The sequence below is a fragment of the Oreochromis niloticus genome, linkage group LG3, assembly GCF_001858045.2.
Source record: "Oreochromis niloticus isolate F11D_XX linkage group LG3, O_niloticus_UMD_NMBU, whole genome shotgun sequence".
NCBI classification, from domain to species: domain Eukaryota; kingdom Metazoa; phylum Chordata; class Actinopteri; order Cichliformes; family Cichlidae; genus Oreochromis; species Oreochromis niloticus.
The window spans coordinates 47,161,411-47,228,767 of NC_031967.2; the positions used below are offsets into that span (position 1 = coordinate 47,161,411).

The 67,357-nt window shown below is 39.2% G+C and overlaps 4 protein-coding genes and 1 long non-coding RNA gene across 8 annotated transcripts; 1 reads left to right on the forward strand and 4 right to left on the reverse strand.

Moving 5' to 3' along the window:
• Positions 1-331: 331 nt before the first annotated feature.
• LOC102077634 (uncharacterized) lies at positions 332-7,346 on the reverse strand. The gene is made up of 5 exons (XR_267226.3): positions 7,135-7,346; positions 1,702-1,777; positions 1,546-1,587; positions 1,223-1,357; positions 332-658 (listed from the first exon to the last, which is right to left on the reverse strand). It is a non-coding gene; the product is annotated as an uncharacterized LOC102077634 (long non-coding RNA).
• Positions 7,347-11,545: 4,199 nt separating this feature from the next.
• tlr2 (toll-like receptor 2) lies at positions 11,546-27,061 on the forward strand. Its single transcript, XM_013264298.3, has 12 exons — positions 11,546-11,643; positions 19,078-19,358; positions 20,224-20,380; positions 20,495-20,644; positions 21,194-21,400; positions 21,495-21,617; positions 21,742-21,892; positions 23,303-23,467; positions 23,576-23,755; positions 23,843-23,983; positions 24,060-24,568; positions 25,185-27,061. Exons 2-12 carry the CDS (start codon positions 19,079-19,081, stop codon positions 25,585-25,587), a joined length of 2,466 nt encoding a protein of 821 aa, XP_013119752.1. The 5' UTR covers positions 11,546-11,643; position 19,078; the 3' UTR covers positions 25,588-27,061.
• A 147-nt stretch (positions 27,062-27,208) lies between these two features.
• On the reverse strand, positions 27,209-30,673 carry LOC102077764 (uncharacterized). 2 transcript variants are annotated; one of them, XM_005460166.4, is made up of 3 exons: positions 30,433-30,673; positions 29,874-29,908; positions 27,209-28,960 (listed from the first exon to the last, which is right to left on the reverse strand). In XM_005460166.4, exons 2-3 carry the CDS (start codon positions 29,877-29,879, stop codon positions 28,253-28,255), a joined length of 714 nt encoding a protein of 237 aa, XP_005460223.1. In that variant the 5' UTR covers positions 29,880-29,908; positions 30,433-30,673; the 3' UTR covers positions 27,209-28,252. The 2 variants fall into 2 exon arrangements, with proteins under 2 accessions (XP_005460223.1, XP_019210004.1); XM_019354459.2 differs by lacking the exon at positions 30,433-30,673 and adding an exon at positions 30,148-30,425.
• A 4,812-nt stretch (positions 30,674-35,485) lies between these two features.
• Positions 35,486-40,411, reverse strand: LOC102077867 (protein FAM111A-like). Of its 2 annotated transcripts, none has more exons than XM_005460167.4 (6): positions 40,189-40,411; positions 38,618-38,704; positions 38,449-38,517; positions 38,292-38,354; positions 38,004-38,057; positions 35,486-37,916 (listed from the first exon to the last, which is right to left on the reverse strand). In XM_005460167.4, the coding sequence occupies exons 2-6, from the start codon at positions 38,657-38,659 to the stop codon at positions 36,168-36,170; spliced, it is 1,977 nt and encodes a 658-aa protein (XP_005460224.1). In that variant the 5' UTR covers positions 38,660-38,704; positions 40,189-40,411; the 3' UTR covers positions 35,486-36,167. The 2 variants fall into 2 exon arrangements, with proteins under 2 accessions (XP_005460224.1, XP_025758186.1); XM_025902401.1 differs by having other exon boundaries at positions 38,618-38,750.
• A 4,726-nt stretch (positions 40,412-45,137) lies between these two features.
• LOC100694815 (protein FAM111A) lies at positions 45,138-52,353 on the reverse strand. Of its 2 annotated transcripts, none has more exons than XM_005460168.4 (6): positions 52,134-52,353; positions 49,860-49,915; positions 49,678-49,743; positions 49,506-49,568; positions 47,874-47,921; positions 45,138-47,780 (listed from the first exon to the last, which is right to left on the reverse strand). In XM_005460168.4, exons 3-6 carry the CDS (start codon positions 49,735-49,737, stop codon positions 46,032-46,034), a joined length of 1,920 nt encoding a protein of 639 aa, XP_005460225.1. In that variant the 5' UTR covers positions 49,738-49,743; positions 49,860-49,915; positions 52,134-52,353; the 3' UTR covers positions 45,138-46,031. The 2 variants fall into 2 exon arrangements, with proteins under 2 accessions (XP_005460225.1, XP_025761928.1); XM_025906143.1 differs by having other exon boundaries at positions 49,843-49,915.
• Between the last annotated feature and the right edge of the window lie 15,004 nt (positions 52,354-67,357).

The following is a 67,357-nucleotide window of genomic DNA, read 5'->3' on the forward strand; positions in this document are numbered from 1 at the left end:
CTTACAATTGAAATAAGGTGTACTTTCTGTTTTACATGATTTAGGGGATCTGTGATCACAAAATCACAATGTTTGTGATTAGTGTTTGAAAACTATAGGTTATGTGAGTTTGATTGTGTGGGTAAGCTGCAAAGGAAATCGTCTGAATCTCGAAAAACAAGGTGAATGCTGTAATTTCACTTAATGAAACATGCGCATAAATATATTTGAAATTTCTTCCCATTTAAAAAAAACTAAAGAAACAAACCTAGTTTAAATCTGGCAACTACGTAAAACTGATGTAACATGTGACTCACAACGACTCACAGACAAATTTGATTCAATACTTAAAAGTTTAATGATGAAGGTGAGAAAGAAGAGTTCATGCAGGGACAACGTTTTCCTAAAAGCATTCTTTCCATTACACGTTCAGTTTGATGCTATTAAAAGAGACAATCCAGCTCCAGGTTACGTCGCTTGCTGATTCATTCCTTATGTAGCATTACAGCAAAAGAAAAGAAGTAAAGATATAAAACAGATTCTTCTGGGGTAATTGAGATTATTTGCTTCTTTGTTTGGTGAACTATGGCTTCATGTCAGACAAGGAATTATCTTCTTTTCCTGATGCAGACAAATGGGTATCGGTAGTTACAGGGTTTGTCATTCATACACCTGCATCCTGTAAGCAGCAAAAATGAAAAGTGATTGAAACCAAGATCATGTAGACACGTACTAATCTATACTAAACATTTTGTTAAACAATTTGCTTTGTATAATAGCATTGATTGTATTTTCACAACACTCAGTTAATATATATTAAAATAATTTGAAATAATGTAATATTTTTTATTTTATATGATAAAAAATAATAATACAATGGCTGTCATTTAAAAAAATGTATATATATTATACCTGTATTACTTTCCTGTCATTCTTACTAGTTTTCACACCAAACATTACTTTATTTGAGGATTAACCTGTCCAATTCATGTGTAGGCAGTGTTCTATGTGCCTAACATTGTTAGGCTCTCTGCGACACCAGTATGCATATCTAAAACGAGTTCCATCGATCCAAAACCAATAACGCTCCTAGAAAACAGTTCAAATTGGACAATAACACATTAAAAACAAGCTACATGCTAAATCTATGCATCTTTATATAGAGACAATATTTCTGAAAGCCCAATTCTCTATGACTAGAGTTTAACTGTCAGACCTTGTATAATGATGATGGGCAGTATACCTGTTGAGCATCAGAGCCTCCAATCCATGTCGGTACGTGTTAACGGGCAGCACGGTATATGACCCTCTGAATCGCCCAGTACTTTCCAAGGTTGCGTACAGATGCCAGGTTTGCATTCTTGGACTGACAGTATCTCTGTAGTGGAGATCAAAAGACAGCAGAAAATCCAAAGTAAACAAAATATTTAGGATTTAACCAAGATCCTTGAAACTTTTTTTAAAAAACCCAACAAAACAAAATAATTCACTTGCTGCATATAGACAGGACATTGAAGTGCTGTTCTTCTGTTTAACATGACAGAAATCTGGAAAATGTCAACCGACCTGGTGAAACTGATCCCTCTTCCTCACTGCTGTGATCTTCATCTGGAAGAGAAGGACAAATTAAAGCATCACATTACAATGTGTTTATTATGCAGTTTATTTATATGAATGATGGCACATGTGTATACATTTAGTACAATATACTGCAATACTGACCAGCAGCAGTGGTCAGAGTCATCATTGCACAAAGAAGTGCAGATGCAGTCAACAGCTTCATGGTGATGTTCAGCATCTGTGAAATACAATAGCCCTAAAGTGATTGGCAGTCTGTTAAAGAAAGGATAGAAAAATGACAGCAAAGTTTGCGGCCAACCTTTTGTCCTCTCTTGTTTCTTTTCAGCACGACCCTTAATTTCAGCCTTCCAGTGAGAAGGTGATGAACAGCTCTAAGATCAGCGCTTTTAAATGTTTGAACCATTTACATATTTGCAAAATAAGGAACTAACACTGAAACAACAAGACATAGCTCACATGACTCATGCCACCCAGACCTCCATGGCACATCTGTCTTTCTCAACTAACACCAAATAACCATCCTCATCATGACTAAATTTTACATATTGACTGTTTCCACAGAGTACAACCACAGAACATCTGATTAAGCCTTAGTTCAGTGAGATAAAATATATTGTATCTAGTATTATTGCTCTGGACTAGGGTGGACAGCCTATCCAGCTGATGAGGCTTAAAGGACATATGCAGCTGAATGTCATTGGCATCGAAATGATAAGAAATGTCACTAATAGATTGAATAATGCTAGCTAAAGGAAGCATGTAAAAAGATCATAATAAATCATAATGGACCCAAAACTGAACCCTGTGGAACTCCACAGGTCAGGGTGGCAATGTTAGAGGTAAACCTGTTGGTCCTAACAGAAAAGGTCCTATCTGATAAGTAGGAGAAAAACCAGTCTAGGGGGGATCCAGAAATACCAGCCAAAACCTTTAGCCTGTTGAGTAGGATTTTGTGGTCAATGGTATCAAAGGCTGCGCTAAGGTCAAGCAAAATGATCACAGAACAATTTCCTGCATCAGAAGCCATTAACAAATCGTTATAGACCCTTAAGAGAGCGGTCTCGGTGGAGTGCTGCTTTTGAAAGCCAGACTGAAAAGGGTCAAAAATCTGTAATCTGCATAGTAAGGACCTGAACTGATTTTCTACAATTTTTTCCAGTAATTTACTTATAAATGGCAGTTTTGAAATAGGCCGATAATTACTAGTAGAGCTAGGATCTAGATTCTGTTTCGGAAGAAACGCAGACGCAAGGACAACAGGTAAAAGAAGACAAAGGACTAAATACACAAAGGATAACGAAGGGATGGGAATCAGGAGGGAAACACAAATATACACACGGGACTGGGAGGAAGCAAAACTGAACACACTATATACAAGACGAGGAACTATCAACATAAAACAGGAAACATGAGACAAAGACAGAAACACGGACTAGACGCTGGAACCAGAGAAGAGCAGACATGAAAAGTTGACTAGATGTGATATATGGAACACAGGAGGAGGCACAGCAACAAAGAACTGGGAACAGGAAATCGCTAAAAATACAAAAAAAAAACTTAGGGAGCTAGAACTAGAAGAACATGAAAAACACGAAATCAAAGAATATACAAAACCCAGAAAAACACAAAAACTGGCTTCCAGACCCAGTACCATTACATATTTTTTTTTTCCTTTAGATCAGCGGTCTCCAACCCCCGGGCCACGGACTGGTACTGGTCCATGAGTCGTTTAGTACCGGGCCGTGAGAGTTGAGGCCTGGGTGTGAAATTTATGGTTTTCGGTGGGGGCATCATTTTCTATCGTTAATTCGGTTTCCCTGGGACATTTCCGTTGTTTTATGAATAAATCTTTTGTTTTTTGGTACCCATACTGGTTTTATTTTGTTGTATTTATCTGCGACACCTTAAAGGCTGATCCATGAAAATATTGTCGGACATAAAAGGTTGGGGACCGCTGCTTTAGATGCCATGAGAGAAATAATGTCCCTAAATTACTACAATATGAGTTTTCATCTGAGAGCGACATCATTGTATCAGACACCTTAATGTCAACACTTTGACATTGACTGAAAGTATTTGGAAAATCTCTTCACAACAACTCAGTCCTGGGTTTCAGTACCTTAGGTTTATATCTTTTATATAGAAAAATATTGTGGTAGTCCTTATTCCTAAAACGATTTATCCTAGTTATCTCAGTGACTCAGACTGTTTGCCCCAACACGCCTTATTAGAAATACTTTAAGAACTATTACAGCAGAAATCATAAGAAAATCTTTTCAAGATCTTGACCCTGTGTATTTGGCTTACAGGCTGTACCATGTAAAACAAGGGGAATTAATTAAAATCCCAATAGGCCCGGATACTATGATTTCTTTCACAACAAGGTCCAGATCTCATTTCATCCCACAGCTTACCCAAAGCAATTACCCAAAAGCAAAAATAATTCACCTGATATTTTAACTCAACAGGTTTCAGCAACTAAAACATATTCACAAAGGAAATGTTTGTTTGGAAAAAGGAAGGACATATTTACAAATTTACATCTAAAAAGACAAAATTTTCTAAGGCTTTTTGTTGCTATACACAGTTTTTTAAAAAAAGCAAACAAAAAACACATCTGGTCCTTAGAAAATGAGCAAAAGCCACTAAACAATTTTCACTAGCAGTCAAAAACTAACGTGTACACTTATGTCTGCATTTTGATTTCGTTAAATACAAACAAAATTATATCAGAAGTGCTGCCAGGTGTCTGGCCAGAAAGAGAGGACCAATTTGTTTATTTGGCAGTTCAATGAAAGGCTTCAGTTAGTTAAGAGTGCGAAAAAAAATAGCGTTAACATTTGTAGTTTTGTCTTGTTATACAATATTTGAAATAAAAAAAACCAAACAAAACAGATTTTTAGGAAATATTAGTGGGTGTTTTCTGTTTTCTTTTGTTTTTTTTCTGTACCACTTGAAGACTAAAGTGGCCCTCCAATGAGATGGCGGTGCCAGCAGCGGCCCGTGGCTCATTTAAGTTTGAGACCCCTGGTGTTGAGCCCCCCGGGGTTAAAGACATGAGCAATGTAGCAGCTGTTGCCGCTTATCAATCAGGTAAGAGTTATAAAGCTATTTTCAAACAACCTAAAGTACAGAATTCTAAACTGAGAAAGAAACGGCGTGGACATCCCAAAACATTCATCCAATATGAGACCCTGCAAAGATCAGAGACACTGTAAAAGAGAACAAAACAAATACCCTGAGAGCTACATCTTAGACACTACAGGCCTCAGTTGGCAAAAACACTGAACAAGAATGGATTGTTTGGCAGAGTTGGCAGGAGAACACTCCCTCTCTACAAAGAATATAGCGTCATGCCTTAGATTTGCAAAGTTGTATCTAAACAAACAATGAGATTTCTGAAACAATGTCCAATGGACAGACAAGAAAAAAAAATTGGGTGACTGGTTGGTGAAATGGTTGGTGAAACCAGCCCCAGGTCCTGGCAACAGCTTTCAATATGTAGATCAGATGGAAAAAACTGTGCAAAAATTGAATAATTCTGTTTCCTGATATTAATTTTACAGGAAAAGAGTACATAACAGTAACAACTTCTGTTTACTAACCTGGCAAAAGATGTATTACATTTAAATATTTATATTTAAATTAAATTTACCTACCACAATAAAATCACTAGGATTTTTTTTCTGTCTCGTTAATAATGTGCTGATCAAGTGTAGATTTTGTTATAACGCACAGTTCACATCTGTCATCAACACAGAAACACAACCTTTTTATTTCAATAAAACAATAGGTGCATTGTGTGGACATCGTCATATTATCTGTATTGTGCCTTCTAGATGACGAGGAAGTCCCCCCATAGTGACAAAACAGGTCAAACAGGAACCACAACACGTAAGAAGAGTGGTTACATAAAGTAGGCAGTTCTTTTATGCCTTTAGGCTTAACCTAGACTTTACATACAGGTGCATCCTTATTGAGAAAACTGTATTGAAAACATACTTGGTTAGAGGCAAGACTGACATATAATCAAATAATGTTTGTGGAAATGCACAAAACAGCAATAAAGTAAGACCAAAATCTTGCCACATGCACTCCTAATCTGGCATACCAGATCCAGTGCTTTGTGAACTGTGTGCTGGTTGAAGCCAGAAGTCTTGGCAGAACACAGGGACACAGGGAAGTGGTAAGCCTTCACTTCCACTTCCTCATTAAGAATGACTTGGTGACTTTCTATATCTGACATGTGGCTTTAGCCTCAGTTATCATGCATTTAAGCATCGCAGCTACTTTTAGGACGCTTTTGCATTTATGTTGAAAAAGAACCAACAACAAGAAATCAATTTTTCTAGTTTTATATGACATAATCAGCCATATCATACTTTCAAATATTGCTCAACTAAGTACTTTGGGTAGCCAGGTGCCTCCCTTAAGTACGGTACTTTAATGTCCATCTGAGAGGTTTTGGTTCTTTTCAAAGATTTGGCTCTTTTTGCTCGGCTCCCTTAGAAGAGCCAGCATTTGCTACTGCTGGTAAGAATAAATATGGCGTTTAAAGCTGGGACAAATGTTGTTAGCCATTTTCCATTTTGGAGGACAAGAGTCACTGGCTCCTTACCCAGCTTCTCATGAACACTTATCTATTTGCCTTGGGTCATTTGTTTTGGAATAAATGCACTCATTTTCCTAAATGTACAACAAATAAAAACAAAACTTTTCACCTTTCACACTCTGGAAGTGTTTTTACAAACATTTATTTCCTGTGGTTAAAACTGTTAAAGATGATATGTTAGACATGAAGCCACAACTCTTGTGACATAATGTTTGAACTTCATTTTTGAAAGATATTTCTTAAGAATACAACCACAGCTGTTGGCTAATTGACAATACTATGATAGGGAGGTTATTTGCAAGTAAAAGACTGACATGCTTTCCTTGGCTATTTTCATGCATTTTATGTCAATGTTACACGAACCCTGGCATGTAACACACACAGACCTCTAGATTCTTTTTAGGGAACTATAGTTACAGTGTTTGGAGCCGAAGGCTCTTTAGAATCTATAGCTCTGACTCAGGCCAGCTCATGTTCAGCTCTCCTCAGACACTGCCACACCAGCTGCTGCTGGAAATAGGGAAGCCGTGGTTAGCATGATGAAAATCAACTCTACCAGCCGGCCTTCCCCAGCACTGTTCCCTCAACAAACCACAACCTGTCACAGTCAACTTTTACATACGGGTTGAATGAAATTTGACCCGTTTCACATTTTGATAGCATAAAAAAAATACCATAATAATTATTACAGTATTTTACCATAAAATGTGATGCCTTTTCCTGAATTGACCCAAACTCCACCATAATAAGCATTTTTTGTAGCTGATCACCAGGTTTGCGCACATGTCGTGAGACATTTTGGCCTATTCCTCTTTACAGAAACTCTCTAAATCTTTTAGGTTTCTTGGCTGCCGCTTGGAAACTCCAAGCTTCAGCTCCCTCAACAGATGTTCTAGCAAGTCTAAAGACTAGCTATTCCTCTCTAAGACCTTAATGTGGTTTATTTTTTAGCCACTGCTTACCTTGCCAGTATGTTTTGAGTCATTTTTGTGCTGTTAAGCTGCTTCCATCTCTGTGTGACTGTGGGGATGGTCTTCTTTGGGTCATAGTCCACATTACGCTCCCTCCAAACCTTTGAGCTGTTTGGCATGAGTTCAACCTGCAATTTTGTCTTCATCTGACCACAGCATTTTTGATATTCTGCCTCTATCTTAAAATAAGAGAGAGAAATGAATCTACCATAAAATTAGAGGCTGTAATTATTTCCTCCATTTTAAGGAACTGGATCTTGGTTATATTCTGAGTCTATCTTAAAAAACAAGAGAGAACTGAAACTACAATAAAATTGGAGAGTTTAATAATGTTCCCCACTGTAAGGAACAGTGGTTACACACATTAGAAACAATTAATTGTCTGCTACCTGAGATTAAAACAATACTGAGAAGTGGGATCTGGTTGTGGTTGTTGAGTTGGTGGTGTTGCCGGTTTTCTACTACAGGTCTTGTCCCAAAAGCGCACACATTCATGCAGCACTTTTATCTATGTCTAAGTGGAATCTAGCATTCACACATGCTCTGATGTATGTATCAGGGGCAACTTTGGCTTCAGTATCTTGCCTATGGATACGTAATGTTCCAGTGGGCAGATGACCTGCTCTACCACCTAAGCCACAGCTGATCCAAAAATTTTTGGCCAAATGTTTGCTGGTTGACCAAAAATTCTTTATTGTTGATACCAAAGCATTTTGTTTGTTTGTTTTTTCTATCATCTGTCATTTTGTGAGCAGAAATTTCAAAATAGTTGATGGTTTGAAGTTTACAAATATAAGTAGAAATTTGCACTATTCTTCTTCCTACAAGAGGTACTTTTGGATTTTGATCTGAAAATCAGATGGAAGAAGAGGTCTCAGTGGAGTCTAACGATTTAAGATCCTGATATTTAATGAAGAGGTTAATTGGTACATTTATTAAATGTAATTCTCGACCCCCACATTTATAACTTGTCTAAAATCACATTTACAGGATTGTACATGGGTTGGTCCCATTAAATGTGTTGTAGCAGTATTACCATGGTTTTAACAGCTTGATGCTAATATGAAGCACTAAACAAAGTTTAATTAGGGTTAGGGATTCACAAACATATATGTTCTTATGTCAAAACAGATCAAATAAAAACAGCCATGAAACTATAACTCTTGTGAAATTATGTCTGAACTTTAGTTTAAAAAGATGGCTGCAGGGTCTGTCATGGTCTTCTTGGTTTTTGTATGCACCAGTTTTCTTAGCAAGAACTGCCCTGTTAAAAGATTTGCATGTGCTACAATCACTTGGATCACCTAAGTTGTGAGATAATTTCAGTTGAAAAATATAAATCTATTGTTGAAGACTTTGACTATGCAAAAAATGAAAAAAAAAAAAAAATCCAAAACATAACAGCATCCAATGGCTTAATAATAATATGAAATATATAAATTGTCAATGTTGAAGAGCTGGATGCCCAGGAAAGGCTGTCATTAACTTAAGGGTCATTCTACCTCAAATCAGCCAATTTGTAACATATTTCCTGGTCAACCATCTCCGATTTTGCTCAAATATTTGTGGTGCAAAGTTTGAACATATATACGTACATATATACGTATATAACCAACATATATAATGAAATATTCACATTATTTACAAACACTTTTCAAGATACATTTATTTGAAATAACTGACCCCCTTTCAGGCCATGTTTTTGCACACTGAAATCTGAGGCAAAGTTTGAACATTGATATCAAAAACTATTAATCCTTAGCTGTCAGTGGGTTTGTTTTTTTTGTTTGTTTGTTTGTTTTCCAAAATAGATCAAAACTCAAGAATGAAAATCTTCCGTCTTAATTTTCCACCCTGGCAACTGCTATCCGACAAAGCTGTAGGCTTTAGGCTTTAAGTGAAACTGGAAATTGGTAATTAGGCAAGCAGGTAGCCTACATGGTCCCGCACTGAAAACGCCCTTGCATATGATTTAGTCACTAGCAGCTTGTTGCACTTATTTATTGTCTGTATAAAATATGTCCACTGACTTGAAAACACTGCAACTACAACCACGAGATTTAGCATTAGAGAAACTGTGAAGTGTGAGGCAAACCAGACTACAGTCCCATCATGTGGTAAGATACCTGTATTGCAAACTACCATGTGGGTGTAGACACAATTTGGATTTTTTAGGAAAATTTAGGGGCGTGTGTCATGGTCCCTCCAATTTTGATTCTGCGTCAAATTCTTATTTCTTTTTTAGTTTTAGTCTCAATGTCATGTTTCCTGTTTTATTCTAATAGCGTCTTGTCTTGTGTGCTTTGTATCGAGTTTAACTTTCCTTGTCTTGTTATATCTGATGTGTTCCCACTGCATTTCCCACCTGTTTCCTCTACCCTCATTACCTGGTGTGTATTTATTGTTTTAGTCTCCACTTGTCCTTTGTTGCAGTCTCCCTCATTTCTGTCCTCTATTGCTCTGTTTCCCTGGATTCTTAGTTTTGTATTATGAAATACTCAAGCATTAAACCTGCTTTGAGTTCATTTCTTGACTCATGAGTCTTAATCTAAGTCCTAATCTTAATCCTCCCTGCCACATAGTTGTTTCATGGCATTGTGATTGACACATACGCTGACATGCGCAACTGTAGCTAGGCCTCACCTCCAGTAATTGGAGTTACTGTACTGGAATTCTTTACTATGTCTGTGCCTTTTTATTATCTTATGATTTTCCATTTAAATGTGTTAAGCGAACATTTACATCACTCTGGTTTAAAGAAAACAGGTTGTTTGCAGTAATTTTGCAAAAACAACATGGGGCATTTCACAAAAAAATGTTGTGGAAATCATGCCAACAAAATAGAAAGTTTTAAACTTAATCTTAAAAGTAGAGAGGGTGTCCGTCTCAAACTGGGAGCTGGTTGAAAGCTGCCATGAAAGCTGAAGGCTCTGCCTCCCATTCTACTTTTAAATAATCTAGGAACAAGTAAGCCTGCAGTCTGAGAGCGAAGTGCTCTGATAGGGTGATATGGTACTTTAAGGTTATTAAGGATGACCTTATAGTACCTGATTATTCAAGAGGAGAAGGAGTATAAATTCATCTCTGGATTTAGCAGGAAGCCAGTGAAGAAAAGCCAATATAGGAGACTAACGGGGACTAAATATATATTAGTCCCTGTTAGTATTCTTGCTGCAGCAGTTTGGGTTAACTGAAGGCTTTTAAAGTAGTTCAGCTAAGAAGTAATAAATGCATCAACTCCCAAGGCATAAGAGAAAAATAAAAAAGATATAAATGAATGGTGAATGACCCTGTGTACTGTCATCATCAGTCTCTCCAATGTTTTGAGAGACTGATGATCCCCCACCCCTGTTGACCTGGACCAGTGTCCGTTTGCTCATAAAACCAACAGATGCACTGAGGATACCAATTCACTCATGCTCCACATTGCCCACACACACCTGGAAAACCCTAACACTTATGTGAAAATACTGTCTACTGACTTCAGCTCTGTCTTCACTACCATTAGCTCAGGCAAGCTAGTTAGCAAGCAGTCCACTGGGTCTGGACTCTGACCTCTGTCTGTTGGATTAAAGACTTCCTCTCCATCACGTTTTCACTCTGCTGCCCTCTGGAAAGGTCAGTAAGTGTTCGCCCCTTCAGACTACAGAGAAGCTTCTGAACTCTATCTCACAACACTGTGAACACCTGCTGCAGAATTAATAAAAATTTTGAAACAGATAGCTATGTGTAATTCCTTACAGGTATGACACAGAATACACACACACACACACACACACACACACACATATATATATGTGTATATATATATATATATATATATATATATATATATATATACACACATATATATACATATATATATATGTATATGTGTATATGTATATATATATATATGCATGTGTGTGTATATATATATATATACGCATATATATACATATATATATATATATATATATATGTGTGTGTATATATATATATCTTGGTATGGTAGTAGTTAATATGTTATTGTGGGCCAAAAGTCTATGCCAAAAGGAAACAGGAAATCATTGTGGTCATGGTACTGTGCACACAGCGGTTGCAGCATGTTCTGGAACTGAAACCATGTACATGATAATAATTTAATAATACTGGTACTTTTCCAGACAGTTTTTTTTAATTTTCTTTTTCATGATAATGAATAGCATATTTAATTAAATTTAACAAAATTTAACAAACAGTTTGTTTTTCTCTTGATACAACTTAGTGTACTATGATTTTCAAATTTTAGTTTAGAAAGTCTGATAACAGGTAAATGGTACATTTGAAATATATTTTTAAACTTTTGCACTCACAAGGTTTCCTCCCAAAGTTCACGTCACGCTCACTACCTCTTTTCACACTTGGTTCCAGCTGTCACCCCTGAGATTTGTACTTCCTCTTTATGAAGTCATAAAACACCCTTTAGCTCATCCTGTTGTCTTTAACAAGTTTCAGCCGTCAGCTCTGCAAAAATATAAGGTAAGACTTTTACATCCTAAGACAAACCATGAAAAAAACTTCATGTGGTAAAGTTTTGCTGATTGTCACAAGGTTGCTTCAGTTATTATTTTTCATTCTGCAGCAGCAGTGATGACACCATAAACTGATTCACTCTGTCACAGATTAATAAAAAGGGGAAGCACTTGAAATGAGTGCTGTGAAAGGCTCAGTAAAAGCTGTTTGCACTCCAAACTAAGGATTGCTCATTGTCTCATCCACCACTTTCCACCAAAAGATAAATATTAAAAATAGTTTTATAGTGACATACTGCAGAGTAGCTGCATTTAATGTAAAAGTTAAGGTTCAGAAAGTGTATTTCTATCGCCGGGATGGAAGAAAATAAGGACTTAAAAAATTAGAAATTACTTAGGACTTCATTGTCAATATTTAATCCTATGCAAAAGTCTCTGAGTCACGGATATCGCTTACAAATTTTGTCTGATGGTAGATACCAACAATAGCTCAAGCTAACTGAACTTTGGTGAAAATCGGGTCACGGGTCACACCAAATGTGAAAATCAGTATAAACGTTGTCATACCCACAACACTTTTGTGGGTATGATAACGGATCGTCTTCAAACGTCTTCAAACTTCATAAGCATATGTTTAGTCTTAGGGGACATGAGTCCCTGGGTTGGCTAAGCATTTGACCATAACTTTCATTTTTAGCACCCAAAGTCAAAGTTAAACTTGGAAAAAACATTTTCAAGAAATGATATTGATAAATATATCATGTGCAGGGGCATGGGGAGAGCTGTACAACACACCTTTTTATTTTTTCAATACGATCCCTTATGACATCACAATGACGCTATAAAGTTTCTTAAAATCATACACTTCATAAATAAATCCTAAAATCCCAAATTTTTACATATCAAAGGAGCCAACGGTTTGAGCTAATTCTGTTTCTAGGTAAACATAATAAAACACACTGATTTAGGATATAATACTTCAGGGTCATAGGTGAAAGCTCAGGGTCACGCAAATGAGAAAAAGTCATTTTCCAACTTTAAGCTGTTTTAAACTGTTTTAAAGAGATCTTTTTGGGGTTCTTTAAAATATTATCTTTAAATACAAAATTATATGACTTCACAATGACAAGAAAACATCAATAAACTAGACTAGATTTCCATATTAACAATGCTGACATGAGCATAAAACTGTTTTATGTTTCCCCTTCAGTCTGAGCTGACACATCTGTGACTGTATAGAATCAAAAGCCAGCTGTAATTCTTTAAAAACCATGTTGATGGTTTGAGCACAATAAATAATTGTATCATCTGCATAAAAATGGACAAATGCATTAAAATTATGTCACAAGCTATTAACATAAATAGTAAATAATGTCGGCCCCGGGACAGAATTCAAAGAAACTTTGAATTCCTGCAAAAAATCCCCGGCTATGATATTTGTTTTGCTGTAATGAAACATGACCTTCACTGCAGGATGTGAAACAGATTTTTGCCATATTTATGTACATCTGTTCAGATCACATTTAGGCCCGGTTTCCTGTCCACAGCTTCATATCTGTGCTCATCTGTGGATGCAAAATCTTGATACAAATCATATTCCTTAAACAGATTGACAGGCCTTTCTTTAGAACCTCACCTTTATGTTTAAGCTAGCTTTTAGGCTTGGTGAAGGTGTTGATCCCTGTGTGTGTGTGTGTGTGTGTGTGTGTGTGTGTGTGTGTGTGTGTGTGTGTATTAATTTGTACAACAAAAAACTGATCCTAATGGGATATGCAGCCTGGTTGAAAATTTGCAGTGGTGTATTTGGCATTTCGGACCTGACTTTACATCAGTTTACATACTACATATTTCTATTTTAACATTTGGAAAATTTCCATATGGAAAATTCCGTATGAATCAAGTTGTGATTAATGCATGAAAAATGCACAAATATTAGACAAGTATTTGCTATATCTGGAGTGAAAGGTGCAAAGGTTCTTTCATTTCTTTTTCCCATGGGATGAACTGCTCTGTAAATGTATAAATATCAAATGCTGACAAGTCAATGCTTTGAGATGATATTTGTTGCTTCCTGCTCTGATTTCAATGCACTGGCTTTGTTCAAAGAAGATCAATACTGATAGGTTTGTAACTTGAACCTATCCGCTGGAACGTTGAAGGCAATGTAATTACACAGCAAGCAAGACACGAAGTAGGCAACATTCTTTATGTTTCACGTGCACGGGAGAGAACTGGACAGGCGCCGTTCCTTCGCTTGACCCCAGTTGCTCTCGTCCGCTCTCCCGTAACACTGCTCTTTTATTGTGGTTACATGAATATGCATAGGTTCATTAACATATGACATCTTATATAGGTATGCATGTGAACAAAGAATACCCTGAGTGTGTGTGTGTGTATCTATGTGTGTATGGGGTCAAGATGTAACCCCAGGAAGACTCCCCAAAGCTGGTGCCAGGAGTCTAGCGGTACATCTGAACAAAAGGCTCTTAGACTCAAACAGATATACGTGTGTTTGCTATACTATATATCAGCAGGAGAAGATACGGCCTCTCCTAGGAGGTGTGTGATCTATGCCAGAACACTCTGAAGAGGAGTGAACGCACTCCCCTCTTCATGCTACACAGAGTTGTTACAGACCTCCTAGGATGAGACATTCTTTCAATCTACAAATGATTATATACTTCTAAGCATATATGAGTAAATATTTCTAAGCATAAATGACAATCACAATACAAATCTAACATTTCCCCCCTTTTGGCAATTATGCTAGAAAAGTCCCCAGTTATGATCCCGTCATGTCTGACAGTGTCAATGCAGCCATTTTTATACTCAGCATAAGTAAACGTATACAGTTTGACAAATGTATTAGCAGTTATCCAAGTTCTCATTGATCTCTTCAATGGTAAACTGAGCAAACAAATGAATTATTAATTGTCAAAAGAGAAATTAACATTTTCAAGATCACTCCAGCTTGGTGGTGCTCCTCCACAAGACATGTAAATTGCACGTCTCTCTGCAGAGTGGTTTAAGTTCTGCAGGGCGTCATAAATGTCTCTTCCAGTTGTTTCCATCACTGTTCATAGGACCAGAGTCCAAATGTATGTAGAATAAACAGTCAAACATACCAGTTGGTTTTGTTGTTTGTTAACATGGGTCTCAGCTATCTTGAAAGCTGCAGACCTCTTCAGCACTCTAGTTTTATGGCCTCTACCAACCCCCATCACCTCACTTCAGGCCTCTGTCCTGTGGGGGATATTTATAACTCCTCCATTGTCCATCCTCTGCAGGAAAACCCCTCTGTGGAAAGGGTGCTGGATCCAGTTATCTTACTGCTGTTTATGATCCCAGCAGTCTTCAGTGTGCCATCGTATGCACAGTATAGTGACACAGCATTAGGTGATGTTCATAGGAAACTGCTGTCATCACCACCATAGTTTCTGGTTCCTGTGCTTCTCACAGAATCATGATGTCATCCTTGGACTCCCCCTGCGCTGTCGATGGAGCTTGGCACGCTCCCCTCATCCTTCAGGTGCCCGTCTGTCATCCACAATCTCCTCTGTTGGCCTCTGGAAAGCCCCCTTGGCACAGCTCTCATTCCAACGCAGCTTCGTGGTCCTTGCTGTAGCTCCAAAGTCTGATCTCATGATGGGCCCCAAACAGCTCGACCTTTGACCTCAACCACTGCCTGGACTGTCAGCTCTGCCTGGAATGGGCTCTCGCTTCTCACTGGGCCTCTGAAGATTTCTCAGGAGATTCCTTTCAGCAATACTTTAACTGCTGCACCTGTATTTCCTTGCTAGGAGGAAAAACTTCTACTTGGAAAGCATGTAAAGCATCATCAAACCACATTCTTTAGTTCAGTGAGCTTCATTTATGGACCATCAAAGCCTCATCTGAACATGGATGCACCACTTGCATAGGTTTAATACCCGTAAATGAACTGTTAATCACACAAAGTACTGCAAAAATCATAGAAAACATTGTTTAATGTTAATTCTGGACCCCTCCTCTTGACGCATGGACACTCCCATGAGTCAATTCATCAAAACCAGATTCCTGTCTGAAAGAAAAAGGTTAGCTAGATTATGTCCCAGGCACCCTCAGGGCTTCACCTCCTCTGGAGTAGCTCTGTAACCCTGCAATAAAAGATGTTAGTGTGTCTTGTATATTAAGTTTGCTTAACATCTGGCTCCGCCTGGAGCCATCATACACACCATCATGGCCTGGAAAACAAGATCTGGAAGTGAAAATAAACTTCACACCTATAAACAACTGTATCATAAGAGTAAAGCATTCAGCGTCAACAGGACAAGTATCATGTATCATGTATTTACACTTCATTAGTGTAAATATTTGCCTATTTTACTTCATCTCATATGTCATTGTACTGTATTTGAGCAACCTTAAGCTTAATGCAGATTACTGTTAACAACTGGTTAAAGTAATGGTCTGGAGCACAGGCTGTTGTCGATCAGGGCAATCTAAAGAATCATCTAAAACATTTTGTGTCAGCAAGGGGTGGGGGAAGCCATTCACCAGAGCATAGTTTAACTCCTGCTGATGTGGGCTGGCCTTCTCCACACGCTCTTCAAGGCTGCTGTTTTCCTGAAAACTTCATCTCTTCCATTTATAAGCATGCGATTAACCGCACGGCTCAGGTCCGCGTGAAACCCGCGCGACCATGCTTGCGTGAACCCGCGCAGCCAAGGAGCCGTCACTTTTTTTTTTTCCTCTTTAAATAACTTGCGCTCCCAGGAGCGAAGTCCAGCATAAACGTCTTTCACGCTCGGACGCATTCCTGGTTGCTTAGGAACCCATGATAACAACAACAGTCAGCGTCACAGACCACGCGTTCTACTCCGCACTCACTCACACAACAACAACAACACAAAATAGGCCTGTTGTCCAGCACAGTCTGGACTCCGCGGAACTTCTCAACGCCCCACAAAGCGGCGGAGAACCAAAAAAAAAAGTTCGAACTGCGCACCTCTGCGACTTAATGCTTCTGTACAACAACTTCACTGAGCGGTTTTGTACATCGCCCCACTAAGACGGCGAATTTTAGCCCCACTAAGCGGCCACGAACAACGCCCCACACAGCCGGCGAAGACGTACAGTTATAGAGATGTACTCTAAACTTACTCGGTGTTGCTTAGCGTGTAATATCAGCCTCGGATCCCGCCGATCGTCATTCATCGAGGAGAGAAAACGGACAGCTAATCCACCGGCCCGATGACACGTCAGGGTTCTCTCCTCGTGAATGCCGACTCCAGGGATCCGGCTCGAAGGACCAGTTAATGATAGGTTTGTAACTTGAACCTATCCGCTGGAACGTTGAAGGCAATGTAATTACACAGCAAGCAAGACACGAAGTAGGCAACATTCTTTATGTTTCACGTGCACGGGAGAGAACTGGACAGGCGCCGTTCCTTCGCTTGACCCCAGTTGCTCTCGTCCGCTCTCCCGTAACACTGCTCTTTTATTGTGGTTACATGAATATGCATAGGGTCATTAACATATGACATCTTATATAGGTATGCATGTGAACAAAGAATACCCTGAGTGTGTGTGTGTGTATCTATGTGTGTATGGGGTCAAGATGTAACCCCAGGAAGACTCCCCAAAGCTGGTGCCAGGAGTCTAGCGGTACATCTGAACAAAAGGCTCTTAGACTCAAACAGATATACGTGTGTTTGCTATACTATATATCAGCAGGAGAAGATACGGCCTCTCCTAGGAGGTGTGTGATCAATGCCAGAACACTCTGAAGAGGAGTGAACGCACTCCCCTCTTCATGCTACACAGAGTTGTTACAGACCTCCTAGGATGAGACATTCTTTCAACCTACAAATGATTATATACTTCTAAGCATATATGAGTAAATATTTCTAAGCATAAATGACAATCACAATACAAATCTAACAAATACCCTGGAGCCATAAGAATGGAGGCTGTTATTTGCAACATGACTGAAAACGTCATGTGCTTATGCTTTAACAGATGAAACCATTTGGTGTAGTACAGGGGTCTGCAACCTTTAACACCCAAAGAGCCATTTGGACCCAGTTTCCACACAAAAGAAAACACTGGGAGCCGCAAATACTTTTTGACATCTAAAATGAAGATAACACTGTATATATTGTTTTTTACCTTTGTGTGAACAACTAAAGTGTGTTGCTTATAAAATCCATGAAGTGCTACAGAGAAAATTACATTTTATTTATGTAATTAACACATTTTGAACTCTTAAAGAAATATAAAAAAGCAAAGACACCCAGCTGAACTAAAATGATCCATGTAGCAAACAAAAACTGTCGTGAGCCGCCACCCTTATATCGCCTTTGGGCTTTTGGAGCCTTGACCTGACTTTTAAAAAATAATTGGAAAAAAAAGCTCTATGCTGCTAAAAGATGAAAAATAGATATTTGCAAAATTCTGCCTAAATATGTATGTTACCAGGTTAATGCGCGCGGCGGGGCGTGGTTTGCAGCGCCGCTGCATGGGAGGCGGACGCACCTGAGCGGCACCCGCAATCACGCCTCGCCGCCTTAACGTCTGCGCTATCTGTGCTGTTGTGTTGGTATGTGTCGGGCTGTGAGCTGAAAAGCTACAGCCGGCTGTATGCGTACAGCAACCGTGTGTGAAAAGTGCTCAATAAAGAGATGCTCAAAAGCATGTTCATGCAAACATCGTTGGGTCTGCCGTGATATGTTTACAATGAGACTTCTGCTCCCGAACCTCTGCGCACAGAGTCCGCAAATTGGGGCTGTACAAAGTCACTTTCATCTTTACGCAGGACTGTAAGCTGTCATCTGTGAGGTGTGAGCGGTGTTTGTTTTTAACATAGTTCACGGTGGAGAACAGCTGCTGACATAATGTGGATCCGAAGATCCGTAATTGGCCTATCTGGGGTTGAAAGTCTCGATAAATGCTTCGTTTCTGCGGGTACACCGGCTTCCGCGAGTGTGACGCTTATTTTGAGGGATGAAAAAAATAATAGAATAGAATTTTATTTTTATATTTGTTTAGGGCCTATCACAATAATCTTCCAATTTAGAAGTACAAGTTAAAAAAAAAAGAACTAACATAAATAAAATACACTTCAGCTAAATACTTCTAATTTATTTTCTCAAACCACGCGGAGCCGCAGTATAAGGACTAAAGAGCCGCATGCGGCTCCGGAGTCGCAGGTTGCCGACCCCTGGGATAGGGTGTGTGACAAGCTGAAGACATCTCTGTTTTCTGATAAGGCCTTTCACTTTTGCAGAATTGTGTTGTGAATGAAACTTTTTAGGCTTCCTCTTTGAAATTGTGCTTCTTCCCTGTTGTTCTTTCACTTCTGTGTGCGGGTCCTCTGCATTCTGAGAAGTATGACTCACTTTCTCCTTGATTTATAAATCCTCTCAAACACAGCTTCATGTCCTTCACTGATTTCATGCAGGATGAGACGTCCAACCAGCTGCTCCTCCAGTCTCCTCTTCATCCTTGTCCTCCTCTTCCTCTCCGAGAGCTGGGGCCAGAGGTTGAACACAGACAACAAGAAGCCATCCTGCGATCACTGCAACCAGCAGCTCTTCTGTAACTGCTCCCACAATGGATTCACCAGTGTTCCCAGTGTAACGGGCAGTGCCTTGAGTCTTGATCTTTCCTTTAACAAAATAACAGCTGTGACCAATGATGACCTGACGGGCCACACGCAACTGAAGGTTCTCGATCTCCACGGTAACACATAAAGTATTGGTTGAGTGGGTGTTGGTGGAGGGGCAAGCTGTGGTGATAAAAAAAAAAAAAGTGAGAAGAATACCAACAGCTAACTATAGAAAAGTTTTGTTTGATTGCATTTTATTTTGAAAAGTGAGACTATTTCAGCCTTTTTATCTGCTTTTTCTGAAACTAGCAGGATCATCAGCATAGCTCACAGGACAAAATACTGGTTTTGTCTACTCACTCTGTATTGTGCAGGTATTGCTGCAAGTTAAAGTTTGAGAAAAATCAAGAGATTTTTTTTTAATTATGGGGATTTGTGGATGCACGTTTTACTCTTAAGGGATGTAAGTTGAAGCCAGAAGTCATGTTGTAGTGATAGTCCGACTAGGTGAAAGTTTACCAAACTACATGCATTTGGATTTGTAAATTGTGCACGTTGAGGGACACTGTGGCCATGAAACCTTGTCGTGAAATTTATTTTAAAACATTAAAAAGGTGATTTCAGGTTAAGTGCATGGCATCATCACACTCTTACTTGAGGACTCTGAGGGGAAAAAGGTGGTCATGCATAAAATGTGAACTATGGATTTATCTTCAAGTATGAGGGTTTGGTGTCTTTTGCAAGTTTTTCACAATCAAAGTCTTGTCATCTATTTAAATATTTACTTTAAAACAACATGTGCCATGAACAAGGGCTCCCAATAATGCCAGGTTTCCAGTCATTACAAAAACTTTATCTGCTACAGTAATTTTTTACTTGTTTGTTTTCCAGTTGCTACCAAAAGACTTGTCAGAGCTGTGGGATTTCAATTCAGTGGTTAATTTTCATCAATAAAATGTGTTTACAATTTGTTTTAAGATAGATGTTACTATCCTCCAGGTAATGGCTTAGCTGAGATCCATCCATCAGCTTTTGACTCTCTGTGGAGCCTGGAACAGCTGGATCTCTCTTACAACCAGCTGACTATGCTCAACTACAAATGGTTCAGCAAGCTAGAAGCTCTGCAGCAGCTCAACCTACTCAACAACCCATACAGGTAAGAAGCTAAAGGTACCAAAATTGTGACAAGACAAAAAAAAAACAAAAGAAACCCATAAGTTATTATTATTATTACATTATGATTATTTTCTTTTCCTCTGCTCTCATCTAGTTACCTCGGTTCTCCTCCAGTATTTGGGGCCCTCGTCAGACTAAGGAAGCTGGCCCTTGGAGGTCCTTCTCTGAATGAGCTCAGGAGAGGAGATCTGTCTGGAGTCACCCAGCTGGAGGAGTTAACTGTTCATGCAAACAACCTGACCAGGTTCGCACAGGTTTTGGTTGTGATGTTAAGTTACTGTCTTTACTAGTGGTGGTAGCTTCAAATTAGTATCCTATATTCTAACTGCCTTGAGTCTTTTATATTTATGGTTAACTGTAGTGAGGCTATGAAAACATTATTTATTGGCGGCTATAGATGGCTAGAAGTAAGTTACTCAGTAAGTTAATGAATCAACACACTTTATGAATTTTCTTTGCTATTGCAAAATTGGACCGTTTCCGTCGCAACTTCAGAAATGTGTGTCAAATTAATGAAGAATAACTAAGAGACATCTTTAAAGACTCCTATTTAAGGCATAACTCTTTTATATATAATTTCAGTTATTTAAAAAAAATTACTTTTTTAAAAACAGTTTGTTGGTTATGGTCTATTTTTATGGATTTTTTTATCCTTATTTCGGCTAACAATACAACACTTCTCTATGTGCTTTTACAAAATATACAAATCAATATCTGGTGCTTTTATTATTGTGTATACTGTCTTCCTTTTCACATATCTTCAACTTTTAGCTTCTGTATCTTGCTTCTGCAGCTATGACGCTGGTACATTAGCACACATTTGGCCGCTAGGTCATGTCACTTTGAGTCTCCATGGTCCATTTCTAACAAATGTGACCTTGGCTGGGGCTATGATTGATGATGTGTCATATCCTGAGACACCCATCATTCTGAAAGACATCCATTTGATCGGAGTTCAGTCTGTTCAGCCCTTTAGTAAGGCAGCCAAAAGGAGGATCAGGTATGGACATTTCACTTCTACTTGGGTAAAACTAATATTGTAACAAACTGGCAAACAAACCAACCTATTCTTCCTCTGTGTTGTAACTCTTCAGGTATTTGACCCTACATAATGTTTCTGTGTCTGATGAGGCTATTGTTGACTTGCTGGTGGTATTAGATGGAGTTCCACTGACCAAACTTACCATAGAAGATGTCACACTAACGGGCGAAGGCTGGTAGGAAAAAAGCGCATTATCTTTTTGGCATATGTCCCAGTTAGCAACTGTGATTCAAAAGAAATGTTGGTGTATTATACAGGAAATTGAAAACAATGAACTTGTCTTTTTTGGTTGGGGTTAGGTGGGAGAAAGCTAGCAAAACTGATCACAAAAGCATAGATGAGTTCCACATCCGTAACGTTGTGATTCTGGATGTCTACAAATTTACCTCACTTCTACAACTGGGTTTTCTGCTGGAGTATCCAAGAAGGGTGTCTGTCATAAACGCCAAGGTAAAAATCATGATCTATATGGTCTGCATCATCTACTGCATATCACTAATATCAGAATTCTAAATAAAATATCTAACATTGTGTATAGTATTAGTTGTATAATTACAAATAAAATATAGTAATTTTTAATTGTGACACAAGTGCAATACTTCGCTTTTTGTGTATAGTATTTACCTTAGAGGTTGTGCTACCAGTGGTATGGAGATTATTTTGTTTGCCTAATAATTTAGCTAATCAGTCTAACCCTGATGGTGTGAGATTTGGCAAATAGTATTCTGTGCCAGTCTCTAAAGGGACCAACCCTGTAATGTATGCTGCTTGTGTAACGTTTTGGTGAACAACTCTATGGAAAATATTGATTAGTTTACTCTCTAGAGCCATTTTTTCAGAATATCCATACAGTGATCAACTATAATTTTGAAAGCCTTGAGTTCACTTTTTACAGTTGAAGATGGATTTTTTATGCTGACAAAAAACAAAACTGTAGTCAGATGAAATAAAACAAATCTATGTAATGGAACATAAACAGACACCTAGATGGTCTATTTATTTTGTTACGTATCTTTAGGTCATCTGTGAGTTTGGCTTGTGTGGAGTTTGTGTGAAGATGTGGATAATTTTCAGATCAGCATGTATTCAAGAGAAAGGTTTTAGCTTATAAGTTTTACTTGTACATATTGGTTATACATACCATAGATGAAGATGGCCATTTGGTCTAGAAAACTCTTGTTTTTTTTTCTCTGACATTAATGTAGTTGATATCAAAGCCAGAGATTTGTTGAATTATTTAGTGATATTAACAGAAGATTGTATCAACACATCCTTTTCATTTTAAGTTTTCCTTACAGAGTTAACCTCTTCAGGAGACATAAAATCAAACTAAGGATATTTGCAAGCATGTTTATAATGGCCTGCAGGGTAGTTGGATGTTCTTTCAAGTTTCTACATTAATGTTTTTTAACTGATAGTTGCTACAATATACTTTGTTCATACACTGTTTTCTGCATTGTACATGGAAATGGAAATGACTGCCAAACATGACCCATTTTCCTGTGAATGCAATATTTACATCCGTCCACCCATTTTCTTTAACTTGGCTAATCCAGGGTCATGCAGGGGCCCGGAGCCTATCCCAGCTGTCATAGGGTGAGAAGCAGGGTACATCTCGGACAGGTATCCAGTCTGTTGCAAGACTAACAAAGAGAGACAGATAACTATTCGTTTTCACAATCAGACCTGCGGCTAAATAAGAATCAACGGTTTACCTAACATGTCTGTCTTGTGGAAGGATGCTGGAGTTGTAATGCAAACTGGAGGAAAATACTAATCGAACTAGTGCCTCCCCTCACCTTACAGCTTCCCACTGTAGTCACTGCAGTCTTATTGATGAGTTTTGGCTTTTTCCTTCAGGTGTTTGTGATGCCTTGTCTTACGTCCCATCTGCTGAAGAACCTGCAGTACCTTGACCTGTCCGACAACCTTCTGACAGACCTGACTCTGGTGGAGACACTTTGCGGCACAACACAAACTTTGATGGACATCCGAGTTTTAAACTTCAGTGGAAACGCTCTGAAGGTGAAGTATAAAACTTTAATAAAATCTGCATTACCTACAAGTATTCAAGAATTCTGAGGATTGATGATGACAAGTGCTTTCCAACTTTCATTCCCCATTTCTGTCCAGTCTTTGTCCACCGTGAGCCGACTGGTCACAAAGTTCTCTAAACTGACACACCTGGACATTAGTAGGACCGGTTACAGCTTCATGCCCTCAAGCTGTCCTTGGCCTTCCACCCTGCGATTCCTAAACATCTCCGGGGCTAAGTTCACAGCCATTACCCCCTGTCTACCCAAAACCCTGGAGGTATGAAGACCATGTATTAATCATCCAGATTGACCTGGCAACCTATTTTTTCTTTTCTAATTTCACCTTACGCTTTATTCTTTACAGGTGCTGGATTTGAGTAACAACAACCTTAAAGATTTCACTCTACTTCTGCCTGTACTCAGGGAGCTGTATCTCTCTGGCAACAAGTTTCTGAGGTTGCCTTCTGGGCTATCCTTCCCCAATCTACAAACCCTGACCATCCAAGTAATAAGTCAGATCATATGTTTATGCTTCTGATCCTCTTAGTGTTTCCATTATGACACACATTTTATTTCCACAGTCAAATACCCTGAACATGTTTGGCAAAACAGACCTCCAGTCATACCAGCGACTCGAGAACCTCCAGGCTGGTCAGAATAAGTTTGTCTGCTCCTGTGACTTTGTCAGCTTTGTCCAGTTGGAACTCCGAGGAGGTGGCGGTATAGAACTGACAGATGGAGTGGACAGCTACATCTGCGACTCCCCTTTCTATCTACAGGGACAGCCAGTGGATCAAGTCCGACTCTCAGTTGTCATGTGCCATCAGGTTTTGTTTGTGTCAGTGAGCTGTGGCTTGGCGTTGTTTGTAGCCATTCTGCTATCTGTGGTGCTGTGGCGCATCCATGCCTTTTGGTACCTCAAGATGATCTGGGCATGGCTCAAGACCAAGCGTAATTCTCGACAACGGCAGCAACGCAGAGATAAGGCAGACACAGAAGCCCTGATATCCTTCGATGCCTTTGTTTCCTACAGTGAAAGAGATGCTGGCTGGGTGGAAAATTTTTTGGTACCTGAGCTAGAGGAGCCAAGGTAAGTTCAACCATTTTTGTGATATTATTTGACATAATTTCAGCCAACGTGTCCACACTGCCATTACTGTGTTCATCAGTAATAAAGGTTTCAGTGTAGTTTTTCTGAACAAATACAACTATCTGGCATTTTTAAAAGGGTAGTTCTGACATCTGACAATGAAACTGCTCTCTGTGTGAATGCTGAATGATGTAGGTAACTAGAGCTTTTGTTTGTAGCTGGCTATTGTTACTGAGGGTTAAGAAGACAAAATTGAGTTTCAAACATAATTTAATATAAATAAACTGAAGCACTTCCAAACTGGGTATTTCAACCTCTTTAAAAAGCCTCCATTTTTTAATATAATCAAATTTTTTGGTGATGCAGAACACTTGACATGGAAGATCTTTGATCAAGATCCGAGTCCAAAACAGTGTGTTATTAAAGCAAGTTTAATCCAGTTTTTAAAATTCTTGCGTTAACCATTTTTTAAATCATAGAGATTTAAACTCATGAAATGGTTGCAAAACTTTTAAAGTGTATTAAATATTTTGATTGTGCAGTCTCTGGCTTAGATGCTGTTTATCACATTAGAAAGTAGAAAGACTGAAAGCTGCTTTTTTCTTCACTTCAACAGCGAAAGCAGCTCTGGGACTAGGTCGGCATCCCACCAGCCATTGACTCTCTGCCTTCACAAGCGGGATTTCCTTCCTGGACAATGGATTGTGGACAACATCATGAATGCTATCGAACGCAGTCGGAGGACTGTCTTCATCCTCTCCGAGAATTTTGTGCAGTCTGACTGGTGCCGCTATGAGCTTGACTTCTCTCACTTCTGGCTTTTTGAAGGTCATGCCACTGGTGAGGCAGCCATTTTGATCCTACTAGAGCCGTTGTCCAAGGATGACGTCCCCAAACGCTTCTACAAACTGCGCAAACTGATGAGTTCCACCACCTACCTAGAGTGGCCACAGGAGGACGAGAAGAGGGAGGAGTTCTGGAGGAGTCTGCGTAATGCTTTGAGAGGAAACGATAACTAAAAGGGCAGAATATGATAAAGAATGAGAAGAAAAGGAAAAGAGTTGGACAATAAGGGATACAAGAGAGGGATAAATAAAGTCAAAGTAAAGCTGTAGCATTTTAATTCACTGATATCCATTTTTTTCATTTTTCATTACTGAAAATCACAACCCAAATTTATTCCTGTGTTTTGGAGAAAAGCAAAAAGGACGGGGTTGTGGTTGATATCAGTTTCTGTCAGTCCAAGGAGGTGGCCTCCTCCACCAACTAGGACATCATTGTCACTAGGGATGGGAATTGATAACAATTTAGCTATCCCAATTCTTGTTTCACTTATCGATTCTCATTGTCTCCAATTTGAGAGTCACCACCATCTCTAAGCAGCATATCAAAGACATTAAAATCATACAAATTAATTACATGCTGTATGCTCAAATGTTTGTACATGTCGGAGGCATTTTCCCTCTTTGTTGTGATCAGTTTTGGGATTATTACTCAAAAAAGGTAATTATTGCACATATTGCAAAGAACACTCTTCTTTAAAGTAATGCAGTACATTACTTCATTACAACCAGGATAAAGACGTTCGTTATACTACTCATTACTTTAATTTTACTATTCAAAATGATCTGAAAAACACTTTCATATTATCACCATTCACAATATAAACCTGAGGCTACAGCCCTAAACACCAACACAAATCCCTATCCTGATGACACATGTAAGCTTTCTCTTAGTATTTAGGTATGAACACAAAGTCAACAGCACAAATCAAAGATGAAAACAAGCACAAAGTGATCACCTCAGTGATTCTATTTTAGAAACTTTAACAGGTAGAAACAGAGGTTTTTGCCTGTTAAAATTCAGCAGCAGCTGGCTTCACTGCAAATGACACCTCACTTTAGCATGGTCCCTGGCTTGGGTTAGCATTTACTCAGCTTTAACATCACTCTGGGTTCTTGCTAGCTTAGAGGTAGCATGCTGTGCAGGTGCTTGGGATGAGCCAAAGTCGTGTTAACAGTATAATGCTGTTGTTTCTCTCCTGGAGAAGTCTCCAATTTACCATTGTGCTCTCATCATTGAATGCTATAAAAGTAAAAGTAGAAAAACACATTTTCTTCCTCATTTTAAAACTTAAAGCATGCTTGAGTAAATTTTCTATTAAAGTATGATGCTGTCAAGTTAACATTAAACACTGAATGAACGTGTGCCTCTGTAATACTTTAATCAACAACAAATTCTAATGAGTCAAAAGCAGGGTGTTTTTTGTTCATTCAGTGCTTAAATTTCAAACTATATCAAATGCTTGGATTGTAGATGTGTAATATTGAAATATTTCATCCAGAAAAACTTAAAGTTAAAGCTTTTGGAGCTGTAAAGCTTTTAACTGTAGGTGTGTTAACCATGATGCTTTGCCAAACATCACAATAAATTATTTGTAATAAAGACAAATTACAATAAAATGAAACCTATAAAAACATACATCTATTTTCATTATCTTGTAGTTGTTTTTAAAATACACACAAGTACAAGTGACTTTTTATTCGTCATGTTCCTTCATCATCTGTACAATAATTTACAAACAGAATATCAATCAAAATATACTTGCAACCTTCCTTTATGAAAAAGAGGAAAAGTCACATTAAAAACATATTTTAAAGGAAGTGGGACAGCTCAGTGTTCAAACCTAAAGTCCAAAATGAAACAAGAACTGAGCTGAAAATGTCATATTAAAAAAAACAAGAACTAAAAAGAGTAATGTTTTCATGGTCCTGGATCTTGGACCCAGGGTTTATGAGCTTCTAAGGTTCTTTTTTATTTAATGTATTTATTTATTTTTATTTTTTTTTGCTTTTAGTCATCAGTCGTGTTTCTTAATTCTTCTTTCTTTGGGAGTCCAGTTAGTTGTTGTTTGTTAATTAGATTTGGTTTCTTGTGTTTGCTTCCGTTACCTTTAACCTCTGAGATGTGCTTTGTATAATGTTTAATCTTTTCTTTGAGTCTTTTAATTTGGTTTATTATCAAGTGTCAAGTATTCAGGTTAGTGTTCTTCTCAGGTTGTTTCCTGTTTTACTCTGTAGGTTAGTTTTCTGTGATATCTTGTGTTACTTTACTTCATGTCTGTCATTCACCTGATTGTTTCCAGCTGCTGATAATTAGTCTGAATCTCGTCTCTCACGTGTTGTTGTGTTTACAGCCTTAGTATGTCTCTGTTGTTGTTGTTGTGGCATCTGTCGTGCGCCCCTTTTTAAACTTCCTGGAGGAATCTCCTTTTTTTTCCCCTGGACTTTGTTATTGGTGGATTTTTACAGAAGTCTGTCTCCTATGGCTGGCATGTGGATGCTGTCAGTTCACAATCTGTATAATATTTTGTCTCATCACAATCAGATTAACACCATTTCTGAGCACATATTAAACAGCTATGGTAAGACAAAAAAACAACAAGATTTTAAGCAGATAAACTTAAATATGGAACAAAAATACAATTTATTTCTTCACAGACACAGACTCACAAATGGAGAAGTTCACTATTAAAATTTCTCGTGATTACAAAGTTGGTTTGAATAACTCTGTACCAAGGTTGTTATAGCAAACTAAAACTAGGTTTTGGGAACAATTACAATTAAAATTACATGTTTATTGTTGTTGAATATATGTTGAGCTGCTTCTTCCTGGTACAGTTGTTTAGTATGTGGATGGGTATCTGTCGAGAGCCACATCTTTTAGTGTCCGGGCAAAAATGCGGACTTTGTCTTTCAACAGATGGACTTTATCATAAAGACAATTTATGTTTATGGTAGGGTGTTTGGCGAAGTGGACATTGGGTAGCTTCTCACATTCTTTTTCTAGTCTGCTGTTGATCTTGTTGATGGTGTCACAGTGCATGTTTTTCATTGGAAGTAGGGCTGACATGACCACTCTGCTCTCGGGGAAAGTGTTGGAAGCTTTCTCTATGACTCCTGTGAGAGATTCTGACAGTGTGTCCTGCTCTTGCCTCAGCTGACTGGAGCCAGTGTGGATGATGATGTGAGTTGGAGTTCCCAGATGCTCCTCTGACAGAAGCTCAATGGCTTTTTGAGTGTTTGGACAATCAAATTTAGCCACTTTGTCCCTGGGGAAAAGTTTCTTCTCACGTATAAATTTTCCATTGGAGTCAATGAGGATGACGATGTCATTCTGAGCCCTCTCTTCTGGTTGTGAGGGGTCATGGTTTTGACCTACATGTGACCTTGAGAGCATCTCTCTCAACACCTGGATCTCTCTATCTTTTTCACGAAGCTGTTCTTGTAAAGCTTCTACAGTTTGTTCCTCTGTTTCTTCTTCACTTGAGTCTTCCTCATCGGTCTGGTCAGCATTGCCATTGAATGGAGGGGCAGCTGTGTCTTCACCGCTCTTATAAACAATATACATCAGCATCATTAATATAACATGCAGACTGATAATTACTAATTATATACAGGATACACACACAGTATATGTGTGCTACAAGGCTGTAGTAAGAAAGGGTTGCTGCGACACCCCCTGTTGGATTGCAGAGGATTAGCATGGCCACAACTACTTACTATAAAGACTGAATATGGAAAAGCAATTTAGTTTTCTTATCTTATTCTGCTATATAAATTCTTTTTTTTAAGGTCAGGCATGGTTTGCCTTTTGTCCTGTCTCTCTGCTTTCTCCCCTTCCCTCGTCCCCCACTGGTTGCAGTGATGCCTGCCCCTCCTTAAGCCTACTTTTGTTTTTCCATTAGAAAGGATGGAAGAGGTTTTAATAGGTTCTGTCATTAAGTGCTGATTCATATGGGATTGAGAGATTGTTAGGTTTTCTTTCTAATAATCTCGGTACTTTACCTTACAATAAAAACCACCTTCAGGTGACTGGATTGGTGCCACATAAATAAAATGAATTTAGATGTTTCTTCATGAAAATATGAGATCATAAACTTAATTTATTGTTTATATTATAATTGTAATTGATTGATTGATTCAAATTCAAAATGTCTTTTTTCAGCAAATGTGGTCAGGCACGTGACTGAACACCACCTAAAACTTGATTTATAGTAATGTAATGAACTACCTGTTGCTGCTACGCAAACCTCAACACCTGTCTAAAGTCTATCTGGCAGTATTATGCTGTTTAATCACAGCCTTTTGGTTAGAAGGAGCTGAATACTGCTGTAATAATCCTCAGTATCTATTTTGCTAAAACAATTGCTATTATTCCTCTTCTGAAGGAGGAATAATATCAAACACTCAGCAAAAACCATAAGAAGCTACTAATACATGATTTAGCATATACAGCCACTTACCGCCATCTTGATGCTTTCCTGTTTTGAGATTTATTCTGAAAGAGAAAAATCATGTTAGGAGGACAGCTGTAGATACTCTCACGTACTAACACAACACAAGTATAAAATATACAGGAGGAGTTATGTTATAGTACAAAAAAATCCTCCTCTTCAGACTCAATTAGCTCGTTTCTGATCAAATTTCAGCCCTTTTATTAACAGACTGTTCACTAGACTGTGGAACCCACCCCACTTATGTTATTAGTCATTTCGATTTAATGTTAGCTCACTTTACCTTCCTGACATAGACACGTGGAATAATAGAGAATAAGGTTCAACTCGGCACACAGTAACACAAAAAACAAAAACACAAAAAACAAGTCATACTTTCTGTTAAATGAAAAAAGGAGGCTGACAACAATTTTAAAGTGAAAGTAACTCAAAGAAAAATATAGCTGGAGGGTTTTTTTCTGCGCTGGAGCAAACATTTTTGTTCTATTTTTAGATCACATTTTTGAAGACATTTAGATTCTACACCATCCAATTATTCATTAAAAAAGAAAGAACATGAGCGTCTTACCACAGCTTTACTTGAAGAGATCAGACAGGACAAGGCAACCTCAGCTGACAGAGCTTGACTGACTTTCAGGTAGTGGTGGTGGATTATTTTACCGTTTATCGGCTGATGGCGTGGCCCTGACTTGTTTTGCAGGTTCTTTTGTACTCACCCAAGAATATTTCGTTGCACACATCTTCAACAAGTTTTTCAGCATAGCAACAATAGTTATAGTGAACAAATGCTTAAAAATGAAACTGAATGTGCATTACAGTCACACAAAGGAAGAACTGAACTGAAAAACTGCCTATGGTGGCAACCAGTACATGCCCATGCTACAGTATTGTTTGGCCTGTGATTCCAGTTTATTGCTAGGCAACACGATGATGTCATCATATATAAGACATACAGAAATAAAATTGTCCAAAAGATTGATCAGTTTAGCAGGCAGATTGCTAAGCAACATGATGATGATGATTTATAAATAATCTGGTTTATAGTGCTCTGCTTTCATTTACGTTTGACAAATACTGAAGGTCAAAAGGACTCTTTTAATGCATGTTATATGTTCATACTCTCTTTAGTCTCAAGTTTACTATTGGCAGAAAATCACTTGAATATTCCATTCACACCACATGTTGATGTTAAAGTGCAAGATTCCTATACGCCTCTTCTAATTAGCACCTTGGGCAACAACAACCTACATTTGTTTTAACATGTGACAAGGTATAAATAAATAACATTACATGAACCTGACCTAAAGTAAAGCAGCTCCAGTGTAGCAGGTTTCACGGCTACACTCACAGCAAAAAAATGAACCACATCCTTATTACAGTAACACCAGTAAATTTCCAGTAAATGCCTGTTGAATACTTACAAAATATTTAAAGACCAATCCCTTAATAAAATGTATTTTAGTTGTAAGATAAAATAAGATGGCCTTTATTAGTCCCAAAGTTGGGAAATTCACATTATTAGAGCCGCAGAGCGGACAGAGCACGAATAAATAGACAAAGGATAATATAACAACTATCATAACTACACGTAAGCAACAGAAGAAAAATTTCCAGTAAAGTATCATTCTTCTTTTGTTTTACACTTTCTTATCATCTGTCCTGAGACTCTGCTTTTTTTGCAGGTACATTTATTGTAAAAAAAACAAAAAAAAACAACAAAATAAAGTGATATTTTGTTTTGCAGCCCCTCAATGGGGTTAATTCTGGGAAAGGGAGTCCAGTTCTATCTGGAAAGCTTATAATGTAACATCAAGGCAATGATTGATGTCCACCTTGCTAAGAAAGTGTTTGAAGGGGGAACTGATTGACCCACCACATAAAGAAAAGCTAAGAATGGTCAAGGGAAAATATTGCAGAATTTCGAATCTCGAGAGTTCACCTGAAACCTTGGCTGATTGTGACCTACACCCGTTTTCACACCTTGGCTCATGTGATAACGATCACTAAGGGATCCTTTGTCCCTCTTGGGGGGACACTCCCATAGGCCTTAAATCTGGGACTTTCCGCTATTTGATCCTGGAACTGAAGAAGCTTCTCGAATTAGAGGCGAAACATCTTCAAGCAACTTAAAGAAGTCCAGACGCTTTTCTTTCCAAGCTCCTTAGACTACGATGACCTGGATGACTGAGAACCTTCACAGACATATTGTGGAATCTATTCATCTGATGAGACTGAAGTCACTTGGATGTCTGACGAAACGTTTGCCCAATACAAATTATTTTTACTATATCAAATGTTTTAGAAGTCAGACAAGTATATCAGTATATCTCATTCTATTCTAATCAGCATTAAGTATAATTAACTATTGGCAAAATCACATATGATTTTATGTTTTATGGCTCCAGATTTTGTGTTTTGTGTGATTCTGTGTTTAACCACTCTTTCATTTAAAATAATGTATAATGATGGGTTGGTGACACATTTCTTATCTTCATCACATTCCTACAGATGCAAATTCAGACATTAGAACAGTGGTTTTCATTACTCTAACTCATTTCTTATTTCCCATATTCACCAAACTTATAGTTTGACTTTTCTTTGATTAAAAAATATAGATGATTTACAACTAACAGGAAAATTTGTGTTTTAGCACTCTGATCATTTTTACCACATAAGGATGGATGTTAAGATCATCAGATGTGATGTCAGGAGGAAGCCGGGGGGGCTTTAATCTCTTTGTCTCACTGCTCTCAACACTTGGGGTTCTCAAATGGCATAGAGGAAGGTGTTGAAATAGTTGAAAAAGTAGTAAACATAGGAAAGTTTGCACTGTCACCTTTTCTACTTCTTCTATTTCATCAGTGAGACAGAAAATTTTAAAAGGAGACTTACTGAGCCCGCTTTTAGCCTCATTCCTTCAGCACTTTGGTGGTGTTTAATGGATATAGGTTCAAGTGAAACCTAAATATATATTAAAAAAATAAATTTACAATGTTTTTGTGCTTTCTCTTTTAGTATTATGTAACAATATAAAGGCACAGAGGGCAGTGAAATAGCTTTTGATTGCTTACAATGAGAACATTTTTTTTAGTGAATATCCAAAAGCATTAACTCCTTTCATTAACCACAGATGATCCAAGATCAAAGAAAAGAGAACAGATTGGTCAGTAGGTACTGCTTAGATCTGGGGTTTAAGTTTTGATGGCAATGAACCCCAAAAAAGATCAGATTTTATTGTTTTGTTATGAGGGTTGTTGCTTGTAGTGTGGAGAAATGGTCACTAAGGGGAGCCAGTGGTGTATTATTTACAGCCAGAGGAGGCATTCATTCCAGCAACAACCTCAGAAGAAAACACAAAAGTCTCACTGCTGTTTTTATAGTCTGAATCACTTTCTTATTTTATCCTTTTCCTTATTTAGAGGTCAAATTTCTATTTTAAGATGAAGCCCAAATATGGTGAATATGGTAAATGAGGAATCGCTGTGATTCACATCCAGGGAAGCGCTGAATTAACAACTGGGCAAAATGTCTTTATTTAAATAGCATGATATCTGAAAAATGCCTAAAATGTTAGTTTGTTCCTCTGTATTGCCATGCTTTGTTACTTCCATGCTTCTGTTTCAAACTAAATCCAAGCAAACGTCTTGTATGTAGATGTTACGTTTGAAATAGTATGTTCAGAAATACTGAAAATCAAGGCTTCTCCAGCTTTAAATGTGGTCTGATAGTCATAGTTCACTGAAGACCATAAAAACTGCAGACAAAAATGAAGATTTTAACTTTTGAAACCATATAAAGCAGAGTTAGAGCAACACCTTTTTGGCTGGAGTGGAGTTTCTTGCTAAATATAGTGCTCAAACCTTTACTTTTTTAATAACTTCACAAAGACAAACAAGATACTGTTGCTCTGCTGTCTGCACATTTAGTTATAACCAAAGACTGTTCAAGTCCACAATTATTTATTCTGTAGATGGTTCTGCTTTTTCTACTGTTCCCTGTTAGGATGATCCCACACTGCTTCAACAATGTTGACTATGATAGTGTTCCACTGTGGGTGTTTTTTTCATTTTACTGCATTAGCAGTGTGCTTGTCATACTGAAGAATGAAGGTGTTGCCGATCAGACATTTATCAGATGGTTTTTGCATGGTGGATTAAAATCTGGTCTGGCACTTTTGTGTTCATAATCCATCCATTTTGACAAGATCTCCAACACCACTGGATGAAATGGAGCCCCAAACCATGACAGAGCCTCCACCATGTTTTAAGGATGGCTGCATACTGACAAGTTTAAGGAATCAGACCTGTAAACACTCATTTTAAGTCCAGTTCTTGTGTAACATGGCACACTCAGACGATCTGGCGAAGTGTGATTGTGAGCGTTGGTCTTAAGAAGCCGGCAGTTCAAATTAAATACAGGTGCAGCCTGTCAGCGTTGATGCGGCGACTCCACCCAGAGGTGGAAACACCGGCACTGAGGAAGAACCCAGCACTCCCCTGGACCATGACAGTTTGTTGAAAAGTTCTGTTATGTGTTGTGATCGCAAATTTTGAAGCCAATAAGATACCCTTATTACGCTAATGATGTGGAGGTCCAGCTTTTCAGATCCAATTAAAATCAAATCACTTAAGATCCTCTGGAAACTAGTAGAATTCTTGTATAAGAGTTTAATACACAGAATCATATGAACAACAAAACCGTACATTTTACAGCAAAATAATAGCAGAAAGCAAAGCTGTTGTTGGGTATTTTCCATTCCTTGTTTTTTACTTGATCCACATTAAATTTAAACTAACTTAAATTTCCCACTTCTACAAATGTCAACATTACCCCAATTATCGATGTAATATGTTTGTCAATACTTTTCCCAATCAGGTGTCAGTTTGCACTTTGTTCTTCTTTTAATCTCCAACACTTGTGTTACATAACTTTCTGGCACTACTCCATAACTTCCGAGCGCTGTTGCCAACATCAATTATTTTTAATTGGGTCCCTTTGACAGTTTTTATGGCCAAAAGTCCGCAAAACTACAGATATCAACCATACTGCAAAGAGAAAACAATTAATCCTCCTGACAGCTTTGTTGGGTTTGCTGCCGGGGGTGAGCTACTATATCCATTAAAGAAGGGGTTTTCACAACTTTGGCAACCGGAGACGGGCAAAAAGTGTCTCAGGTGCACTTTCAGACGGGTAAAATTTTTTTACTATATTGGTTAGAGATGGCTGGTTCACCACCTTCTGGCAGCAAAGACAGGCAGAGAGACTCCCAGGTGCATCTTAGCAGAGCCAGGTTTATTTAACCCTTTGTTTGGACTTGTTGGCCATAATACAGTCAAAGGTTACTTATTGATCCTAATTTCAGACAGTATTGATCACATATGCTCATACAACATTCACGCTCATACAACACATGGCACAAACTTCAATAATATAATTGTGGATAATATTTGACCTAAATATGTGGGTCTTGTGATTTTAAGCATTTAGGTTAATTGCTTATCACAGTGATTCCATTATATAAACACTCCAGTGTAGGTATACATATATATATATATATATATATAGAAAAAATATATATACACATATATATAGTGTATACAGGTATGTATGATTACATAGTATATTGGAAGCAACATATAAAGGAATTTTTGCACAGAACCTGTATCGTATTTTTCGGACCATAAGGCGCACTGTTGATTTTTGAGAAAATTAAAGGATTTTATGTGCTCCTTATAGTCTGAAAAATACGGTATGTGGTACAGAAGGAAATAAAATGAATGAATAATGTAGCAGCTGAGCGAAAAAAACAAACACAAAACAAACAAAAGAAATTGGTCAGTGCTCAAAAATACTTCAGGGCATACAAACAGGGTACTTTACTATTAAAATATCCTGTGGTAATAAAGTTCACTATTATTCCACAAAGTAGAAAAGTAAAAGAAAACAGAATTAAAAACCAAAAGTAGGTGTGAAAAAAATGAAAGTTTTTACTGATTTTGCACATTTGATGTGACCTTGACATAATTTTCACAAGACATTACACAACATCATATCTTAAAAGCTGTAGATGTTAACAGACAGACAGACAACCTGAACCAATTGGATACACACTGCCTTCAGGGAGAAAAATACTCTGGTATGTACAAAACAGAAGGTAGAATTTTATGATTTCTAATTACTATAATCATTCAGTCTCTTTATAACTATATATGTTTCCCCTCTTGCTGGAGGATTTTTAGATCTGGCTACCTAACTAAGCTCCATTGACTCCTCAGAATCTGTTTTGGCTCAGCCTCGAGTATTTCAGTCCCACTCCATTTTATCTGAGCATTCTTCCAACAGTGCCTCAGGTATGTCTTGCTTTGACCCCACAAAAGATGCAATAATGTTTTCTAGGTGTGGATTTCCCTTTGCCTCCTCCTCAACTCTTTCCACCACCTCCCCATAGCCCTCTTTCTTCAGATTATCCACTAAGTTTTCAAATAGAGTGAGCAGAGGAAAGGCATACTCGAGCACACTCTGATTAGGCTTCAGAAACCCAAAGAAATATCCACCAGTGTGCAAACCAAACACTCGTCCATGACCATCGAAAACTGGGGAGCCAGAAGAGCCATGATACATTTTAGATTTGTAATTCAAATAGATATTTTCATATGGGTCATTTTTGATCACCTGATTGACTGCATAAATAGTGATGAAATGTTCCTTGATGTCCTCACAATTTTTATTAACAGCCTCCTCTCGTCTGTCTTTCTCAATGATACATATAGGATCCATTTTTTTCACTCCTCCTCCTGGGTGTCCAACGATACAGGCCTCACCGTCTGAAGGTACAGGTCCAAATCTCTTGAGGAGCCCTGGTGGCACTTCCTCCGTTTCTAGCTTAAGTATGACATAATCAAACTTCTTGTTGCCAAAAAACACCTTGGCATTAATCTTGTTCTTCTCTGATTCGTGTTTTTCGAAGTTAAAGACAGCAGTAACGTTTACAGATTCATGACAATTAGGTAATTTTGATTGAACCCAGTCTTCAAATAAGTGGGCATTCGTCAAGACATAGTTGTCAAAAAGCACAAAGCCTGTGCCCTGCTTTATGGAGGAACCAGTTATGAGACAAACTGACTTGCTCAGCTCTAGCAGCTCCCTGACTTTGTGAATTTCACTAAAAGATTCCTGGATCTTTCCAAAGTTCTCCTTCCTCAGGTTAAATGCTTCCTGTAAAGAATTCCCAGGGAATCTACTTTCCATGTGTTGTTTCAGAGGTGGACACTGGGCACGCAGTAGTTCATAAATGTTCTCAATGCTGCTGCCGCTTTCTTTGGCTGCTCTTTTTAGACTGATTCCTGTCCGCTGTGCTACATTTAAGATTAATCTTATTTCTGTCTTTCGTTGTGCATTATTTGTTGCTTGTTTTGGTTTTCGCTGTTTGAGTTGCACATGGTCAGCCTGTTGATTTAATTCTTTTGCTTCAGTATTTGCTCCTCGTGGAAGACATATCTGGAATTTCTTATTTTCCAGATTATCAATTCTGTCTGTGCACTCAGTCTTACATTTGTCATTGATGTTAACCAGCTCAAAGTAGCCCAGGTCATCAGTGAAGCGGCCATCTCTTTTTAGAGCCTCCGCCACAGTTATCCCCTTCTCTCCGTAAACACAGAGATACCTGAACTGTTTTAAAGTGCCACTTTTAAAAAGCTTTTTTTTTTTGGCATTTAGTCCTCCCTTTGTATCAATGTAAAAGACAGAATAGGCATCTCTTGGATGTACTATTTTGGAATCTTGGACCTGAGCCGATTCTACTTTTTCTGCTTTACATGAAATGGTCAGAACCTCATGATCCCCCACACAAGAACACGGGAAATGTGTTGGAACAATTGATTCGTCGTCTCCTGTACCCATCTGAATGATAACATTTCCATCAGCACCCTTAACCATCTTCTTAAATTTTTTTAAGGGTTTTATGGCCTCCAGCACTGTGCAGGGTTGAACACAGTCAATGGTGTATATCTCATCAGAACTGAACTTCACTCTGAACTGATGTTCATGTGGTTCCTGCAGGAAATCAGAGTGGGGAAATGGAAGTTTCAAACTTTTGTGGTAGTGAAATGAAGTGTATTTTGTACAAAAGGGAATATGCACCTTATAGGCATCACCATTCTCTTCCTTCATTGTCACTGGATGAGGTGTAGCAGTCTGCAAAATAAGAAAACAATGTATATTTTCAGTTTAATGTGGTAACTATTAGAATTACTGAATAACCCTATTGAAGAGTTGTTTGACAATGTCAGTAAGGGAAAGATTTATATTTATTTCGAAGGTCAAACTATGCGTTACACTGGACTAAATATTAAATATCAAAAACAAAAACAAAAACTTAAAGATGTATGTATCTTTCAGTCAGCTCAGGTCACATTGATGTGGCCTCACCCGAGAGGCTGGAGCTCCCTGTGCCTGCGTGCTCACTCTGCGGCTGTCAGGACCAGGACTGCCCTGATAAAAACAGATGCACATACAAATGAAACCAGACAGAAGACAAATGATGAAGCATGAATACTGTAGTATTATTAGACAAGCTGTTACTTACAATTTTCTTCCCCAAAAAGGGCCTGACATCCTCAGTTATCTTTTGCCGTTTCCTGGGAAACATTTTCTTCTGATATCATAAACATAAAGTCAGAGTATGTAATATGTTTCTACAGCTGCTTCAATCATTATTATTTTATATTTTTTAATACAGATCTTGTTTAACTCACTGTAGCACGTGGCAAATACACAAACTCTGATGATTCTGCCATTGAAGTCCTGAAGAAGTGATTTTCTGTGTCAGGCCTTTAATGTATCTTCAAACAAAAATCCAAGTTCAAAATATAGCAAACTTAGTTCAATCTGTGTTAAAAGCAGAATAAATACAGATATAACTTTAAAAAAGGAAAGTGTCAAACTCATTAAATGCAGTAACAGTTTAAAAATCTATATTTGCCTCTCCAGCGTGCTGTGCAAAAGTTTCAGGAAGGTGTGAAAAAAATGCTGTAAACAAGAAAATAAAGAATGCCTCTTTTTTTTTTAGAAATACAAATGACTGTTTATTGGCCTCAAATGTATTCTGCAGCAAGACAACGACCCCAAACATACAGCCAAAGTAATTAAGAACTATCTGTGTAAAGAAGAACAAGAAGTATTGGAAGTGATGGTATGGCCCCCACAGTACCCTGATCTCAACATCATCGAGTGTGTCTGGGATTACAAGAAGACACCGAAGGATGTGAGGAAGCCTACATCCACAAAAGATCTGTGGTAAGCTCTCCAAGATGTTTGGAACAACCTACCAGCCGAGTTCCTTCAAAGACTGTGTGCAAGTGTGCCTAGAAGAAAGCAAAGGGTGGTCACACCAAATATTGATGTGATTTAGAGTTCTCTTTTGTTCATTCACTGCATTTTGCTGATTGATGAAAATAAATGATTAACACTTCCATTTTTGAAAGCATTCTTTGCTTACAGCATTATTTCTCACCTGCCTAAAACTTTTGCATGGTACTGTAAATCAATGGGGTTCTGTCAGGACAAGCAAGGAAAACATTGGTTGCCTTGTCAAATCTAAAACTAAAAATATATTAAAACTTGTTAAAGTAAATCAATCTCTCTTCTTTTATCTCAGACAGTGCTGTCATAAAGCTCTAAACCATTCATCATCATTAAAATGGCGATAAAAACTAACACAATCATACACCTGTGTCTTCAACCCGCTGTTTTATTGCCATTTTAATGATATTTCGGCACAGTTAATTTAAGAAAACGCCGTCACAGCTGTCACCGAAGGCCGGAAGAAACGCCTTTTTTCACCGCTAACCGGTGTGCCGCTCACTGTGTACATCACAGCGGCGTTTAATGACCGTCGTATTTTTTCGCCGCTCATACCGAGGCGAAAAAACTGTTCTGGGGGGGTTGTCGCCGACTTTTACGGTTTACTTATTTATTAAACGCATTTTTTATACAACTTCTTAACCAGAAGTGGCGAGAAGTGGCTAATTTAGACCTACATGACTTTCCACACATAGGGTTGAAGTTTGGCCGCGGCTTCGCTTTTGCCCGGAGCAACCAATGGGTTTATGATCGCAGCGCTGCGCGTGCTATGTGACGTCACGTTCCGTGTCGGCGCCCGATGGCACTTCTTCTAAAAACTTTAAACAGTTATTTCTTACATCAAAGACAGAGTTAAATACGTCACTAGTTTTGAGAGCAGGGGTCCACACTGTAAATGAACTTTTACACATCTATTCCTTGATTTTATTTATGCACATAAGAGCGAGAGAAAGCGTCCACCCACCTTCCAGTCCGGCTTTAGATGTTTCCAGATGTTTCTCCGCTCAGACTGAGAGAGCCGCTGGCTTTTACAAACACACGCTGAGAGCAGGTGGGAAGTGCAGCAAAGATCCACAAGATCTTGTGACAACAGCTCTTAAAGTTGATGATCGGGTGAATAAGAGCGAAAATGGGGTGAGTGCTCAGTCTTTTGACCGTTTCAGTGCGAGTCGTGAATCGGTGCAGTCAATGCTGGCGCCTCTTCGCCGGGAGCAAATCAGAAAATAGCCCATCCCACATCCTCCAAATTCAACCCAATGAAATCACAGTGACACCTCAAGACATGTCTGCTCTGCCTGAAACATATGGCACGAGTGTGACTGTCACTTATATTTTTGTGGCTTGTTTGAGTTAACAGAGGTTTCGTAAGCATGTTTCTATTCAATCATTAAACTGTTTCCTTTAAAACTATAGTTTAAAAAAATCTGTCCTGGCCGAATTATGCCTCAGTAAGTCCTTGATACTTCAGAGCAATAACTGTTGTATATATCTGTTACAAACTATAATCGCTAAGACAGTGAGCGCTATAACAGAAATGTGTTTATAGTCTGACAGGTACGTTGTGCTTACCTTTGTCTCATTTTGCTGATGGTTGCACACAACAAAAGTGACATCACAGTTGGTCAGTCTGGAGGAAAGGGTTTGTGAGTAGGTCACATGTTTTAATCTATTCAGCAGACTCTCAGTAAGTCCTCTTTTGGCCTCACTGTAAAATTTTATTCATACAGAACCTTTCAACACAGACATCACAAACAAAACCCAGAACCTTTAAAATAAACCTAAAGTTTTTTCTTTTAGTTGTTTCATAGAGGACAGTGAAACAGCTTTTGGTTATGTTAAGAATAAAATTCTTCCCACTAAAAATCTGTTTCTTTGTTGATGCTCTTCCAGAAATGGTGATGCTTTTTTCAATAGAAGTACTTGGGCCATAGGTTACAGGTTTAGGTATCCAGGTTGAGGTACAATGGTGATGAATTTCAATAGGAAGTGAAGCACCTTTAAAAACAGGTTAACCCTCTCCAAATCCCAAATCCTGCTTCACAGTAGAAGTCTCAGATAAATGCTCAGATAAACAAAGTTTAATGTTTTCAGTTAGTCATGATCTATGAACTAGAAAGAGATAATTCCTAGTCAGTCAGATAATGTTTTCTCCCTCAGCCACCTCAATTTTATCTAAAACCATTTTCCCAAAGCACTCCTGTATACAGAAATGTTCAGATACAACAAATGAGCACAACAGAAGTGATAAACTCTTTTTCCTGCCTTAAAACAGTAAGGTTATGTTTTGTTGTTCTGTAACGAGGGGTGGTTTTTAGTGTGGTGAAACGACCACATGGGGGAGCTGGTGCTGTATTATTTATACTGCCTCAAGAGGCGCTGATTGCACGATCAGCTAAAGAAGAAAGCATCAAAAGTGTCCCTCCCTGTCTGTAAAGTTTTATTGTCACTCTTATTTTATCATCTTTTCTTTCTTTATAGTCAGGTTTCTTTCCTTTTCCTTTTTGTTTGGTTAATCTATATATCAGTTTTATGCTGGTTATGTGGGTCCTGATTATGCTAAATGTTTTTATAATGAGGAATTATTGTTATACAATTCATGGAAGAGCAGAAAAGAAAAGGTATATACATGTCTGGAATAAATGTTTCTTTTATTTTTTAACATATGTCTGTACTTCTGAGGTAAAGATTAAGTGTGGCCCAGTGCAACTCTGATGCTGTTTCTGAGTTATTACATTTGGTTTTTGGTCTGACTGGGTGAATGAACTGGTTCGTATGTATCTCTTTTCTACTCTACGTGAGCACTTAAAGCACTTTGCACAACTTGCCTCATTCACACAATAACTTTTTTTCCATGCTCTTTTTATTTAAGTGCTTTCTGTCTAACATTCACACATATTCATACTCTGATGGATGTATCAGAGACAACTTGGAGTTAGTATCTCACCCAAGGATATTCGGTATGCAGGCTGGAGCAGATGGGGATCGAACCACCAATCTTCCGACCTGCTCTGCCTTCTAAACTACAGCCAAAATGCCAAAGTCAGAAAGTCAGCTATCCGGGCCTACATTTACTTCTTCACTGAGACAGTACTGACCACCAGAAACATCAACGTGTCCTGAATCAGAAGCAGTTGATGGGTCAGTACATGTGACCCGCTGACCTACAGTAATTCTGTGCAGTGTGTAACAGAGGATGGTCTCAGGAAGCCCTGGCCCACGAGGAGCATTCAATTGTCCCACAGAATCATCAACTGAACTACACTTTGAGGTTTTCTAGCTTATCGAGACTATCTATCCACACCGTTACATATTCCATATGTACGGGGTACAACCCCCCTTGGTCGTGGCGCATGGATACTTCTTTAAGACACTCCAGCTTGCCCAGCCACGCCCCACAGCTCACGTATAAAACAGCTGTGCAGACATGACATCGGTGATCGTTTGATCTCCACTTGTGCTGTGCGTGTGAGTGACTTTTCTTCGAGATTGCTATGTGCGTCCGTACACCGGTAGCCATTTTTCGTCAGCTTCCCTGGGCACAAACCTCTTCCCTGTCATTTCCCTTAGCTTGGTCTCCCTTAGCTGGATTCCCTTAGCCCCGGTTCCCATTAGCTTGGTTCCCCTAAGCTTGGTTACCCTTAGCTTTCCCTTGGCCCCGGCTTGCTCTAGTTGGTCTCTCGCTGCCCGGTTCCTTCACCGATCGAGCTGGCGTCTGTGTGTGTGGCAATCAGGCTGTGTTCCCTCTGTCTTGCCCGCTTTGCGCGGCTGGGACCTCGCTGTGCTTTGGCCAGTGAGTGAGCATTCTCCGGTCTATTAGCCTGTCTGGCGTTTACCCGCAGCTCGGGTTAACGCAGCCAACGGGACTCCACTCGTAGCTTGGCTACAGTGGGAAAGATTCAATTCAATTCAATAAAACTTCATTAATCCTGAAGGAAATTGGGTTAAGGCTGCTGACCTTTTGCCAGCGCCATCTTACCCTTTCAACCTCATATGCTTGAAACCTAAGATGCCTAAGATGAACCTAAGAGTTCCAAGCATATGCTTTCATGTGAGCAGTTGTGACACAGAAGCTAATAAACAGTGAAAGGGGAATTCAGGTTGCGACTCTTGCCGGCTACCTGTTAGCACTTCCTGGTTAGCATTTAGCCCCGCACCCTTGCTTGGTAGCAGAAGTATGGCAGCCCACACATCCCAAACTTCTGGGACGTCTGTATATGGCATTTTTGCCTTGAAGTTGGGCATGAGCAGTGTTGCTGTGCCTGGGCAAGAAAGGAAAAAAAAAAAACCCCACAAAACCACAAGCAGCCCAGAGCATGCTTTGCTGGCTAGAGAAGCCCATCTGACGCTTGCATGAACTGCTTTGTTGCCAGCACGTACTACCGAGACCGTGCTTGGGGTTTCTGAAAGCATTTAAAGGGCCCGCCCCTCCCCCGTTATGCCTCAGGCTACTATGGGGAAAATGGCTGACACTGGAGTGGAGACCATGGGCTGGGCCCCCTCCCACACCTGTTTGCTGATTCACTGCTGGCCCCTCCCACAGCATTCCCTCCCATGGCCCCGCCTCTGTGAGGCTTGGGCCGGTAGAGGTTGACGATCAGGAGGCAGTTGTTGAAGAAGCTTCTATCTTCTCCTCTGATGTCACCCACCTGTCCCTGGGCTGCCCCCTGCTGGTCCCAAGCACAGTGTCAGGCCAGATGCGACAGCTGCAGGCAGGCTGGGGACACAGAGAGCCCTCCCCCATCTCGTGCCTCTCAGGCTAAAATGGGGATGATGGCTGCAGCGTTCCCTCCCATGGCCCCACCTCTGTGAGGCCTAGGCTGGTGGAGGTTGGTTATCGTGAGGTGGATGTTGAAGAAGGTCTTGATGCATTCTCAATCATCCAGGAAAGTAAATCTCCAAAAGTTGAATCTGTTCATCTGGACGTAGCATTTTGTGGGAGAAACGTTTCGTCACTCATCCAAGTGACTTCTTCAGTCTCAGCTGACTGCAGGTTTCCCCAAACCTTATAAACAGTACATTTGCTGTGAGGTCAGTTCCTTAATCATAATTATGCAAATTCCCATGACCATTGATCAACAATCACTGACCAAAACCCACTGATCAAAGAACACTGATCAATGGCCATGAGTACCATTCACAGAGAGTTGGGGAATGGCTGCAATCACAGCATTGTAAGATGGCGAAAGATGTACCCTTAGGCCCCCTCCTCGATTCAGAGATGGTCTTTCCCTTTTCACGTAAATGGCCTCCTTGATTCCGCGCTCAAACCAGCGTTCTTCCCTGTCCAGGACAGTGGACACTCTTTCAACGATGAGGATGTACACATCCTGGACAGGGAAGAACGCTGGTTTGAGCGCGGAGTCAAGGAGGCCATTTTGAGAACTCACCACTCGTCCCATCGATTCAATCCCAGCGGGCAGCCTTGTGGGGTTTTGAACAGCCGATTCCGCTTTCTTTAATCTTCGATAAGCCAGGGCCAAGCCAGCTCCGATCAGCAAGAACCCTGTTATCATGGTTCCGAATAGGTAGATATCTTCAGCACTCAGGCTCACCCGAGCCCAGACTTCTTGTTGAGAAAAGGGTGTCAATTGTATTCAGGGACCAGTTGATCAAATCCATAATTCCTCTTTAGGTTTTAGAGAACAGACTGTGAGAGAGTGTTCCAGGGAAAAGTAATACAAAATACACGAGACTAGACAAGGAAACAAGAGGCTAAGCAGGGAAGATAAGGGAGAGGAGAAGAGGAGAAAAGTGCGACCGCCTTCACCAAGAGCCAAAGGTGTATATATATATATGTATATATATAGACATATATATATGAAGTATATTCTTATACTCTCTAGACTGAAGAAGTCACTTGGATGAAACAAAACGTTTCTCCCACCAGTTTTAAAAAATTGAACCACTCTAACATGAAGGTGAGTTTAGCATTTATTTTTTAAATTTTATTCAGAACTGAAATAATAACAGGAAAAAAGGATTGGTGTTACTCACTATGACAGGTTTTATCTTTGGGAAGTTTTGCCACAAAGACATGTACACCAAACCTCATAAAATGTGTCTGACAGAAAATCTTTTCCTGTGTGGGTTTTCAAGAATAGAGTGTAAAGAATCTTGTCCTGAAATAAACAAATTCCCTTTTTCAACAGGAAGGAAAGTTAAAAACAAAGAAACATTACAGTTCATAATGACAACACTAAACATGTCACAAACAGGTTAACAGCATGTGGTTTGTATTACATTGTACTAAACATACACAACAATGTTAAAACACAAGGTGTAAAAAAACATGATTTTCAAAGGATGGTTTTCCTTCCACCAGTAGTTCTAAAACAAAAAAAACAAACATAATAAAAACCCTGGGTGATACATCTACACAGAAAGCTACACACCCACTAAGTAGAAACTTCTACTAAAATCTAAACATTAAACTAAGGCCACCTACAGGCTTGTTTTTAAAACATCACATCTATAACATTAATTTCCACCCATTGTAATGTGCCTTAAAGGGTAAATACAAAGTATCTGTGTTTTTCAGTTGCAAAATCAGAAATTTTCTTATTATATAAATTATTTTACTCTGCATGAGGTTATGTCTGCAGTGTAAGCTTTGACTGTAATCTATCTCAGTATAGGGCTACAGTAACTTCACTAAGCTCCAAATCCTCCTGTGCCTTATACCACAGGTCCCCAGAGGCACAGGTTCAGGTTACATCTTATGTGTTCAATTCTTTGAAGAATAATGCATTAGATAAACGGTAATCTCTGCAATCAGAAATAGTTTGCCACTTGCCCTAATCTGTATACCTAACTGACTTCCATTGGCTCCTCAGCACTGAGTATCTCTTTCAGGTGTGGGTTTCTTTTTGCTGCCTTCTCAGCTTTCTTCAACAGCTCCTCATTTTCACTTTCCTTCAGGTTTCCCACAAAGTTTTCAAATATAGTAAGAAGAGGAATGGCATATTCAATGACGCTCTCATCACTGTTGACTGACTCACAGATATAACCTGCAGTGTGCAAACCAAAAACTCTGCCAAGTCCATCAAACACTGGAGAACCAGAGGCACCGTGATACATGAAAGTGTGGTAGGTCGCTACTTTTCCTGCTTTACTTCCACCTATCAATATTTCATCAATACCATGCTTTTTGAGCCAATCACTGATTGTTTTGATGATGACCAGGTTTTTGTACTGATACAAATGTTCATCAACAGCCTGCCCTCTCTTATCTGTCTCAATGATACATGTAGGATCCATTTTTTTCACCCCCCCTGCTGGGTGTCCAATGATGCAGGCTTCACCATTGGCAGGCAGTGGTCCAAACTCACTGAGCAGCCCTGGTGGTACCTTTATGTTCTGTGCTCTTGTTTGCTGGTTTGGTTTTGAGCCTTCGGGGTTGAGCTCCAGAACTGCATAATCTAGATCAGCATCAAAGTCAGTGAATGTATTCTCTGCTCTAAAGTAGTACAAATTTGTTTCTGGCTCAGACTTCTCGTAGTCAAAAATAGCATACACTTCTACATCCTGCTGCAGCTCCTTTCCTTCAACGTAACCTTTAAACAAATGTGCGTTAGTCAGGATGAAAGTATCAAACAGCACAAAGCCTGTTCCCATAGAAACATCCTTAACAACGACTTTGCAAACTGACTTTCCCAGTTCTAGCAGCTTTCTGACTCTGTGAACTTCACTGAAGGAGTGCTGGATCTTTCCAAAGTTCTCCTTCCTGAGATTCAGTGCTTCCTGATACAAATCACCAGGGAATCTACTCTCCATCCATCGTTTCAGATCTGGAAACTGCTCACGCAGTAGTTCATAAATCTTGTTTGTATCAACATCACCGCTGGTTTCTTTCACTGCGGTTTTTACACGGATTCCCTCCTGTTGTGCTAAATAGACGATCTCTGACCCTGATCTTCTTTCACACTTACTTTGAGAATTATTTGATGGGCTTTCTTGCGGCTTTCCATTGTGTTCTTTTTTATCTTTTGGAAGGCGTATCTTGAATTGTTTCTGGTGTAGTTTTTCTACCTTTTGTGTGCATACAGTGAGGCGTTTGGGGTCCTGATTGTTGGACAGCTCAAAGTAGCCAAGATCATCAATGAAGCGACCGTCTCTCTTCAGAGCCTCAGCCACACTTATTCCCTTTTCTCCATAAACACAGAGGTTCTTGAACTGTTTTACATCATTATTTTTAAAAAGTTCCTTTGTTTTAGTGTGTAGCCCACCAACTGTGTCTATATAGAAGACAGAATAGTGTTCTTTTGGATGCACTATTTTGGAATGTTGGATTTTACCTTCAACTTTTTCTGCTCTACATGATATGATCAGACTCTCACCATCATCAATACAAGAACAAGGGAAATGTGTTGCAACGATTGACTTCTTATCCTCTTTACCTAGCTGAATGATAATGTTCTCATCTGCACACTTAATCTTCTCATTGCATTTCTCATTTGATTTTATGGCTTCCAGCACTGTGCAAAGCTGATTACACTGAACAGTATATTCATAACTAGCTTGATTGAATTTCACTGTAAATTCGTGGGAATGTTGAACCTAGAGGAAATTAGAGAGAGATGGTTAGAAACAGAGTGGTGCTAAAAAAGCAGAGCAGTATTTTGGTCATGTAATGTAACACGGTATACTTACAGTAAAATCACTGTCATTTTCCTCCTTTGGTCGAGTTGGCGTAAATCCCTGCAGAAATAACAGATATTAAAATATATTAAATACCTATCAAATTATTCAATATCCAAGATTCTAAGTGTTTATTGTCATGTGTCCAAAGAAAATAAAGCATTTCTCTGTGCAATGAAATTCTTTCTTTGCTGTCCACCCTCAGATGCCGGTTAATATATACAATAGAAATAGAACAGAAAAAATACAAATAGTACAAATAAATAAATGAAGACAGAAAAGGAGACAAAATATTGAAGTGTGAAACAGAGATGTGTGCAAAAGAGCTGTAGCTTAATATGCTGGCTTAATATGCAGGATGACCTGATGTGCAAAAAATTATTATTACTGTTCAAAAATAGGTCAGTTGTTCAATGACAGTGGGGAAGAAGGAGTTGTTGAGTCTGGATGTTCTGGATTTCACACTTCTAAACCTTTGTCCTAAGGGCAGAAGTGTGAACAGTCTATGTTGGGGGTGTGTGGGGTCTTTGAGGATGGAGGCAGCTCTCCTCTGGACTCTGTGATTGTAGATGCTCTGCAGAGAGGGCAGCGGACTCCTGGTGATCTTCTCCGCAGATGTTATCACTCTCTGCAGGCGTTTGCTGTCCATAGCAGTGGTGCTGCCGTACCATGCAGTGATGCAGCTGGTCAGTGTGCTCTCCACAGTGCAGCTGTAGAAGCTGCAGAGGATCTTGGCCGACATACCAAATTTCCTCAGCCTCCTCAGGAAATACAGCCGCTGCTGAGCCTTCTTGATCAGCTGTGTGGTGTTCAGTGTCCAGGTGAGGTCCTCAGAGATGTAGACGCCCAGGTACCTAAAGCTGCTCACCCTCTCCACTTCAAGGCTCCGGATAATCAGCGGCTGGTGACGCCTCCTCTTCTTCCTCGTGTCCACTATCATCTCCTTTGTCTTGTCAGTGTTGAGGGTGAGGTTGTTGTCCTCACACCATGACGCCAGACCGGCCACCTCTCTCCTACAAGCCGCTCCGTCCCCTCCAGTGATGCAGCCGATCACTGCAGTGTCGTCCGCGAACTTCAGAATGATGTTCTCTTTGTTGGAGGCGACACAGTCATGGGTACACAGGGTGTAGAGGATGCAACCTTGTGAAACTCCAGTGTTTGTAATAATATTGGCTGAAGTCCTGTTTTTTTAAGGTTAACCTAATAATGTCTTTTGTTTTGCTTTGTTTATTTAGTTTGTAATGTGTATGCAGATTATTTAAAAATACCTTTATGTTATGTTTTTTGAATATTTGGTATTAAAACGCAGCATTCTGATTACAAAAGTGTGAAAAATGGTGAATCTCCTTGTATGACCTTCCTTTGTCACAATTTGTGGGTTGCACACAGCCTTGGATAATATGAAGCAGACCCTTGCAGAGATGTAAAGCATGAAGTGGCCCTCAGACCAAATCACTGGTATGTGCATATCTCATCAATCATACTTCAACTCTCTATAAAGCTCACACATTTTCAGTTTTCATTGACAGTGTCAGAAAGGTAAAGGTTTATATTTCATGATTACATAAAATATTAAACATCTCAAAAACTTACAAGCATATTTATTGTTCAATCAGCTATTTTCACACTGCCATAAGACCTCACCTGAGGGGGTTTAGGTCCTTCTGGCTGCACGCTTGCTCTGCTGCTGCTGCCACTGGGACTGTTCTGTTAAAAAAAAAAGAAAGAGAAAAGCACAGATAAATTAATTTGGCTGATAGATACACAGTATAAATGGGGAAGCAATAACATTGCAGTATTATTAGTTTTTACTTACCGTTTGCTTGGAAAGAAAGTCCCTAATATCCCCCATGTTCTTTGATCGTTTGGGAGGCATTTTCTCCTGCAATCACGAACATAAAAGCAGAGTATGTCAAGTGCTTGTTCTTAAGGCAGAAAAAACTACGGTGTTTCAAACAGTTTTGTTGTCCAGAAGACTCACATTGAAAGTATACACACCTCTGTTTTCTACTGTAGTCGTCAGGGAGTGATGAAAGACTTCAGATGTTGATATCCTGATAAAAATAAATAATTAATATCTAAAAATTTCCAGAAATGAAAAATGCTGAAAATGCCTGTTGGCACACATTATGAGCAAATACTTGGAAAATGTCAAAATACAACTAACCATGGATGTCTTGTGGGTTTCTCCAAGTTTCTCCAAACTGAGGCTTAGTTGCTTTTGGAAAATACACTATACAAGTAGCAACAAATCGCCCACCAAAAGTCAAACGTGTGTGCTGCTTGTACTTACTCTTGAGCCTCTGAACTAATCAGCATAGAGCCCTGCCCAGCAGCTAAGGTTGCTTAGAAGGACTTACACCAGAAGAAGTACATTTTTTTCTTTTCCTATAAAGGTCTAACAGGAACATTTCCTGCTCTAGGAAACCAAAACATGGCCCATCATACTCATTTTTGTGTTGGATTTGATTTAATTTTGTAACAAACTAGATATAGCAGCATGTCTGTAAGGGGGTAATTTAGCCAAAAAACATGAAAAGCAAAATAAATGCTCAACAGGTATAAATTGTTATGAATTATTATGGTACATTAAATATCTTAGATTCCAAAATTACAACCAGAACGAAGCTGGGCCATGTTAAGATAAGACTGGTCTAATAACTGTATGAAACACATTTCCTTCGTGCGTGTGCCTGATGCATGCAAAAGAAAGGCTGCAGGAAGCACTTTGTTCTTCAGAGTCTCAATGGTTTGGTTCAGCAAAGAACAGTGTCTCTTTACTAAAGCTGCATTTGTGCCGGCAGATGCTCATCTAATCTCCTATAAAGTTGTCTACTGAGTGGCACAGTCTCAAAAGCCGCACAACTGCCCAGGAATTAATACTCCCTGTGCTGTGGCTATGGTTTTCACTATGATTGATGACACAGCAGCCAGCAAACTATGAGCTATTCCTCTGTCCAATAATACAATCAGCAGGCAAATTTCTATGTCAAAGAGGAGCACCTTAATGATAAGGTGCGTGACAGCCGCGTTTCTCTGCAGATGGATGAAGTTTCAAATTTAACTGTTACAACTTTCTTATGAAACCTTGTGGCATACCTCAGTGACATGTATCTGAAACTCAATGAACTGGATTTCCGCTTCAGCTTTTGTTGATGCCCAGTTAAAGTGGCTTTGTTTAAAGCGTATGGCACAGCACTATATACTGCCCCCTTGTGGTCATCCTACAAACAATGCAGCATGAAGAAGCTGCATGTTGCATATAATGATGCAATAAGGATCTTTTTTAGGATAGGGGGCAGCCCAGTTAGATGTTTGCAGCTGTGGGTGTTTGGACTTTTAAAGCACCTTTAAGAAATGTAATGTTCACATTTAGAGGTGTGTGCAGCTGCTTTTTCTCTGCAGATGGATGAAGTTTCAATGGCTCCAGTAACAGTATCATTTTAGCACTCACAGATCCGACAGTGAGTGATTCCCGTTACTCATCCAGTCTGAGGAAGCACTAGTTGAAGTTTTTGTGTATTTATTTATTTCTTTTAAGTAATTGTGTATTTTATGTATATTATGGTTTTATATTTTTACAATGTTTGATCATTTATATACATATTTTCATTAAGGTTTATATGTTTTGTTTTGTCTTGTTTCTATGGACATAAAGTCGGTCAATAAAGATTGAATTGAAATGAAATGAAAATTACCAGATTTTAGCACGTTGTCATGGTCCCTGCGATCGCGCTTTCTCTCTGCCTCTCTCTCTGTGTCTCTGCCTCTGTGTGTGTGTGCGTGCGTGCGTTTTTCTCTCTCTCTCTCTCATCACTCTGCCTGTGCGGAGCTCATGTTGGGCTCTCGCCTTTGGCCAACGTACCTGCAGTTAATCCCCCATGTAACAGATTTCCCGGACCCGTTCTGAATCCTGAGCCTTGGACCACCTGAGCGTGAGTGTTGGGAGTTTGGCGTGGAGTTTGCGTGTGAGGAAGCAATTCCTCGTGGGGAGTGAGAGGAGCTGAGCGAGTTTAGACCCCTGGAACGCGGACCCTCCCCCCCCCCCCCCCCTATCTGCATATAGAACCTTCCGGTGTTGTTTAATAAAGAACTGTTTAACTCTATTCCTCAGTCTGCGCCTGAGGTAGCCCCGCCTGCCCTTACACAGGTATTTCTTAAATCCAGCTTCACACACTATTTAATCTAGGTCAGTTTTTGAGCAGGTCTCAGTGGTGTAAATTAGCCTATATCATCTGAGATACACACACGGGTGAGAAAGTTACAACTCACCTTCCAGTCCGGCTTCTCCAGATGTTTCTCCGCTCAGGCTGAGAGAGCCGCTGACTTTCACAAACACGCGCTGAAAGCAGTTGGGAAGTGGAGCAAAGAGCCACAAGGTTTTGTGACAGCAGCTCCTAAAGTTAAAGATCGGGTGAATAAGAGCGAAAGTTGGGCGAGCGCTCAGTCCGCTGACCGCTTCGACGCTAGAGTGAGTCAGAGCAGTCAATACTGGCGCCTCTTCACCGGGAACAAATCCGCAAATAGCCCCGCCCATATCTGTCAAATTCAACCCAATTGAATCACAGAGACAAATCTGCTCAGCATGAACCTATGGCGGGAGTGTGAGTATACATTTTTGTGGCTTGTTAACATGTTTCTATTTAATAATTAAACTGTTTCATTTAAAACTATAGTTTAAAAAAACTGTCCTGGTTAAATTGCACCACAATAACTCCCACTTTAGAGCAATGACTGTCATATCCAACCGATTGCGGGAGTGTGATTGTGACGTTAATTTCTGTGGATTGCAGTGGTGGGCAGATCAATCCAAATATCAACAATATCGCTTGATATTTAAAGCTTGTATTGATATTAATCAGTACCACTGTAATGAGATTGATACTTTCGTTTCTGTTTCTCGCCTGTATGCACTGCTGCGGTTTCATCAAAGAGGCAACCTGGCTGTCTGTGTAAGTGCCGCTGCTTTGAAGTGTCACAGCAGGGAGCAGGCGCAGTTTGCTCCTCCCCCTCCCCTCTTGTATTTTAATGTACTATAGTGTCAGGTGACTGAGCAGCGCTAGGCAAGCAGGCATGCTCAGCTAGCTTTATGCAGCAGAGTGATGCATTGTAGTGTGATTTTACATAACAGTGAATGATTAATAATTACAGAAAATGCAAAGCATACGTGATTGTGTTCAAATCTTTAAAAAATCTGAAGCCTGAAACTTTATTATGAAGCAAGTTCAACTTCCTCAGGTTATCTGGCTTCATTTAGCCTAACATCAACAGTGAGGTTGGGTTAGCTAAGTGATTACATGAAACTCAATGAATCAAAACAGGATTTCTCAATCTAGCCATAAGCGTGTACACATAAAACTATCAGCACTGGTGAGATACGACCAATCAGAAACACAGACAGAGTCGCACGTTTTAGTGTGTATTCAAGTTAACTGGCTCATCATTACTCTGTTATTAATGCATGAGTAGATCTGATTATAAATAAAGCTGAGTAGTCCACTGATTTCATGTGTTTCTTAGATATTTAATGTAGAGTTCAGACCCTAACAGCCGGATTAAGGCGCAACATGGACAATTTCAGGTTGGGAAAGAGAAGTATCGTAATGGATGACATCAGAAAGCCTTGATCTCTCTGTGGCCTTTAAGTCTTTTTTTAACTGTTTAAATTATATTCTTGGAGATTTTTTTATCTGGTGTTTTTAGTGCTCTCTCTTTTAGGAAAAGGTCAAAGAGGACAGTGGAACTGCTTACATCAAGAAGGTTATGAATAAAATTCCTCTGAAAATCTATTTCTTTTGTTGATGCTGTGTACTACCAGTATGTCAAAACTTCAGACCCTCTGTTGTGGTTGAAATAACTCAAAATAAAAACTCCCTTTAAAGTTCTAATAAAATTGGACCATTATAGCGAATGTCTTTTGTGAAAATAAATCAGTTTGGCATTTTTTGGTTTTCAGAGAACAATTCTGATTGCTATACTGTTGGACAGGACAGGGGGGGAAACCCTTTACATAGTTGTAACCGGGTCATAAATTACATATTGTTATAATTACACAAAATATGTTCTAGACCCCAAACCATTCCTTTTATACCTGACTTTTAGTACCTTCAAGCCTGTAGTTGTGTTCATTATCAGTTAGAGCCCCTCCTCATTTTTCTTCTTCTTCTTTGGTGCAACCCTATAAATACTTTTCTACAATTCCCCTGTGGGAGCGGTTGGTGTCATTTATTTCCCAACACTGTACAACACACATGTAATGTATATTTAGCCACCCTGATGTTTCTGATTGTGCTTTTAGTTTGTTATCATTGTGCCTGTCTTTGCTAGATGCTGTAAATGTGTAGTACGTGTGTGCCACATACAGTGGGATGCAAAAGTTTGGGCAACCTTGTTAATAGTCATTATTTTACTATAAATCGCTGGTTGTTACAATAAAAAATGTCAGTTAAATATATCATATAGGAGACACACACAGTGATATTTGAGAAGTGAAATGAAGTTTATTGGATTTACAGAAAGTGTGCAATAATTGTTTAAACAAAATCAGGCAGGTGCATAAATTTGGGCACCACAAAAAAAGAAATGAAATCAATATTTAGTAGATCCGCCTTTTGCAGAAATTACAGCCTCTAAACGCTTCCTGTAGGTTCCAATGAGAGTCTGGATTGTGGTTGAAGGTATTTTGGACCATTCCTCTTTACAAAACATCTCTAGTTCATTCAGGTTTGATGGCTTCCGAGCATGGACAGCTCTCTTTAACTCACACCACAGGTTTTCAATAATATTCAGGTCTGGGGACTGAGATGGCCATTGCAGAACGTTGTACTTGTTCCTCTGCATGAATGCCTTAGTGGATTTTAAGCAGTGTTTTGGGTCGTTGTCTTGTTGAAAGATCCAGCCCCGGCGCAGCTTCAGCTTTGTCACTGATTCCTGGACATTGGTCTCCAGAATCTGCTGATCCTGAGTGGAATTCATGTGTCCCTCAACTTTGACAAGATTCCCAGTCCCTGCACTGGCCACACAGCCCCAGAGCATGATGGAACCACCACCATATTTTACTGTAGGTAGCAGGTGTTTTTCTTGGAATACTGTGTTCTTTTTCCTCCATGCATAACGCCCCTTGTTATGCCCAAATAACTCAATTTTAGTTTCATCAGTCCACAGCACCTTATTCCAGAATGAAGCTGGCTTGTCCAAATGTGCTTTAGCAAACCTCAAGCGACTCTGTTTGTGCTGTGGGCGGAGAAAAGGCTTCCTCTGCATCACTCTCGCATACAGCATCTCCTTGTGTAAAGTGCGCCGAATGGTTGAACGATGCACAGTGACTCCATCTGCTGCAAGATGATGTTGTAGGTCTTTGGTGCTGGTCTGTGGGTTGACTGACTGTTCTCACCATTCGTCGCTTCTGTCTATCCGAGATTTTTCTTGGTCTGCCACTTCGAGCCTTAACTTGAACTGAGCCTGTGGTCTTCCATTTTCTCAATATGTTCCTAACTGTGGAAACAGACAGCTTAAATCTCTGAGACAGCTTTCTGTGTCCTTCCCCTAAACCATGATGGTGAACAATCTTTGTCTTCAGGTCATTGTTTTGAGACCCCCATGTTGCTACTCTTCAGAGAAAATTAAAAGAGGAGGGAAACTTACAATTGACCCCCTTAAATACTCTTTCTCATTATTGGATTCACCTGTGTATGTAGGTCAGGGGTCACTGAGCTTACCAAGCCAATTTGAGTTCCAATAATTAGTTAGGAATCAATAAAATGACAAAAGTGCCCAAATTTATGCACCTGCCTGATTTTGTTTAAACAATTATTGCACACTTTCTGTAAATCCAATAAACTTCATTTCACTTCTCAAATATCACTGTGTGTGTCTCCTATATGATATATTTAACTCACATTTTTTATTGTAACAACCAACGATTTATACAGGAAATAAAATATAACACCCCACCTTGTGTCTCAAATTTGATTGATGACCCTAGCCTTGACCTTTTGACCCCACCGGAAGTGTGTAATATGATCCATAAGCGCGACACCTGTAACCTGAGATCAGTAGGTCAAGAGTGTGTCCTCTATTATGTGTGGCCTCTGTTACATGCTGAGTCAGCCCAAAGTTGCCCAGAGTGTTACTCAGGTCTTTAGTCCCTTTGTCCTGAGGGTTGTCCACATGGATGTTAAAATCCCCAACAATAATTACACAGTCGAAATCAACACAGATCACAGACAGCAGTTCACTGAGATCATTAAAGAAGTCTGTGCAGTATTTGGGAGGCCTGTAAACATTAAGAAATACAACTTTGGATGGGGCCTTCAGCTGTAAAGCCACATATTCAAAAGACTGAAAACTTCCAGGAGATAGCTGCTTACATTGAAATGATTCATTAAATAAGACAGCAACCCCTCCTCCTCTCCTGCTCACCCTGGCCTCACTGATAAAACTGTAGTTAGGAGGGGTCGTCTCGATGAGAACAGCTCCACTGTTACTTTGGTCCAACCAAGTTTCAGTTAAAAACATAAAATCAAGGCTGTGCTCGGTGATTAAATCATTAATTAAAAATGTTTTCCCAGCTAAAGATCTAATGTTTAATAAAGCCAGCTTAAGTGTTTTAGAGGTATTATTTGCCCCCTCGTGTTTGGGAGCAGTAATTGGCACACAAGGTATGTTTACTATATTTAAAGATCTTTTAGAGTGCAGCTCTCTGTGTTTTGACCAGGCCACATGTCTCCTTCTGTCACCTAAAAGTACAGAAATTTTAAAACCTTCTAGTAAACAGGGTCCCAGCTTCTCCTGGGAAAAACAACTTTTCCAACTCTGATTCTCTGCAGGACCAACACGGACATCAGTTCAGACTGAAATCCAGTTCAGACGACACACGCAACATGTTCAAGCTTGCACGGAGGCCTTTCAGTAAATATAAGAAGATGGTTAAGGCGAGAGATTGCTATTCGGTCTTTTACATCGGTACAAAGGGAGGCGCAAAGGGTTTGTGCGCAGCAATCGCAAAGGCCCGGTCTCCTGCATTTTTATTAATTAATTGATTGATTGGGAATTAAAAATAATATAATAAAAACAACGCACTAGTTCTTATGAATTCTTTATTAGGTAGGATTAAAATGACAGCTTGTGAAGCGACAAGGTCCATCCTACCTGTGTCAGAAAAGAGTCAAAGGTAGAGCAGCTTACATTTAATCATTTGTCAGTAACCTAAACATATGTGAAAAGAGAATTTGTAAAAGTAGTCACCTGTCCCGGTTGCCTCTTGCAGGATGCGGAAGCAGCTTAATCACCTGCTTAACAGCTCCTGGAGCAGACCAGTGTGCCGGGTTAGGGGAGTATGGTTAGATAGTAATGGTTGAAGCATATGTTATTGATTTGTTTATAGTACGTTTTGGAAATATGTATATGTTTGTTATGTGCTCTAATGTTATTGTATGTTAATGTTTTCATTTTGATTAGTTAACCCCCATACTCACAGCCTTCATATCATAGGTAGGTAGAGTATAAAAGGAAGCCATTTTGTTTGTAGTGTTTGTGCTGTTAATACGTGCCTTCTTTAATAAAGTGCCAGTCTCGCGTCATATTATTGGAAGGAACCAATGACCGCCGGCCAAAACTGACAGGGGGGCCAAGGTTGTGATCTCTGTGAAGAGGTAGATACGCAGAGACATGAGTATTAGAGGGCGTGGCTTGAAGAAATGAGACTGGGTATATTACTTCAGAAAATAAAAATACATCGCAAGAACATGTCTTTAAAAATCGGGTTTTGGGGATGTGAAATAAATAAAAAGCTCACAGCCTCAAAACAGAATCTGTATCCAAACAGCCTTTAATAAATCCCAAACTTTACTTGAATACATACGTAACAAGCGTTAAGAATTACAACGTCTTCAGCATCTACAGTGAGGTCACACACCCAAAAAAAATAGAAAAACTGATTTCAATACACTAGTTGAGCAATGAAAAACCATGCGGCCACTCAGCTAATCTTAAAGGCTCATGAAAGAAACAAGTTTATGACAAAGTTAAATGTATTGAGTCTGTCAAAACTAAAAACATAACTACGATAAAACAGAAAAGGAAACACAAATTGTCCTTGCTTTTTCCAAAAATGGTGAAAATGGTTGTTAAGAGCCCCATACCCCTTGTCGATATAATGATAACGAGTGAAAACTAAGAATTTGTAAAATAAGAGTTCATCTGTACAAAACAGGCAAACAAACTACTGCGATCATTCTGTCTCTACACAGCCATCTCCTCAGAATCTGTTTTACTCTCAACTTCATGCAACAACACGTTAGGTACGCCTTGCTTTGACCCCACAACAGAGGCTATAATGTTTTCTAGGTGAGGATTTCCCTTCGCTTCCTCCTCAACTCTTTCCAACACCTCCCCGTACACATCTTTCTTCAGATTGTCCACAAAGTTTTCAAATATAGTGAGCAGAGGAAAGGTGTACTCAATCACATTCTCGCTAAGGTTCGGAAACCCGTAGAAAAACCCACCACTGTGCAGACCAAAAACTCGTCCGTCGGCATCAAAAACCGGGGAGCCGGAAGAGCCGTGGTACATGAGAGTGTTGTAGGTGACATAGATATTTTCATACGGGTCGTTTTTGATCTGCTGATTGACTTCACACAGACTGCAAAATTCCTCGCAGTCTTCTAAATTGTCATTATTCTCTCGCCTCTCTTTCTCCACGACCCACGTAGGACTCATTTTTTTCACTCCTCCTCCTGGGTGTCCGACGACACAGGCATCGCTGTCGGAAGGTACAGGCCCAAATCTCTTAAGGAGCCCCGGCGGCACTTTCTCTGTTTCTAGCTTAAGTATGAACTAATCTAACTTATCGTCGCCGATGAACACCTTAGCGCTGAGGTTGTTCCTGTCTAACTCTTGGTCTTCAAAGTTAAAGACCACGGTAATGTTTACAAATTCACGCCAGTTAGGTGAGTTTGATTTAACCCAGTAGTCGAATAAGTGGGCGTTGGTCAAGACAAAGTTGTCAAATAGCACAAAGCCTGTGCCTTGCTTTATGAAGGAACCAGTTATGAGACAAACTGACTTGCTCAGTTCGAGCAGCAACATAACACTGCGAATTTCGGTAAAAGACTGCCGGCTCTTTCCAAAGCACTCCTTCCTGTACTTCAGTGCTTCCAGAAAAGAATTTTTGGGGAATCTACTCTCCATCCATCGTTTCAGACGCGGATACTGCTGACAAAGGAGATCGTAAACCTCCTTATGGTCAATACTGCTGCCCGTTTCTTTGATCGCCGTTTTTAGACTCAATCCGTTCTGTCGTGCTACATCTAAGACCGATGTCATTCCACCGCTGCGCTTTGCATTATTTGATGCGTGTGGAGGTTTCTGCTGCCCCGGGATGGCTACATCCGTATCTGCTCCCTGTGGAAAACATATCTGGGATTTCTTATTGTCCAGACAATCAATTATGTCTGTGCACTCAGTCTTACGTTCGTCGTCGATGTTAACCAGCTCAAAGTAGCCCAGGTCATCGGTGAAGCGACCGTCTCTTTTCAGAGCCTCGGCCGCAGTTATTCCCTTCTCCCCGTAAACACAAAGATACTCGAACTGTTTAAAAGCGTCATTTTTAAAAAAACTTTTCTCTTTTTGGCATTTAGTCCTCCCTTTGTCGTTCAAATTGTTTATTCACATAGTAAAGAAGTAGCTAGGGAACTCAATAAGTAGGAACAGCGATAGTGTAAAGACATTTTCTACAATAATTTCATCATCCACAGTTTGTGAAAACTGCGGTTAAAAAAACAAATCAGTAAATTCACAAATGATGGACTCTTTTCAGAGGTACGCTTCATGTACTGATTAACATACAGTTCAAAGATGTACATTAGGCTGCACACTGGTTATGCCATTACGTATTTTGCTCAAGAGTCTGTTTGAGCTAAAAACTTGAAAGATATCTATGTATATTTTAAATCGGTAACATAGATAAAATGTTTTTGGATAACAAACGAGTCACAATTTAAACACTGTTTAAATAATCAAAGAGATATTTATAAAGGGCAGGTTTACCGGGAGCAGAGAAACACGCTGTATTGTCTCTTTTGCATAAGCCACACCAGAAACGCTTTGTGCAGATAGCAAAGTCTGTGCTGTGGGAGTGTATGGACCCTCCACGCCACACAACCTCGCACTGGTCCCCAGGGGCACGGCAAACTTGTAAGCCCTAGTTCGGCTCCCGAAAAATATGCTTGAGTTGTTCTTGTGTCCAACAAAAATGAGTTCTGATATGTTTTATTTGTAATGTTACTGCGTTGAAGTTAGCACAATTTAAAATCAAAAAATTATTAGTCTCTTAAATGAATGGCATCTTGACGGGGACTGGTAAGAGGCTTAAAAAAACTAATAAATTGTTTTACATCTTGTGCACACTTCAATGAAACTCAAAACGTGGGACACACAATATGGAGATGATGACTTGGCATTTGTTAGGGAGGCGTCTAAGTATAGAGAGGCGGAATTCCCATTCATGTACTCTGCAATGTGCATTGTGTCCTTGTAACGTGTTTTACTTTTTTCTAAATAAATAGCTGTGAAAAACCCATCAAAGTTGAGGTAAGTATTCACCACAGTATCATGTTTTTTTTGTTTGTTTTTTTATTAGGGTCAAATTTCTCTTTGGGTAAAAATTAAGCCAACATCCAAGTGTCAAAGGTCGGTTCTAAAAAACAAGTAGGTCCCTGAAGCTTATTTGTGCCACAGATGCTAATTCAGTGACTGCGTGTGAGGAATGTTTTGGGACCTGTCTGATCTTAAAAAACTTTGTTGTTACATTACAGCAATATTGAGGAAAGATTTAACAGCTGATCATGGAGCAGGATGAAGGTCAAAGGGAAAGTCCCTGCCACGCTTCCGGTTATGCTTCCATCCGGCGTAGTCATCCAGCCGGTCCGTGCTATATCGCCCCCCTGGCCCGGAGTGGTATATCGTGTTGTAGAAAAGTTTGTTCGATTCGCTCTCTCTCTCTCTCTCTCTCGCTCTCTCTCACTCTTACCAAAATAATAAATTCTCTGGGGGGTTTTTTCTCATACGTTATACGAGACAGAGGAAGCATCCCGATCTCTCGGAGGTAATTGACCGGGATGAACCGACGGAACTTATTCAAGTTCTCAATATGTGCGCTGTGCTTTTTTCACTAAGGGTTATTTTACACGTACAATGAGTTGAGGCCAATATGAAATTCTTTGCTTGGCTGGAGGCATTAAGAAATACTAATAACGATTAGAGGGGTTGTTGACTCCTCCTCAATATGTGTAAAACAAGGCCGTTTTCTTTTAGGGTTTCTGTCTATTGAGAAAACCCATTGTAAAAGTATCTAAAAAAAATGAAGAAAAACTCTTTACTTTTGGTCTGATAAGGAGTGGCTCCACAAAACCAAAATACCTGGTCGGGGTGTTTTAATAAACTTATTTGAATATGAGCTTTTTTCCACTAAGGGTTATTTTATGGGGAGATGAGGTCTGTATGAAATTATTTACCGGGTTACAAGCAATGAGAAATGATAATATCGGTTGTTGACTCCTTAGTGTGCGTAGTACAAGATCATTTTCTGTCTGTTGAGAAAACCCGTTGTAAAAGTAGCTCAAACATGAAGAAAAAACTCTTTACTTTGGTCTGAGAAGGAGCGGCTGCACAAAACCAAAATACCTCATCCGAGGGTGTTTTAATTGTTTAAGTAAGGCCGATTTCTGAATATGTGCGCAGCGCTTTTTTTCCTCTAAGGCTTACTTTACACATGCGAGGTGGGCGGTCTGTAGGTTACAAGCGGATAGAAAGTTCTTCTTTTCATTACAAGTGATGGTGTAGCCTGCCTCCACCCCGCTCTATAAAAATGCAATTTGTTGCTAGGCAGATAATCTTAAAGGTTTTTTTATTGCGTCTGTAATATAAGAAAGTAAAATACTATTGAAAGAAATGGTTCTCTAAAGGCAATAGGAAGTCACTCTTTTTTTTCCCATTACAAGCGCTGGTGTAGCTTACCTCCACCCGGCACTATATATGTGTATATATGTGTATATATATATATGTAATCCGTTACTAGTCAGATAATCTTAAAGTTTTTTACTTTATTGTGCCTGTAATATAAGAAAGTAAAATTACATCCGCTATTGAAAAAAGAAATAGTTCCTTACTGAGAAAATTGTCATAATATTTAAACATTCAAACTATGAGTTTGTCTGTGGAAAACTAACTGCTGCTCTGTCTCTCTATACAGCACTGACTCAACAGAAATCTGATGCGTCACCCTCATGTCTCAGGAACCCCTCCCTCTCTGATCCCCAGATCTCTTCCCCGTCCAAGTACAGAGGAACGCACGGGTGCAGAATGAATGGATCCATCTTGTGTCTGCGCATAGTGCGCCGGCCCTCTCTGTTTTTATTCTCCTCCCTCCACAGACCCCCCCCTCCCTCTAAGGGAGAAAACTTTTTTTTTCTTCTTTTTTTTTTTCACAACAGGTGTCACGTTTATGGATCATATTACACACTTCCAGTGGGGTCAAAAGGTCAAGGCTAGGGTCATCAATCAAATTTGAGACACAAGGTGGGGTGTTATATTTTTCAGGAAAATAATGACTATTAAAAAGGTTGCCCAAACTTTATGTGTTACAGGCACAGTTATTGCTAGCATGAATAGATAATTCTTACTAGCTTGGAAGTTGTGGTGGGTTGAGCTAATCCTCTTCCCTACTGTTTGTGTTTCATTGTAGGAGCTGGAATGGGCAAGTTAATGACTTGGAGGTCTTTGTTTCTTTTACCTTTCATTGTCAGACACAACGCAGGAACACACCGGTTACATAGGTAACAGGTTTAGGTCTCCAGGGTGAGGATTTATGGTAATGAACATCAACAGGAAGCGAAGTACCTTTAAAAACAGGTTAAACCTCTCCAAATCCCAAATCCTGCTTCATAGTGGAAGTCTCAGATAAAGGTTCAGATAAACAAAGTCTAATGGTTTCAGTTGGTCATGATCTATGAACTAAAAAGAGATAATGCCTACAGTATAGTCAGTCAGATAATATGTTTTCTCCCTCATTCACCTCAATTTCACCTAATGTATATAATATACAGGGTGGGCCATTTATATGGACACACCGTAATAAAATGGGAATGGTTGGTGATATTAAAGTCCTGTTTGTGGCACATTAGTATATGTGAGGGGGCAAACTCCTCAAGATGGGTGGTGACCATGGTGGCCATTTAGAAGTCGGCCATCTTGGATACAACTTTTGTTTTTTCAACGGGAAGAGGGCCATGTGACACATCAAACTTACTGGTAATGTCACAAGAAAAACAATGGTGTGCTTGGTTTCAAGGATGGACACAGTACTTTTATTAGCCTTTTACTTACAGTTTGCCTTGCTAAAAAGCACCTGATGTCCCTCATTTTCTTTTGTGGTTTGGGAGGCATTTCCTCCTGAAATTAAACAGAGTATGTAATGTGCTTGTTTTTGTTGGGGGAAAAGGTCGGGAAGCCTTCACCAGATGTGTCACACCAGCAGGCTCAGTTTTTCTACTCAAATCCTCATGAGATAGATAATTGATGTCTAAAAATGTCCACACAAAAAAATTCCCATTGATACACATTGTTTGCTTGTTGCCATTATCCAACACCACAATGACACATATTCTAATATTTTTTAAAATGCTGAAAAGTTTAAACTCTCCCTTTCAAACTAATCCTTTTTAGCACACTTATTTAATAATCTCTGCCTGAGCATAATATACAATGGCGATTTCACATACATTGAGCACACAACCAGAAAGCTCAGACTTGGCCGCACAAGTAGGAACATATTTGCCCGCCAAAATTCAAGAATGTGGCGCTTGTACTTGTCCTTTAGAGTCATGCCTTTTAACTAACCAGTATGGAGCCTGCTCATCAGCATTTTAAGTCTGTTTAGAAATACCTACTACATTTTTTTACCTTTTACATGTGCAGTTGCTGCTGTAGGAAACTAAAAGTTGGCACCATCATGCTTTACTATTTTGTGGTTGTGTTTGGTTTGAATCTATATTGTGACAAATGAGAAATTGTTGTAGCTTGTCTGTGTAGGGTAATTTAGTCAAATCTGAGATTTTCAAAGTAAAGCTGTCTGTCTGATCCCTCTTTCCTGGGGTCAGCATGTGTTGCCATATTAAGACAGCCTACTTAAATAGCTGTTTGAAACCGATGTCCTTGAAGAATGCCTGCTGCAAGCAAAACATAGGCTGAAGGAAGTGCTTTGTTCTTTGTAGTCTGAACAGCTTGTCATTAAATTAATAATTTAAATAAAATAAAAAAAAAACCCCATTATTTTCTTACTTGCTTTTATTCCCCTCGCTTTTTCTCTAGTGTAACAAAAGTAGTTGGAACCTGCTCTTACACCATTAAAAACAGCGACACTTTAATTTCTGTGAATTATTTGGATTAAAAGGTGATTATGTAAACACATTTGTTTAATAATTAAGCTGAAAGAAAATAAAATCCTAACCAAAATTACAAATTTTCTACGTAATTCTCAAGAGCTGTTAGAATGCAGTCCAGAATAAAGTGTCTTTCTGAAGTGAACATTAATGTACCTGTTAGTAATGAACTTTTTCTTCAGAAAACAAGTAGAATCCCCCCCCACCCAAAAAAAGAAATAAGTCTTCAGTTTCTCCTCATGGTGTTTAAGCTTACAAAAGCAGACAAAGTGTGGATCTGTGAAGTCTGAGAAAGCTTGAGGTATCAGTATGTTAGTGTAATAACCGTTAATGGCTTACACGTGTCCTAATCTGAGAACGTCACTAACTTTGCTCCGGGCAGGAAGTGTGTGATTGGTTTGATTAAATTTTTGAATTTAAAATTTGGGCGGGTAGCGAGAGTGACTCACTAAGGACTTCAACAAAGAACGGAAGTGATTAAAGGCGGGAAAACTGTGATGTAACTAACATGGAATAATCCCAGAAGGAATTCTAACTGTATTTTGTCTGGTGAAAAAGTCAGCCTTTGTCAGTAGGACTTAAAATGTATGCTTTTGGGGGGGTTATTTTTATGGAGGACCACAAGAGCCACGCGCATCGAAATAAAAAATTCTGTGCTTAATTTTAATAAACTGCATTTCAAAATCCTTTTTCAAATTCCACTTTAATAAAAACATTTTCGAATTGCACTTTAATAAACTGCATTTCAAAAAACATTTTCGAATTCCACTTTAATAAACTGCATTTCAAAAAACATTTTCGAATTCCACTTTAATAAACTGCATTTCAAAAACCTTTTTCGAATTCCACTTTAATAAAAACATTTTCGAATTCCACTTTAATAAACTGCATTTCAAAAAACATTTTCGAATTCCACTTTAATAAACTGCATTTCAAAAAACATTTTCGAATTGCACTTTAATAAACTGCATTTCAAAAACCTTTTTCGAATTCCACTTTAATAAACTGCATTTCAAAAACCTTTTTCAAATTCCACTTTAATAAAAACATTTTCGAATTGCACTTTAATAAACTGCATTTCAAAAAACATTTTCGAATTGCACTTTAATAAACTGCATTTCAAAAAACATTTTCGAATTCCACTTTAATAAACTGCATTTCAAAAACCTTTTTCGAATTGCACTTTAATAAACTGCATTTCAAAATCCATTTCCCTTTCCTGTTCGCTCAGGGATTAACATGTGGATTAGCAGTTGGATTAGCAGTTGGATTAACAACTTCATTTTAAAAATCCTGCTGCTATTCAAATTAGCCACACCGTGGGATGTAAGGAGCTCTCTGATTGGTTGGTCAGACACAGGCTGTCTGCCAGCCTGGATTTTTCTAGCTCATAGCTTCGCCCTGCTACGAAGCGTGTGTGCTTGTACAAAGGCCGTTCAGCCTCGGGATTTACACTCGGCTCGACACGGATATGTGAAGAATGAAGGGAGCCTGCAGTGAAACGGAGAGCCAACCTCTGACTGAGTGCCCGTTTACTCAGTCTGACCACCTGTTGAAGGTAACGTGCTAACATGGCTAACGCTAGCATCACCCCACGTAGCCCCGTTATTTTAAGGTCATTTTAGCTTATGAAAATTTTACGTCGCAGCTGTACGAGCTAGCTACGTGTTTTGTAAGCTGCTGTGCTCTTCACAAATAAAGCTGGAAGCAGCTCAGACTGTTAGAACCAGCACTGAGGCCTGTTACATTTATACAATGTTAGAGCAATGGCTGCAACCTACAGCCTTTAAACTAGCGATTAAAATGCTGACAGTAAACTCGTCAGTCCAGATGTTACCACATTACTTTGTGATACTTAGAGTTAAAACAACTGAGACAGGCTGATTAAAATAACAGCTGTCAGTTCTCTCATTCCTTCTATCAAGACTGGAGATCACACTACTGATTTCAGTTCATTTAATATGTGAGTGCACAGATTCATTCTCAACTGGACATAAATGATGATCAAAGGTTGCATATATGATGAATTCATCAAATCCCAGCCTCTAAGCATTCACTGAACCTACAGTATCTACACCTGTGTGGTAAAGATACAGATAATGAAGTTTAATTATTAATACAATATACATCATGAAAAACAAAAGCTGAAATTGATTCAGTTTAGTACTTTTCTCTGTATGTTCTGTGATTATAAATGCCTTAAATTCTGTGATATATACTGTAAATGATTTTCACAGAGGTCTTAAAGTACTTAAATCACTGCTGATAGTCTGGTTGTTTATATTTTCATGTTTTTGTGTCTGTAGGGCTGTTTGATGACGATTTGGACTCCTCTGGGAGATGAGGACACACCCACATCTGTTCCATACTGCAGCCATGGATGGTGTTACAGCTCTGAGTCAGCTTTGGGCCATCAGATGCACACACTGGAAAACCAGCGCCTGGACTTCATGCAGGAGAGACGGCCTCAGTGATGATTGACTCTGCATCCTCTACTTTACCTCCTAATCTCTTTCTCTTTAACACACAATTAAAATCACTCCAAAAGAGTGTAAACTTACTGAGGTAGTCTCTAACTTGTACACATTTGTACTTTTACTTGTTTCATGAGTTATTTTTAAGAAGAGTAAAGTTATTCACAAAGTTTTTATTCTTCTGTATTTATTCTTTTGTATCATGTACCACAGTCATACTGAACTTTACAGACCTGGTGAATTGGGGGGGGAAAAAAAGTCATATATATATACATGAATGAATCATTCAGCTTCAGCAGTATTTCTATTCATCTTATGAATTCCAGTCTAATGTCAATTCACTGTTTGAGTTCAGTTTTGGTCTTAAACTCCAGAGAATACCACCTAGTTCAACAATCTTTTTATCTGATTATTTGCAAAACGGTTTTCTTCTGAGAGATGCTGCTAGAGCTGAAATTGAGCCCAAAGAAACAACAACAAAGTTTAGTTCCTCTGGATTTTCCATGGAAAATTGTTTTATCACTCACTCAGGTGACTTCTCCAGTGTCACGGATGAGTGATGAATGTATCTCCCACTGGAAAC

Bases quoted from the DNA above. Each gene is read 5' to 3' on its own strand.
- LOC102077867 (XM_005460167.4), bottom strand. From the start codon at position 38,659: ATGGCAGAATCATCAGAGTTTGTGTATTTGCCACGTGCTACA. The intron at 38,355-38,448 runs GTAAGTAACAGC...TGTTTTTATCAG, and splicing joins CCTTTTTGGGGAAGAAAATT to GGCAGTCCTGGTCCTGACAG. The intron at 37,917-38,003 runs GTGCATATTCCC...GATTTCCTGCAG, and splicing joins AGAATGGTGATGCCTATAAG to GAACCACATGAACATCAGTT.
- tlr2 (XM_013264298.3), top strand. From the start codon at position 19,079: ATGAGACGTCCAACCAGCTGCTCCTCCAGTCTCCTCTTCATCCTTGTC. The intron at 20,645-21,193 runs GTTCGCACAGGT...TTGCTTCTGCAG, and splicing joins CATGCAAACAACCTGACCAG to CTATGACGCTGGTACATTAG. The intron at 21,893-23,302 runs GTAAAAATCATG...TTTTTCCTTCAG, and splicing joins TGTCTGTCATAAACGCCAAG to GTGTTTGTGATGCCTTGTCT.
- LOC100694815 (XM_005460168.4), bottom strand. From the start codon at position 49,737: ATGCCTCCCAAACGATCAAAGAACATGGGGGATATTAGGGACTTTCTT. The intron at 49,569-49,677 runs GTAAGTAAAAAC...TTTTTTTAACAG, and splicing joins ACTTTCTTTCCAAGCAAACG to AACAGTCCCAGTGGCAGCAG. The intron at 47,922-49,505 runs GTGAGGTCTTAT...TTATTTCTGCAG, and splicing joins AAGGACCTAAACCCCCTCAG to GGATTTACGCCAACTCGACC.